The sequence below is a fragment of the Coccinella septempunctata genome, chromosome 8 (genome assembly GCF_907165205.1).
Source record: "Coccinella septempunctata chromosome 8, icCocSept1.1, whole genome shotgun sequence".
Lineage (NCBI taxonomy): Eukaryota > Metazoa > Arthropoda > Insecta > Coleoptera > Coccinellidae > Coccinella > Coccinella septempunctata.
This window is the reverse complement of record NC_058196.1, coordinates 13835950-13905326: the sequence shown is the minus strand read 5'-3', so window position 1 is coordinate 13905326 and position 69377 is coordinate 13835950. Positions and strand designations below refer to the sequence as shown.

General features: G+C 35.7%; 6 protein-coding genes and 1 long non-coding RNA gene across 10 annotated transcripts; 3 read left to right on the top strand and 4 right to left on the bottom strand.

The window, feature by feature from the left end:
- Positions 1-3494: 3494 nt before the first annotated feature.
- LOC123319442 lies at positions 3495-4591 on the bottom strand. The gene is made up of 2 exons (XM_044906426.1): positions 3798-4591; positions 3495-3567 (listed from the first exon to the last, which is right to left on the bottom strand). Exons 1-2 carry the CDS (start codon positions 4452-4454, stop codon positions 3523-3525), a joined length of 702 nt encoding a protein of 233 aa, XP_044762361.1. The 5' UTR covers positions 4455-4591; the 3' UTR covers positions 3495-3522.
- A 961-nt stretch (positions 4592-5552) lies between these two features.
- LOC123319444 lies at positions 5553-6999 on the bottom strand. The gene is made up of 2 exons (XR_006538484.1): positions 6373-6999; positions 5553-6209 (listed from the first exon to the last, which is right to left on the bottom strand). It is a non-coding gene; the product is annotated as an uncharacterized LOC123319444 (long non-coding RNA).
- A 4039-nt stretch (positions 7000-11038) lies between these two features.
- Positions 11039-13139, bottom strand: LOC123319111 (telomerase reverse transcriptase-like). Its single transcript, XM_044905962.1, has one exon. The coding sequence runs from the start codon at positions 13003-13005 to the stop codon at positions 11182-11184; it is 1824 nt and encodes a 607-aa protein (XP_044761897.1). The 5' UTR covers positions 13006-13139; the 3' UTR covers positions 11039-11181.
- Positions 13140-40551: 27412 nt separating this feature from the next.
- Positions 40552-41088, top strand: LOC123318459. The gene is made up of 2 exons (XM_044905081.1): positions 40552-40775; positions 40836-41088. The coding sequence occupies exons 1-2, from the start codon at positions 40649-40651 to the stop codon at positions 40961-40963; spliced, it is 255 nt and encodes an 84-aa protein (XP_044761016.1). The 5' UTR covers positions 40552-40648; the 3' UTR covers positions 40964-41088.
- A 136-nt stretch (positions 41089-41224) lies between these two features.
- LOC123318458 (tubulin-specific chaperone C) lies at positions 41225-42407 on the top strand. Its single transcript, XM_044905079.1, has one exon. It carries the CDS (start codon positions 41374-41376, stop codon positions 42355-42357), a length of 984 nt encoding a protein of 327 aa, XP_044761014.1. The 5' UTR covers positions 41225-41373; the 3' UTR covers positions 42358-42407.
- Positions 42408-45037: 2630 nt separating this feature from the next.
- Positions 45038-66348, bottom strand: LOC123318456 (UPF0565 protein C2orf69 homolog). 4 transcript variants are annotated; one of them, XM_044905076.1, is made up of 6 exons: positions 66316-66348; positions 65874-66195; positions 55223-55350; positions 51862-52060; positions 46295-46565; positions 45038-45366 (listed from the first exon to the last, which is right to left on the bottom strand). In XM_044905076.1, exons 2-6 carry the CDS (start codon positions 66081-66083, stop codon positions 45164-45166), a joined length of 1011 nt encoding a protein of 336 aa, XP_044761011.1. In that variant the 5' UTR covers positions 66084-66195; positions 66316-66348; the 3' UTR covers positions 45038-45163. The 4 variants fall into 4 exon arrangements, with proteins under 4 accessions (XP_044761011.1, XP_044761010.1, XP_044761013.1 ...); XM_044905075.1 differs by lacking the exon at positions 66316-66348 and having other exon boundaries at positions 65874-66055; positions 66108-66305; XM_044905078.1 differs by lacking the exon at positions 66316-66348 and adding an exon at positions 66222-66304 and having other exon boundaries at positions 65874-66173.
- LOC123318455 (neprilysin-2-like) lies at positions 61889-65103 on the top strand. Its single transcript, XM_044905074.1, has one exon. It carries the CDS (start codon positions 62130-62132, stop codon positions 65025-65027), a length of 2898 nt encoding a protein of 965 aa, XP_044761009.1. The 5' UTR covers positions 61889-62129; the 3' UTR covers positions 65028-65103.
- Positions 66349-69377: the final 3029 nt, after the last annotated feature.

The window sequence follows — 69377 nt, the reverse complement described above, 5'->3', positions numbered from 1 at the left end:
CAAACTGATTGAAGGCATACCAAATCCAGATATTTGCATGGAAAATACAAGAGATCAGTATAATATCATAATATGCATTAGCTTGAGGAGAGTTAATGTTCGTTATCTTCTTTGGCTAAAGTTTGAATACGTTACATCAGTTGTAGATTTCAAAAATATTAACCCGAAGATGAAATGCATATGATGCAGTGGTTGGTAATGGGTATCTCCTGAAGGAATTAACAGATAATTACAAGAATGTTAAATTCTTCAACAAAAATCATCTTGCATCAATATAAGTGAAAGAAATTGAAGGAAGTTTCAAGTCAAGATGATGATTTCACATGAATAAACAATTAACAGGACAACTGGCGCGTATTTGTGGCTGTTCATCTTAATACATCGATATAATAATTATAATTAGGTATTTATTGGTACTATGTTTCAGAAATTTAACATTATTCAACGGTTTTGTAAATATATCTGCAAGATTATTCTCTGTACATAAATACTGAACATTAATTAAACCTTCTCTTACTTTCTCATGAATAAAATGAAATCTCACATCAATGTGTTTTGATCTCCTATTAAACTGAGCATTTCTAATAAAATGGTTGCACTCTGGTTATCAATATTTAAAGTAACAACAATATTTCGTAAAGTTAAACATTCTAGCAAAACTTTCAAATATAGTACCTCTTTAACACTTTCCGCCGCTGCTATAAATTCTGCTTCAGTGCTACTCAAGGCCACCACTGGTGGCTTTCTCGAACACCATGATATCGGTCCATTGCAGTAAAACACAGCATAACCTGTCGTACTTTTTCTGGTTCTTGTGTCCCCTGCAAAGTCACTGTCACAATATGACTTCAACATTGCCTCTTCTTGATCCTTCTTGTAGGAAATTCCATCGCTTTTTGTATATGATAGATATCTCATTATACGCTTTACATTGAGTCATTCATTCATTCATTCATTGCTGTATCCCGTTACCGGGATACAGTTTCTGCTACAATAGCCAACTGCGTAAGCTATGTCTGGTCTGGTTCTATTGGATAAATATAACAAGCTTCCCACAGCTTCTCTATAAGGAAACTTTGGTGATTGTCGCTCTTTCTGGCAGTTTTCATTGCAGTCCACCATTGGTGTTGTCGCTAATTTAGCATTTTCCATACCAAATCGTTGCAAAATACTCTCTGAAAACAATTCTTGATCCAATTTCAGCCAGTCTTCTCCTCTCGTCATTCTGATACCTAAAAACATATTAACATCATTAGATATCTTGATTTCAAAATTTTCTTCTAATTTTTTTAGTAAATTGTCTATATCTTCAATTTTTTCTCCCACTATTAAACCATCGTCAACATAAATTGCCAAAAATAAATTTCTAGTTTTGTTCGTAAATATACACTGATCAACACTTAAATATTCCATGCCGTTTTCTCTCAAACACTTTGTAAAACAGTTGTTCCACTTCATTGGAGCCTGTTTTAACCCATATAGAGATTTTTGAAGTCTGCACACTTTTCCTTCTTGTTCTTCAAATCCCTCTGGTATATGCATGTAAATGTTCTCCTCTATTGTTCCATAGAGAAAAGCAGTTTTTATATCAAATTTCTTAACTTTGTAATCTTTTTGCACTGATATGGCTAATATCATTCGTAACGAACTGATATTTACTACTGGACTAAATACTTCCTCAAAATCAATGCCTTTTTGTTGTTGACAACCTCTGACCACAAGCCTTGCCTTATAGGTCCCATCATCTTTTATTTTAAATACCCATTTGTTTGTCAGAATTTTCTTGCCTTCTGCTTTATTTTGATTTATGTAAACCCATATTTGATTTTTGTTCAATGAATTCTTTTCATCTTCTATTGCTTTCTTCCACTTGTCTCTATCTTCACCATTTATTGCCTTATTGTAGGTCAACAACACAAAATCATCATAATATTTCGATTTATTAATTTTTCTTCCTGATCTGGTATTAATGTTTTGCCTTGAAGTAAATCTTCCTTGTTCCAAGTTTGAATATCCTTCATTATCTCTATCAGAATCATCTTCAAAAATATATTCTATTTCGTTCTCCTTAATGGGTGCATCACCTTGTTCACTTTCATTGTTTTCTTCCAAGATTTCAATATTTTCTAGTTGATTAACATTTTCATTGTTATTCACTTGCGTCTCTTCATCTTCCAGATTTTCACTGTTGTTTCTAATTTTTGGTAAAGAGACTGTTGATTTTTGAACTTCTGCCTTAACATTTCTCTCTGTAGAGTTTTCGGCTTCACCCTTTGGTCTTTTGAATACCACATCTCTTCTTATGATTATCTTCTGTTTCTTTTCATCCCATAGACGGTATCCTGTTGGCGCATAACCCAATAGTAGATATTTTTCACTTCTGCTGTCTAATTTTCTCAGATAACCTAAATTTTTTGCATATACTTCTGCTCCAAAAATCGCTAATTTATTCAGATCTGGTTTTTTTCCTGTCCACATTTCTGATGGTGTTAAGTCTTGAGATAAAGATTCTGTTGGACTTCTATTTTGTATGTAAGCTGCAACCCTGGCTGCTTCACCCCAAAACTTCTTGTCTACATTCATATCGAACAATAATGTCCTTACTTTTTCTATTAGAGTTCTATTTAGACGTTCGGCTTTCCCATTGAGTTGTGGCGAGTATGGTATGATTGCATCCATTATTATTCCTTTCTGCCTACAGTAGTTTTCCATTTCGGTATTCACATATTCTCCACCATTGTCACTCCTTATCATTTTTACTCTCAAGTTTTTATATCTTTCCATTTCTTCGATGTATGTTTTTATGTAATCGATTGTCTCACTCTTGTTTTCTAAAAGGTACACAACTACATGATGCGTATAATCATCCATTAAAGTCAATATATATCTTTTATTGTCCCATGTCGGAGGGTCTATTGGTCCACACAAATCTGAATGAACTATTTCCAATGGATTTTCTGCTCTTGCTCTCTCAGTATTGAACGGAAGCCTTGTCTGCTTTCCTTTCATACAAATCTCACACGGAACGTCAAGCAAATCACAGTCTTTTATATTTATATCCATTCCTATTACCATGTTTTTAGAGATTAGCTTCTTCATATTATTGATATTAATGTGGCCTAACTTTCTATGCCAGTTTTTAACATTTTCTTCTTTTGTTGCGGTAAGATAACTTTCTTCTGAAAACTGTGTACATTTTGTGAGTTTAACTGTATAAAGTCCATTTTCATCCTTTGTTCCTTCAAACACCTGTTCATTCTCCATTAAGACATTTACTTTTTCACCTTCAAATATTACTTTACCATTATTTTCTGTGATAGCATGTACTGATAGTACCTAGATTCTTTCTCAAATCTGGAACATACAAAACATTTTTTAATATGCATTCTTTCATCGTAACTTGTCCAATTCCCTCTGCCTTAATTTGAGTTCCCTTTTTTGCCACACATATTTCACTATGATTTTTGGTTAAGTTGTAAAAAAGGTCCTGATCATTTACCATATGAGCAGTACTTCCCGAGTCTATGACGAACATATTTCTGCTTGTCTCACCATGGTTACCACTTTCTGCCAAAAAAGAAACTTTATTGGGTACATTTTGTTCATTTTTAGCACCATTTTTCATTTGTTTATCTCTAAAGAAGCAATTCTTTTCTAGATGATTGTTTTTCTTACATATTGCATCTACTTACATTTTGTGTGACTTCGGATCTGCTATTTCCAGCTTTATTGTCTTCATTCGAATTTCTTTCATATGTTTTATTTTTATTTCTACAGTAACGAGCAATATGTCCTACCTTTTTGCATATAAAACAAGTCTTCTTAGTGTTTGCACATTGAAAAGCTACAGGTGACAGTTCTTTTTCTGTATTATTTGCGTTTTCTTCTGACAAAAGTCTTAAAACCAGATTCGTAAGAGTTTTCTCTGCATTTGACGTAGATTCCCAAGCAGTCTTGAAGAATCTGTATTTTTCTGGAAGAGTACTCAGAATTTTTGATATTAACATCTCATCACTCACCTCTTGCTTCAAGGATTTCAGTCTGAATGCTAAATTCTGTAATTTACTCACATGTGTTGCCATGTCATTACCTTTATCATACTGAAAACTAAAAAAATCTTGTAATAATCTACATTTTTGATCTTCATTTTCCCTCTTGTAGGTTCCTTTCAACTGGTTGTACATTTCGGCTGATGTATTGCAGTTCATTATGTGTACAAGTGCTTTCTTATCAACTGTGGAGATGATTATTTTTTGAGCCCTTGCATCTTGCTGTATCCAGGTCTTTTTATCTTTTTCACTAGTTTGTGTTTCATATTTTTCGGTATCGGTTACTATGTCATAAAGTCCGCTTGCTTTGAAAAACACCGCTATTTGAAAATTCCACATTTCATATGATTCCGAATCCATCAGTTTTTCTATTGACGATATCTCGCTTATTTCAAACTCGCCCATGATTTCGATGTAGCAGGAATTTTTCTGTATTTTTATGTCAGCTGAATTTTATAATGGATTTCCTGGCAATCCTCGCCCACGTGTTCTAGGTTCTTTCTGGTTTTATCTTTCCAATCTTGATTATATCCTTACACTTTAGGGCTGATACTCTGGGCTCATAACCTGATGAGCAGTGGATTTTTATATTATTTTATATTATGGAGAATAACAACTCTTTCTATAACTTAACAATTTATTCTGCTATTTCTACATATATTCACCACGACATTCATTTTTGCCTTACTTCTTCTTACATACATACTGCGCACGCCTCAACATAATATCAATTTCCTCTTCTTAGTCACAGAAATAATATTCTTTTTGATCATTATATTCTAACAGTCTCATCCAATTTTCCAGCAAAAATGAAAAAAATTTATTTCTATGAATATTTGTAATATTCCAAACAAATTATAATACGTACATTTGAAATCAATGGATGTATATATAATTCACTAAACTTCACATAAAAAATGATAGAGTATGAGAAGAGAAACGATATCCCACACAATCCGCTAGCCAGCAATGAATAAAGTAGATTGTCTTCTTAAATGTTCAACCTTTTTTGAATGCCCTAGTAGGAACAAACCCAGAGATTTATATCCAAAATATTCCAAATTATGGGATAAATTTGATGAGCTTATTTAACTAGGACTCGAATAATCTTAAATCCTTGTTGTCAGAGATCTGTCGCATTAATTTCCGCAAAATATACAGAAATAATTCTCTCGAAATGACGGCACATACCAGAATTTTTGCAGCGAAACATGGACGTAAACGTCAGATAGCTCACAAACTAGTACTTTATCATTTACCTCTATCTCTTGTACTTTCCCCAGTATCTGCATGTGATGTCGGTTGACCTAATGATGGAATGAATACATTTTTGACAATGGTATTGATGGAGATAGCTGTTTAGCCAAAACGTTTTACAGAACGATACTAATGAATGTTTTTCTTATATTAAGAAGCACTCAAGTACACAGCCAAAGTATCGATAAATTTTACAATAGATTATTGTTGGTGGTTATCCTGGAAAGTTAGATATTTGCCATCGCAGACTTTTTCAAAGAAATTTTATTGAATTTCAAATTTTATTTAATTTCAACTTTTATTTAATTTCAAATTATATTTTTTCATATATGAATATCTCCATATAAGAATGAATGTAACACTGAAACCTAATCTGATAAATTCTCTACACTATAGTGAAATTCCCATCAAAATCCGATATCGCCCTGGGCGTTATGGAAAGAGAAATATACAAACAAACTATCAAACACGCGCAGTTTCATATTTATCATATGAATGAGGATAGAACAATAATTTTATACAACCTACTCGAGGTCGTTCATGATTTTTTTTCTGGAGCATCGAATGAACTAAGCACTGAAATTCGGATAATTCCATGTGCAGTATTTTCTTTCCGCGGACAGTAATTTCCAATATTCTCTTAATATATAACGCCTTAGTCAATTTGAAATCAAGAATTTCTGATGTTCTTCTCAGATTCGCTGAATGACTGCCTGTATAGAACCTCAGATCTTTTAAACGATCCAGCACACTCTGATTATTTCGAATTAAATCGTGAATGATCACCATCTTACGTAGGTAACTCTATTTTCTCAATTTGTTTAATTTTTCTTGACTCAAGAAGGCAATCCTTGTCGGCAGTATGAACTCCTCCCAAGAACTTTGTATTGGTATTTGAGCAGACTGAAAAAAAAACGAAAACATAATATAATATTACATCAATTTTAATCTAGTTATTATAAATTATTACAGGAACTCGAAATACTTTTCAATCTCAATAACATTTTGAGAAATACAAAAAAATTTAGAATTCTTGAAATGAAAAATATATATAAAATCAACTCACCATTTTGATTTTTGTATAACGCCAATTTTCAACTTTAAAAGTATAACTAACAATTTGAGAATTAGGAACTTCACTCTTCGAAATTCAGGGGTTGACTGAAAAATGTAGGTACTAACCGATTCGTTCTGCTACCTGACTTTGGTAATTTTCAATAAATATCCCCCCTTGTTGAGAGCTGAGGGCTGAAATTTTTGATCTTCACTTATAAACAAACTTAGGGGTTTTGGATCCTTATTATAGATACAATGTTTCATTCCACGGGTGATGTGTATGCTAGTCCAGGGTTTGTTTGGTTTCGATTATTTTAGTTTTGGCTCTCCTTGTTCATATGTCGTTCCTTTTCGTAACGCACAATATTTTCGTTCTTTTTCTGTACTTTGCAAGTTTATAGGCTATACGCCTCCTTTCCTATTCGAATAAATGATTATTATCTGATTAATTAATAAGCAATTACAGTGTTCCCTTTTATAGTTCATTTTCATACATGAAAGTTTTTCTTCGATGCATCGCTTTTTTCAAATGCATGATTGTTTTGCCATTTCAATGTGCGATCAGCCAAAAACTTCGCTCAGAGATTCATCATCATCAGGGCACAATCAGCTGCTACAGATTGGAAGGCGTGGAAGTGTATGTTCGAGGACTATCTGGTGAGCGTTTCGAAGGAAGAATCCACTGACAAGGTTGAACTCTCCTTACTCAGAAACATGATGGGCCCGGAATCAACGAAAGTAATCCAATCTTTCAAATTATCCCAAAAAGATAGTGAAAGCTATACGAAAGTAATGGAAGAAATCGAGAAATATGTGAATCCCACATGCAACGAAGTTTTTGAAAGATATAAATTTAACGAAAGAAAACAAGAGGAAGGAGAAACTTTTGAAAATTTCTATACAAGCTTGAGCTAATTGAATTTTGCAATTTCAACAAAACGAATGTTCCACTAGAAGATCAACTCCTGAGGGATAGAATAGTCCATGGAATAAGGGACAAGAATCTCCAAGAAAATTTGTTGAGAATCGACGACCTAACATTAGAAAAGGCTGCAAATATGTGCAGCTCTGCTGAGGTGAGTCGATCGCAGGTGAAAGAGATGAACCCAACTCTAGAAGTAGACGCTGCAAAGAAGAAATATGTTAATGTAAAGCAGAATCGACCGAAATTTGATAATAAGAAATTTGAATGCAGGAGATGCCAGAAGGTGCACGGAGTTCGACAATGTCAGGCTTTTGGTAAGAGGTGCTCTAAATGTGGAATTTTGAACCATTTTGCAGTGAGCTGTAAAGTAAAGAAGGTGGAAGAGGTCAAAGAAGACAGTTCCAGTGATATATTCTGCGGAGAAGCGAAAGCTACTGATATTGACAGAACAGAATGGACAGAAGTGATCAAGATAGAAGATAAGGACTATGGAGAGTTGAGAGAAGGAGAACGATCGACGTACTAAAAATGTGTCCCCCGAAAACAGGAAACGTAGGATAGGTGTCGCTGCGATTACAGCGGGTATCGATAAGGGGTGGGGAATCAAGCGTCAATTTGAAATGAACAGACTTCATTTTATTTTAGGTTATGTGTCATCGTGGTTTTTCTGATGATTTTTCAAATACCTTTCTTCAAATCTATATTTAATATGAGTTCTCTGAATTATATGCAATAAAATGCAAGTCGAAATCAATGAAATTCAAAAGAAATCATTGATCAAAAAAATTGTACCTACTTTTGTTTATCATTGTTTATTGAAAGCAGCTATGTTAGTTGGTTTACCGTAATCTTCAAAATTATATAAATCATCACATCACATCACATCAAGACAACAAAAGGTAGCAGTCTCAGATTTATCACTTAGGTATTGGAGTAGATTCTGTTGCCAATACTCAGCTGAGAACCTATATAAACCATATATTATGTTATGCCAACAAAATTCTTCAAGAATATTCTCTTCTGAACCATGTAGTTTTATTGGTTAGATATTCTTATTCAGAAGAGTCAACTTCCCACGAGGGATGACAATTTCGATTTCGTTTATAATGAATTCATCATCTTTTTGATATCTTCATCGCCAAAGGGCTCTTGACACACAAATTCATTCGGAGTCGATTCTTGAGATAAGGTTTTTTCAATTTTCTCTCAAAAATGCTCTCGGAAATTTTATCTCTTCTCCTTTTCTTTCCGATGCCAAAACACTCTTATACTAGCGCACGCTTCAACATTTCACCATGGTCATATGTTGTTCTCTTATCAAAAATCGAAAATAATAATATTCCTATCATCTGTCACCAGGGAAACAGTTCACTCAGCCAACTAGCCAACTACAATTTGATTTGTGTAAATCAAAATTTCGCACTCTCGTGATGGCCAGCGCGCCTGTTGGCAAAAGCATGAACTACCATATTGGTACATATTTTAGGGGACAAAAAATCTGTGGTCTCAAAGCAGCGATCGTTCTCCTTCTCTCTACTCATATATCTATTATATTATAATATATATAATATATATATTATCTCTACTCATATATCTATTATATTATAATATATATAATATATAATAGATATATAATAGATATAGATATATAATAGATATATGTCTCTACTCTCCATAATAAGGACATAAAATGTAAACTAGACACAGGAGCTGATGTTAGTATAATGCCTAGAAAATTTTTTGAAAATGTAAGTAGAAATTCAAATGTTAGCATGTTTGACACAAGTTTTAAAGTTCAGTCATTTGGTGGAGAAATGGTCAAGCCTTTAGGAATTGTAAATTTAAAATGTCAATATAAGGAAGAAGTTTTTTATGAAAATTTTGTGGTCACAGATACAAATACCATGCTCTAAAGCTGCGTTTACATTAGCGAAATTTCCTCGCGAAAATCACTCGGGCATCAATTACTCTCATCGAGTGAAATTTCGCAGTTCCCAAAACAAAGCGCAATTAAGAAATTAAGAGCGAAATCTTTCGCGAGTGGAGCGAGCCGCCTTCAGTTTTTGTTTCGCAGTCAGTACGGAGATTGTGTATCACGTTTACACTATGCGAAATTCGATGAGCGAAACCCTTTGATGCGCGGACAAAAACCGACAGACCCGTGGCTCGCTGCGAGGGGGCGAGGGCCCTCGCCCCGCAATTCCTCGCGGTGAGGGAGGCGTCTACACTAGGCGAAATTTCCTCGCGCAATTATTTCGCGAGGGAAATTTCGCTAATGTAAACGCAGCTTTAGGGTTACCTGGATGTGTTTCATTGAACTTAGTAAAACGGGTACATTTGGTTAATTATGGAGAAGAAGAATTTATAATGAAAAATAGTCAAGTTTTTGAGGGAATAGGTAGGCTGCCTGGAAAAGTAAATATACCTACAAGAAACTTTGAGGATCAAATTTGTCACGCTTCTCCTAGGCTGCCATCCTGTTTACTCGAACCATTAAAAACAGAGTTAAATAGATTGGAAGATCGGAAATGTATAGTTAAAGTTGATAATATTGATGAGAATGCTTGTGTTAATAGAATAGTAATTGTTGAAAAACCAAATGGAAACATTAGGCTATGTCTTGATCCTTCAGATCTCAACAAGATAATTGTGAAGAAACCCAAGGTTTAACCGACACTTGATGATTTAAGTTTCAAACTGAAGGGCAAAAGGTTTTTCTCGGTATTGGATTTAACTGAAGGTTTTCATCATTTAATTTTAACAGATGAATCATCGTGGAAATGTTGTTTTGCAACTCCCTTTGGAGTATATAGATATTTAGTTTTGCCATAGGCTGTGACTAGAGTCCCGACTCGGGATCCGTGTCCAGTCCCGACGGACGAAATCAAATAACTCGAATACCAAACAGGTCGCTTGTCCTTACTCGGGACCCTTGTCTAGTCCCGACATTGTAAAAGGGTTTTGAGGTTATGTTCGCGAATCTTATAATATTATTTATGAATAGTTGCGACAAAATTCAAGGAGTGATACCTTATCAAAAAATAGTGTGGGCTTTTTCTAAATCAAGATTGAAAAGGCAGGAGAAAATACTATCATTTAATTTGAGAATGGAAGGAGCAACTAAGAAATACTAAATAGTGAGAAAGTTGGGGATTGGTTAGTGTAAATTGATCCAAAGGAATTGGCAGACGTAATTCTTGATTCAGAGATGAACCTCTTCCTTACGGCCATTCTTGACTAAAAAAATGTGATAGAGAAAGGAAGCTGACAAATATATTTGTGAAATGTATAATATTTTATACGAAATAACGACACTATGCTGCGGCATCTCAATAAAATGTATTTTTATTTGAAGTGTATGAAAATTCAGCGAAAAAGGTAAAGGTAGTAGTTTTGTTTAAAATGAGCATCTTAGATGTTTCATTTCAAGATTGCTGTTTTTTATCTTCATAAATGTGATGATTTGAAAATAAAATATACTAACAGCATATATATTCATCTTTATAGCAACTCATATCTACATGCCCGATTGAAATATGAATCATTGTTTCTATTTGACTGGGTATAGGCTTATGATTTGTCCGAAATTTAATGACGTCACTCGGGACTGGACACGAGTCCCGAGTCGGGACTCTAGTCACTACCCATTAGGCATGATCTGTTCGTAGCTGATGGTGATGCTAACGGTAATGTCTTACCTTCCGGATTGGATTATGTAGATTGTAGACGATGTCTTGAGAGTACTTATAGATTAAGAAACAAAAAACTGTTTATTAAAATTTCAAAAATACAATAAGATAAAGAATTTAAAAAAATAATAAAATTAAGAACACAAAAATATCTAGGGGGTTATAAAATCTAACCCTATTAAAATTTGCAGTCATCTTAGACGACTCAATTCTCTGTCTTTACCATGTTTGGAGGTATCCTTTTGAATAAGGAAATGTCTAAACTGCCAAAAAGAGCTATTTTCATAAGAACTTGCTTCTTCAAAGTTGCGATTATCTCCTTATAAACACAGGAATACTTCTGAAATACCAATATAAAGGCACGGACACCTATTGTTGTTAACATTTGATGGTTTATATCGCCATGAAACAAATTTCCTTTAAATTTTTCAATAATTCTTATGGTTTTTCGGGAATACTGCCTGATAATTTCCAAAATCTTTTTTCTTACAACATAGGCATTCTTGCAATATTCCTGGTTGGATTGCCTCAACTCTCTGAATGCACAATGGAATTTCATTCCAAGATAAATCATACTATAAAAATAAATTTTGATAATAGTTTCTTCATTGTTGTAGTGAGTATTAAAAATCACTTTACTGAAATAAAAATTGGCAGAGCTGAATTTCATTATGCTTGTCAAATATTTATCTGGAGAACTGAAAAGATAGTCATTCCATAACTTGCATTTATTCCTTAGGTCAACCCTCCGCATGTTGAATTCTATAGTCACTTCCTTGGTATACAAATTGAAAATATAGCCACAGTATGGCAATTCAACAAGATTGTTGTCAAGTATATTTGAAAATATTTTATCTTGATTCAAAACATTCCCAAGCTTCAAGTTACAAATGAAGGTCTCCACATTTTCTCTGCTTGTGGAGCAGAATATATAGTCATCTACAGTTCTATGGAAGAAATAATGTCCTACCAAACAGTTTTTTAGTTGCTTCATATCAATGAGCTCTAAATAGTAAAGATCGCATAATACTGATGATAGTCTATCACCTTGTAACAAACCATGACACCATCGCATTACGATTCTATTTTTGGCATTGTTGAAAGAGATATGCTGTTTTTTTATTCTTTTCACAAGAAAGTCTTTATCAACATCGGATAAGATTCTTTTTGGCAGTTCTAGAAGGACCAATGACAGTTTATTCAAATTTATGCTTCCAAAGGAATCTTTCAGATCAGCTTTAACTCCATAAATCACTTCAAAGCTAGAACTTTCCACAAATTTTTTCCAAGCTTCATGAATATTCAAATGCAATTTTTTTTCTTGAATGTAAGACTTGATCTTCTTCCTAATTCTGCATAAATATTTAAAATTTTCTTCAGTTTCACTCTTGGTGTAGTAGCAAATGACAGGACGATAATTCAAACTATGACAGTTTTCTTTAGGTAATATTCTAAGAGCCCCTCTTGGTACATACTCATTGTATTTATCTTTTATTTTCACATGTCCTTTGGATACCATTTCCTGAAATATCTTATCTCTAAAGGACTGCCATTCACTTTTACGAATTAGATCAATTTGATATGATTTTCCTTGTAACACTGGAAAGAAGTGCTTTCTGATGAACGGTTTAATACATTTTTCCAATAAATATAAGTTAACATTTCTCAAAATCTCGTCAAAGTCATCCGTATTATCAATACATTTGTACCACTCAAAAGTTCTTTCAAAATCCTTATAAAGCAAAGAGATGTGTACATACTCTCCCTTCCTATGATTCAATATTCTTTTCACTATATTGGTAAATAGCTTTTTGTTCTCTCTGCAGCCAAAAAATTCTTCTGGGATAGTTTTGTGAACTAAAGATTCTACGTCCTTTTTGCATTGAATAACTGAAGAACTTCTTCTAAAATCATTCCTAATGGAAATGAGAGATTTCTTCAGATGTTTGTTGTTCAATTTCTTCAATTCGGAAAAATCGTTTTTCCTGCAATTCAGATGTAAATTGTATCTGTCTCTACTGCCATTCATTTTTCAGTTGAAAAATAATAAATTTCGTTTTGCATTCCTCATTTACTGCAAGGATCCTATTTGTTTACTGCTTTCTCTTTCATTTTCTTTTCATTTGAGCTCATTCATTCTCTTTTCCTTTGAGCTTATCTGTGCATAGACCAGACCAGAGAGTAGAGAGAACGAGAAACAAAGTTACTCTATTGGCGAATCCAAAAATCTAAACGCCGCCTAGCGGCCAAATCACTAACCTAGAAAGTGAGTAATAACCAGAGATATATATCTCTGGTAATAACTTGAGTTTAACTTCTTTGGGTTAGATATTTTCATTACATATTCGGTTACCAGTGAACTATATTCACAAAATTTTTTGGATGTCTGACTAGAAAAATAGGTATTAAAAAAATTTAGTGAGTATTTATTTCAGTGTCATTCAGTTGCGAAACTATTTACCAATTTTCGCTATAATTTTAGGTTAGTAGATATCTTTGTTCTAGATGAATTTTCTAGTGTTGGACGATTAAAAAAGGCAATTCGAATTTTCATTTCCATGATTTTGATAGTGCCGAGAAACCTGAGCAGAAGAAAGTAGATGAGATTAAATTTCTGACATAACTGAAGTTGTACATGCATTACTTGCAATCTTCAAGAGATGACATGTTGGGAACATTTCAAATGAAAAGTGGTGATTTGAATTTTGCAAGCAGTTGAATGTGATCAATAATTAAACCGTTCGACAAGAATTTCAAATTTCGTTAATGAAATTACAACTGTAAAATTAATTTTCAGGCGGTCTTGTTGAGTTGGTTGTAAATGCTGGAAAATAATTTCTGTGTTGGCATTTTGAACTGCATAATATGTTTTCATCCAAATAAATTATCTCAAATATTTACATTAATTTATTTCCACAAATTACATAATTCATTTGAGTGTGATGATAGAATGAAATTTTCTGGATATAAGTTCTTGTAAAATCTTCATCAAACGACACCAACATGTTCAGGAAAGTTTTGGAGGAACCCGAGCACAATCAATAATCCCATAATTATTCACTTCCTTCACAAATATCTCTATAATCGAATAAAATCTACGATAACATTGCTTTCACAATAAAGTTTTCACGATGATTACTCATTTTCCGCCATGTTTGTTGACAAGTCGCAGCGCCCTCATCGGTAGTTGGATTCGCCAATTGAAGGAGAACGATCGCAGTACTAAAAATGTTTCTCCAAAAACGGGGAACGTAGGATAGGAGCAGAGCAGAGATATAGAATATCTATATCTGTTGAAGTAAGAACTGCTGGCCAAAGTTGATTTGGGACCAGTCCACTTCTATAAAGCAACCTGCTGACAACTAATATTATGTTCGGCCTAATGCGCATGCGCAACTAAGTTAGGTACACGTGCTCAAAGATTATAGAGTTAGGAAGATAGGAAACCAAGCGTATACACTTGCGGTAGCGCCACCTTGTGGTTCAATTGTTGTACTAAGATGCCAAGAATGGTTAAAATATTTATTCGACGGCCATTTGGAGAAACATAATTTGACTTTTGTAAGATTTGAACAAAGAGGAACCTCTTTGATTTGAAGAAACATGGCCGTTTTGTTTTGATTCTCTTTCCGCTCGTCGTTTATTTAGTTCATTTTAGTCGTTTATTATTAGAGTTTTTTGTGTATTTCCTTGGTGAAAACTTCAAAATCAAAGAAAAATATCTTTGCTCAAAATGTCTTATGGAAACTATTGTATGATGAGGAACTGTGGAAACTGTAGTACAAAAGATTCTCCGAATATAAATTTTTTGAATTTACCATAAATATCTGAACGTAAGTATTGAAACTCGTACAATGTGACTCTGATATTGATTGATTTTTATTTTCAGTACTCTGAAGTGAATAGGATTTTCAATATGTCCAGACATTGACTTGGTGAACTGCAGTAAAAAAGTTTCTCCTGGAATACGTAGAGTCATTATAGATTCTTTGAGGTTGCATCTCCCAAATACTGAGCAGAAAAAAGAAATTTGTTCTCTGATGTACGATGAAATTAGTCTATGTGAAGAGTTGCACTTTGGCGATCACCACGTTGTCTATGAGTAAGTGGTGGGACAAGCTGAGGATGGTATAAAAGAGTAAGTCCAAAACTTCAAGTGAAAAAGACAGAGCAATACAAAGTACTAGAGAAACCAACAGGTCGAATTTGGGAATAATTTTTAACTTTAAATCTGATTTTCTCAAAACCAAATAAAATGCACTTGTACTCCTAGGCTCTTACATTACAATTTTATACATTAGAATAGATACACGTACCTATTTCAATTTATCACTGAATTTTATCATTTATAGCTGGATATATGTATTATTATGTTGATATGCAATTCATGTTATTAGTGAAGTTATTTGCATTTTGGAGTTGACTTGTTATTCTTTACCGACATACAGGTTACACCTATGTAAATTTGTTTTTAATTGTGGTTCTGAAAATTCTGTAACTAATATGTAAAAGAATTCTTGAGATATGTTGTATCGAATATCATATTAATTTCTGATAAAAATTTTACAAATTCGACTGATTCTATTAATTCGAAAAAAATGTATTGTGTAGAAATTACACCTTTGATATATAACATTTCACCATGTTCTGTTGTGTCCTATATTCAGAGCTCAATTATTTGTGTACAAAGGTGAATTATTTTCACCAATTGTATCTTCCGTTAAAAAAAAGCCTGACCTTTGAATACACCATGTACAATCTTCAATTTTGTCGAAATTTTCTATATATTTCAAATAAAAAGTATAGCAAATCTAACACAGTATTTCATTAATATTAATTGATTCACAACAATGTTTAGATGAAAAAAACATCTTGATCACAAAACAAAGGCCTATTTTTGTTTTGTCGCTCAGGATGTTTTTTCTGGTTTTGACCAAGTCTACTCAAATTCAATAAAAGGAATAGAATTCGAATTTCGCGCCCTTTTATTGAGGAACAGAATTCGAATTTCGCGCCCTTCAATTATGAAATAGAAAACTGTTATTCAACAGTTTGAGAGCACGATTTCAGCGCCACCTGATTGTCAATTGTGTGCAACACAGGCCAAAACGTATACGCTTCTTAGTACTAGCGATATGAGGCGGTTTCCTATCTTCCTAACTCTATAATCTTTGCACGTGCTATTAATGGTGCAGAAGCCAGTTCTGTCGGGAATGCGAATAGATAAAGGCTACTCTCACTATTAATAGTTTCAAGCGACCATCGGCCATTTTGTATGATTCACCAGTGTGTTAAATAGATCTTTAAATAAACTTTGTTAAAAACCGTCTCATCAGTTTTAAGAGTATCCACCCTCACATGGTAGCAGCGCTTGTGTGTATGTGCGTGCGTATTAATTAACAAACAGAAGACCACGTGTTAAACAGAAGACTAGACGACCACGTGTTAAACAACAAGCATGTTCAATCAAGAAGAGATGATCGAGATGGACCAATCCGATGCAAGCGAAAGGTCAACGATGGGAGTACCAGAAAATATTTTTGCAATGCTCACGAACACCAATTTCGTGAAGATGTTGGCAGAGCAAATAAACAACTTGAATCCTCCGGCAACGTCAACAGGAAGCACAGTATCAGAACAATCTGTGGAGAAGGTCAATATACCCACCTTCATAATACCTCAATTTGAAAACAGCGACAAGCTGAGGGGTCATTCCAATTTCCGCTCATGGAAACAAAGAGTCGAGCGTGACATTAGGGCCCTAGGAAGATCGCAATTTCTACTGCACAACATGGGTGGACCAGAGTGTAACATGAGCTTAGAAGAGAAAAACATGTACAACGCTCAAGTGCTACAATACTTGGAAGCATCGTTGCAGCACGCTCCCAGAGCTGTAATAGAAAATGAAGAATCGGCAGCTGAAGCCTTCAAAAAACTTATCCAAATGTTCGGCAAAAATGATGTTCAAAAAATGGTGGAAGTATTGGACAATTTTGGAAAAATTACATTTTACCCGAAGATGAACCCGGTGAACTTCGTATCACAATTCGAAAAAGGAGTTCAAGAATTCAAGGAACTGGGCTTTCCGTTGGACCCGAAGATCATAGTGGGATATTTTCTACATAAAATCAAGGATGCTAATGGTTTCTTGGCGTTTTTCACCACAATGGCTACACTACCAGAGGAAACGAGGACGTACGAGTTCGTAAAGAATGCCTTTCTGGAGGTGGCGAATAGCCAATATTTTAAGGAAGCAGAAAACAGTATGTATAAGAATGAATCAAATGATAGTTTGGATATTTGTTCCGAGTGTTTTGGTATTACGGGTGAGAATCTCAATACTGAGATCAATGAAGTGTATACTGTATGCTCTTTTTGTATTGACGATCCCATTGGAGAATGTACTTTTGATAATCCTAATTCAGTTTCAGTGCTCTGCATCAAATGTGGTAAGAGAGATGATAATAATTGTTGTGATTTTTGTTTAGAGAATAGGTCTGATCGAACAAACAGGGATGGTTCAAAGAAAGAGAAATATCAAGCTAAGAGGTCTCCTTATTTTAAAGAGAAAAGGGCAGAAAAGAGTCCTTACACACTGGATCAGTTGGAGAAAATAAAGAAAATGACACCAGCTGAAAAGCGTGACGCAAGTTGCAGAAAATGTGGTTTGATGTTCCACAAGTCAAACACATGTGTGAACACAGAGAGATTCTGCTTTTTCTGCCATAAGAAGGGACACGAAAAGAAGGACTGTAGGAAACTGAAAGATCAAAAATCTAGTAAGTCATTGTTCGATTTGAATAAGTTCAGTATGTTTGCAACATTTCTAGTTGATTCTGGTGCATCTCACCATGTAGTGAATGTACAGAATATTTTGTTGAACTATCAGGCTTATAAAGAGCCGATATCTGTTGTTTTGGCATCGGAAACTGAAAGCACTATGTCAATGGGTCAGGGAACTCTTCCATTATTAGTACAGTTTGGAAAAAGTTCGCACATTGTACATCTAGCTAATGTTCAGTATGTCCCCGAAGTAAGGGATAATATTCTCAGTGTCCGTGCATTTAATATTCAGTTTGGGACAAGTCTTGTGCTAAATGCTAATAATGGATTTATTTTATCTAGAAAATTAAGAAGAAAGATCTCCCTGCTCTTTGTATCGGATGGCGTTTATCGAATTTCAGCAAGAGTCAATCCTGGTGATACAAGTAGTATCAACAAAATTAATGAAAATAAAGTAGAAAGTATAAATAAACAGTTAAGTTCGAAAGATAATTCTAGTTTTAAAATGAAACTCTCAGTTATCAAATCCAATAAGAAAGTCAATAATAGTAGAAGAGAAACACGAAAATTACGTAAAAGATTTACTCGTAATCAGTTAAAAATGTTGGCTCAGGAAGGTAGTATGTGGCATCGTAGAATGGGTCATATATCATCTTCTTACTTAGGAAAATTACCTAATGTTGTTCAAGGAGTTAAAGAACTCACGTATAATCTCAGTACTGGTAATTGTACGATTTGTTCTAAAGCAAAAATGACCAGAAAAACATGTGCAAAAGAAAGAGATCGAGCCACTAGAGCTTGTGAAATTCTTCATTCAGATCTATTAACTGTCAATCCGCCAACACATTACACTAAGAAAAAGTATATTTTAATTGTTCTAGATGATTATTCAAGATATGCACAAATTTTCCTGATGAAACAAAAGTCTGAAACTTTCAAGTTTTTGAAGTCTGCTTTGAACTATCTTCAGTCATTATTTCCTAGTCCTGGTCAATTCAGAAAATTACGTTGTGATAATGGAACAGAGTTCATCAGCGAATCTTGTCAACAAGTTCTCGATCAGTTTGGTATTCAAATTCAGTTAGCAGAACCTTATCAACATGAGCATAATGGAACTGCTGAAAGGTTCAATAGAACACTCCAAGAAAGGGCTAGAGCCTTGTTATTTGAATCAGGCTTTCCAAATACTTTCTGGGGTTTTGCATTTTCGACTGCTTGCTATCTATACAATCGTACGCCTCATTCATCATTAGACTTTTTGACTCCATATGAAAAACTCTATGGAAAACAAGCCGATCTGCAAAATATAAGAATTTTCGGTTCACAGGCAGAAGTTAGAAATGAAAATGTTCCAAAAGGTAGAAAGTTGAATGCAAGATCTAGCACAATGTATTTAATAGGATATACCGATACTGGCTATTTGTTGTATGATCCCAAAACATGTAAGACTATTACATCTTGTAATGTTCTAATAAATGAAGAGTTGACATACAAGTCATATGAATCAAAGTTATCAGTCCCAAGTGATGAATTAACAGTTTCGTCTGAATCTGTTGAGTCCAGTGAGAACGTTTCTGTTACGCCCTCTGTAGGCAATTCTGTTGCGTCCATTACGGACATATCTGTTGTGCCACCTACTGGCAATTCTGTTGTATCAGTTGCAAACAATCCTGTTGAAATGAAATCAGTTGAACAAAACTCTGATTCTGTAAGAACTACAAGTCCAGTACAGAGTAGCTCCAACAATTCTGTTGATAAAACAAGTGCTACAAATATGTTAGAAAATGTTTCAGTTAGCTCTCAGATAAATAATGAGATAGAATATGAAGAAATATCGCAGCTAGACGATTTTGATGGAAATGAAACCAGTGGACTTGATATGCCGCAAATTTCAGTTAATGCCACAATTTTGAATCCATTTGGTTTTGTATATGATACAAAAATCTATCAGACAAGTAAAACACCTCAAACATATCTGGAAGCAATGACATGTTCAGAAAGTAGTAAATGGATTACTGCCATTCAGTCCGAACTTGAAGCTATAAACCAACATGAAGTTTGGGAAATTGTGGAAAGAAAACAAGGTATGAAAAGTATTCCGTTGAAATGGGTATTTACAGTTAAGGACAATGGTGTGTGTAAGGCTCGTTTGGTTGTTGTAGGATGCAAAGATACTGAAAAGTATACTCCTGAGGAAACTGCATCTCCTACACCAGCTCTATCAGTTGTTAAATTATTATTTGCATTATCAGTTTCTAGGAATTGGCATGTTGAACAGTTGGATGTCAAAACAGCATTTCTTCATGGTGAAATTGATCGACCAAAATATGTAAGTGTTCCTGAAGGAATCAATCTTGATAAATCAAAGGTAATATTGAAGTTACGAAAAGCTCTTTATGGATTATCTATAGCACCGAAATGTTGGTTTATGACACTTGATAATTTTCTGAAGGATTCTGGTTTTGAATCAAATTTACGAGAACCATGTTTATATAAGAAAAAGGAAGATAGTAATATCGTTTTGATTTTAGTATATGTTGATGATCTATTAATTACAGGTAGTTGTAGAAACCTTATTCAGGAAAATGTGAATATGTTGAAGTCACGTTTTAAGGTAAAACAATTTGGCTTTCCTACAAAATTTCTTGGTTTAGAAATCACTAGATCAGAAAATCAGTTGTTTCTTCATCAAACACAGTTTGTAAATGAAATGTTGAAAGAATTTCGAATGGAAAACTCAAATTCAGTTGACACTCCTTTAGTTCCTCAAGGAAATCATAAAGTTCCGGAAGTAACGAATGAAGCAGATTTTCCGTATAAGAAAGCTATAGGTTCCCTACTGTATTTAAGTATGTTCACAAGACCTGATATATCCTTTGCCGTAGGTTATTTGGCTAGATTCCAAGCTAATCCACAGCAGTATCATTGGACATTAGTTAAAAGAGTTTTCAGGTATTTGAAAGGTACAAGTCAGTTAGGTCTAAAATTCACAGTAGGATCTCCAATTTTGTCATGTTATTGTGATGCAGATTTTTCAGGTGATAAGTGTGGTCAAAAGTCGACCACAGGCTTTGTGATTTTTGCATTTGGTAATCCTGTTGTATGGTGCTCAAAACTTCAATCAACAATAGCACAAAGTTCAGCAGAAGCGGAATTTATTGCACTTACTCATGCTACTAATGAAATTCTGTTTTTAGCACAATTATTAGAAGAGACTGTGGGTCTCAGAGCATTTCCAGTTAATATATATGAAGACAATGAAGCAGCAAGACGTAACTGTCTGGCTAGCACAAGTAAAAGCCGCTTGAAGTATGTGGAACGTAAATATTTATTGATTCGTCAACACGTAAGAGATAAGAAAATTAATATTGTGAAGATCAATACCAATGATCAGATTGCTGACATTCTAACAAAACCATTGAATGCAGCAAAGCTCACTAAGTTTCGTGATCACCTTGTATTCTATGAGGTTTGATTTGCATGAAAATATCCAATCCAAGCATAAGATGATAACCAAGTAATAAGTCATAATGATTCAATATTATAGGAAGAAAATGAGAAAAGTCAACGACAAACTCAACACATGCTCTGTTTGATCAAACATTTCATAAGTAATATTAATTTTTTTTTTCTTTTCAGTCATTATGTATACCTCATCTGAGTAGTGTTATAAATGATCTTCGATCTCAAACATACTCTGATAATGAATTCTGTTGTTTATCTTAGTATCTTGAAGGATCTTCGATCCCTTAGGTACTTTGGTAATATGTCTGTTGAGTGTTTTATCTGTATATTGTGGAAAGGTTCTTCGTTCCTGGAAACATAATCTGATAATACTCAAAATTTGTTGTATATTTGTTCGAGTTATATTGGAAGGGTCTTTGGTCCCTGGAGATATACTTTGATGAATATACATGTTGAAGTGTTCATTTGAGTCATGTAAGAAGGGTCTCCGGTCCCTGGATACATACTCTTACGAATACTAGTGTCTTGATTTGGAAGGGTCTCCGGTCCCTGGAAATGATAGATGCGAAATCCAAAATTCTGACCACATGTGTGTAATGAATTAATCATGTTAGTCTGATATGATGGAACATACTATGTATGTGATCAGTCATGTCATTTATATGTTGATCTACTATGTGATATGCATGCATTATGGCATATGTATCTGTTGATCAGTTTCAGTTGATATGATGGTATAATATCACTTGTGGGAAGGGTCTCCGGTCCCTGGACACAATGTATTGATACCATACCAAATATTAAGGACAGTTGGTTCGCTATAAGGAACCCTATTCCATTGCCTCACAGCAACAGCTCTGTATGGTTCCACTGACAATCCTGTTGTAGGTTTAAGGCTTGATTTATATAAATTCTAATAAAAATACTATCTATTGTACACTTTATATATATTCTATATTTCTTAGTTTATCGAAGTCAGTTAAATGGAACTTTCAGTTTTCTGTTGAGTAGTTGCAAAGAGTAACCAACAAGAGGTTTCACTCTGTCAATTTACAAGGCGAAATCTGACTCATGGAATTTTAACCTTGGAGTGGGGACACGATACGCGCCAGAATACTGCGAACAGAATCATCCGCAGTCAAATCAGAATCTGGGCGTCCAATCAAATTGCGAGTTGCGAACCGAACGAATATCGGCAGATATCGGCTTTCGTTTTCGTATCCTGTCGGAAACGAATCAATTTCCGTTTATGAAAATAATGCGACTTCTTTCAAAATAGTTCGAATATCGAATTATGAGTATTCCCTCAAGGTCATTGAAACCCAACCGGCCAAAATGACAGAGTGCATCCTCTTGTTGGTTACTCTTTGGTAGTTGTCAGGTCCTCAGTTTGGGAGGGGGTGTTGAAGTAAGAACTGCTGGCCAAAGTTGATTTGGGACCAGTCCACTTCTATAAAGCAACCTGCTGACAACTAATATTATGTTCGGCCTAATGCGCATGCGCAACTAAGTTAGGTACACGTGCTATTAATGGTGCAGAAGCCAGTTCTGTCGGGAATGCGAATAGATAAAGGCTACTCTCACTATTAATAGTTTCAAGCGACCATCGGCCATTTTGTATTATTCACCAGTGTGTTAAATAGATCTTTAAATAAACTTTGTTAAAAACCGTCTCATCAGTTTTAAGAGTATCCACCCTCACAATATCTATATCTCTGGAGCAGAGATATAGAGATATATCTCTGGGTAGGAGTCGCTGCGATCGCTACGTTTATCGATAAGGGGTGGGGAATGTGGGGATTTAAGCGTCAATTTGAAATGAACAACCCGAGGAAATATAGGCAAATGGATATAGGCAAAGATATTACTTGTGTGATATCTTTGGATATAGGAGATATGGTGATCATGACTTTTCGTCATGTGGATGTGAGCGGATCTTCGATATCCCAATTGCGCACGCGCGAACAGTATCATCGGGCAGCATTGAACCAAAGAGGAAGAGGAGTTAATCTTTGATTGAACTCTATGAGAATATGAGATAGAGTTCAATGTCGGGCAGAGATATAAGAGAGATATGGAAGAAGCGTATAAAGCTGCATTCACATTCAAATCACTGCTGATTTCCTATAATTTTCGTTCATTATGAGAAAATACACAGGAAATGTAAACAATGACAGTTTGAGGTTATCGAGAATTGCATTTAACAATCAAAATTCGGCCATTCGCAAGTCATCGGTGCTACTCGTTTAACGTTCGGTTAACGTACGTCGATGTTTAAGGTATACGTGGGTGACCGCTAGTTTACGTAGGCCGTAAAGCTGACGCTAACGTTAACGTTAAAAACGGACGAATGAGCATGCGTAGATGTCAATTATAACGTTAACGTTTACGTTCATGGCTGCACTTCAACTCTCTCATATCTCTCTATAGATAACGTAAACGTTAACGTTATAATTGACATCTACGCATGCTCATTCGTCCGTTTTTAACGTTAACGTTAGCGTCAGCTTTACGGCCTACGTAAACTAGCGGTCTCCCACGTATACCTTAAACATCGACGTACGTTAACCGAACGTTAAACGAGTAGCACCGATGACTTGCGAACATTGAACTCTATGGTTCCCATAGAGTTCAATGCTTGCGAATGGCCGAATTTTGATTGTTGAATGCAATTCTCGATAACCTCAAACTGTCATTGTTTACATTTCCTGTGTTTTTTCTCATAATGAACGAAAATTATAGGAAATCAGCAGTGATTTGAAAGTTATCAAAAGGATTAAGTTAAATTACTGTGTTATCAGATTACATTCAGTACATAAGGAAATGGCTGAAACTACACTGCAATTCTCATGTCTCTTAACACATGAATATTTCATTGATACTTTCAAGTTGAAAATTCTCTTTATTATGCATATAATCATTAGAACATCAATATTTCAAATATTATTCCAGCTGTCGAGGCTCAATATTATAGATATTAGATAAAAGAGAGTTCCAGCAAAATAAAATCAAAATCCAAATTGATAGGTTATGGGCCTGTTCCGATATTGCTGGTTTTACTGGCCCGCAATCGAATAACAATAGAACTCGAACGACTGGGCCAATAGGCATCGTTTCTGAAATACTGACAGTACTGTTCAGGAATATCGGAACAGACGGGATGTTTAACGTCTGACGTTTCATGATGGCAGCACTTCAACTCAAATTTCATTACAATACAACACGTAAACGTTATATTTGACGTTATTTGTCACGTTAACGTTTACGTTCAGGCTAACGTTCTGTGCGCACTTCAACTCTCTTATAGTTATATATATCTCTGAAGCATCCTTAACGTCATGCGGTAATAACGTCAAGCGCTAATAACGTTACGACGCATGCGTATTTCCATTTTCAGAATAACGGGCGGTATTAACGTTACCGCATACCGTAATAGAGTTGCATTGAACTCTATGGGAACATAGAGTTCCCATAGAGTTCAATGTAGAGTTGAAGTGCAGCCATGAACGTAAACGTTAACGTTATAATTGACATCTACGCATGCTCATTCTTTCGTTTTTAACGTTAACGTTAGCGTCAGCTTTACGGCCTACGTAAACTAGCGGTCTCCCACGTATACCTTAAACAGCGACGTACGTAACCGAACGTTAAACGAGTAGCACCGATGACTTGCGAATGGCCGAATTTTGATTGTTAAATGCAATTCTCGATAACCTCAAACTGTCATTGTTTACATTTCCTGTGTATTTTCTCATAATGAACGAAAATCAGCAGTGATTTGAAAGTTATCAAAAGGATTAAGTTAAATTACTGTGTTATCAGATTACATTCAGTACATAAGGAAATGGCTGAAACTACACTGCAATTCTGATGTCTCTAACACTTGAATATTTCATTGATAATAAAATACTTTCAAGTTGAAAATTCTCTTTATTATGCATATAATCATTAGAACATCAATATTTCAAATATTATTCCAGCTGTCGAGGCTCAATATTATAGATATTAGATAAAAGAGAGTTTCAGCAAAATAAAATCAAAATCCAAATTGATAGGTTATGTTTAACGTCTGACGTTTTATGATGGCAGCACTTCAACTCAAATTTCATTACTAATGTAGAGTTCCAGAATTACATCTCGGAGGAAAGAGAGCGAGTAGACTTTGCTCTGATTCGTAGATAGACGTAGATCTACGCTCTGATTGGACGGTATTGACGTAACAGATGGAAAAGATTCTGGAACGCGGCAAATACAACACGTAAACGTTATATTTGACGTTATTTGTCACGTTAACGTTTACGTTCAGGCTAACGTTCTGTGCGCACTTCAACTCTCTGAAGCATCCTTAACGTCATGCGGTAATAACGTCAAGCGCTAATAACGTTACGACGCATATTTCCATTTTCAGAATAACGGGCGGTATTTGAGAGTTGAAGTGTGCACAAGTTACGGCATGCGGTAACGTTAATACCGCCCGCTATTCTGAAAATGGAAATACGCATGCGTCGTAACGTTATTAGAGAGTTGAAGTGCGCACAGAACGTTAGCCTGAACGTAAACGTTAACGTGAGAAATAACGTCAGATATAACGTTTACGTGTTGTGATGAAATTTGAGTTGAAGTGCTGCCATCATGAAACGTCAGACGTTAAACATAACCTATCAATTTGATTTTGCTTTCGTTTCGCGTGAACTCTCTTTTATATAATATTGAGCTTCGACAGCTGGAATAACATTTGGAATATTGATGTTCTAATGATTTATATGCCTAATAAAGAGAATTTTCAGCTTGGAAGTATTTTATTATCAATGAAATGTTCAAGTGTTAGAGACATGAGAATTGCAGTGTAGATTCAGCCATTTTCTTATGTACTGAATATAATCTGATAACAAAGTAATTTAACTTAATCCTTTTGAAAACTTTCAAATCACTGCTGATTTCCTATAATTTTCGTTCATTATGAGAAAATACACAGGAAATGTAAACAATGACAGTTTGACGTTATCGAGAATTGCATTTAACAATCAAAATTCGGCCATTCGCAAGTCATCGGTGCTACTCGTTTAACGTTCGGTTAACGTACGTCGATGTTTAAGGTATACGTGGGAGACCGCTAGTTTACGAAGGCCGTAAAGCTGACGCTAACGTTAACGTTAAAAACTGACGAATGAGCATGCGTAGATGTCAATCATAACGTTAACGTTCACGTTCATGGCTGCACTTCAACCATTGAACTCTATGGGTTCCCATAGAGTTCAATGACTTCAACTCTCTATTAGCGCTTGACGTTATTACCGCATGACGTTAAGGATGCTTCAGAGAGTTGAAGTGCGCACAGAACGTTAGCCTGAACGTAAACGTTAACGTGACAAATAACGTCAAATATAACGTTTACGTGTTGTAATGAAATTTGAGTTGAAGTGCTGCCATCATGAAACGTCAGACGTTAAACATAACCTATCAATTTGATTTTGCTTTCGTTTCGCGTGAACTCTCTTTTATCTAATATTGAGCTTCGACAGCTGGAATAACATTTGGAATATTGATGTTCTAATGATTTATATGCCTAATAAAGAGAATTTTCAGCTTGGAAGTATTTTATTATCAATGAAATGTTCAAGTGTTAGAGACATGAGAATTGCAGTGTAGATTCAGCCATTTCCTTATGTACTGAATATAATCTGATAACAACGTAATTTAACTTAATCCTTTTGATAACATTCAAATCACTGCTGATTTCCTATAATTTTCGTTCATTATGAGAAAATACACAGGAAATGTAAACAATGACAGTTTGAGGTTATCGAGAATTGCATTTAACAATCAAAATTCGGCCATTCGCAAGTCATCGGTGCTACTCGTTTAACGTTCGGTTAACGTACGTCGATGTTTAAGGTATACGTGGGTGACCGCTAGTTTACGTAGGCCGTAAAGCTGACGCTAACGTTAACGTTAAAAACGGACGAATGAGCATGCGTAGATGTCAATTATAACGTTAACGTTTACGTTCATGGCTGCACTTCAACTCTCTCATATCTCTCTATAGATAACGTAAACGTTAACGTTATAATTGACATCTACGCATGCTCATTCGTCCGTTTTTAACGTTAACGTTAGCGTCAGCTTTACGGCCTACGTAAACTAGCGGTCTCCCACGTATACCTTAAACATCGACGTACGTTAACCGAACGTTAAACGAGTAGCACCGATGACTTGCGAACATTGAACTCTATGGTTCCCATAGAGTTCAATGCTTGCGAATGGCCGAATTTTGATTGTTGAATGCAATTCTCGATAACCTCAAACTGTCATTGTTTACATTTCCTGTGTTTTTTCTCATAATGAACGAAAATTATAGGAAATCAGCAGTGATTTGAAAGTTATCAAAAGGATTAAGTTAAATTACTGTGTTATCAGATTACATTCAGTACATAAGGAAATGGCTGAAACTACACTACAATAAACTTTGTTAAAAACCGTCTCATCAGTTTTAAGAGTATCCACCCTCACAATATCTATATCTCTGGAGCAGAGATATAGAGATATATCTCTGGGTAGGAGTCGCTGCGATCGCTACGTTTATCGATAAGGGGTGGGGAATGTGGGGATTTAAGCGTCAATTTGAAATGAACAACCCGAGGAAATATAGGCAAATGGATATAGGCAAAGATATTACTTGTGTGATATCTTTGGATATAGGAGATATGGTGATCATGACTTTTCGTCATGTGGATGTGAGCGGATCTTCGATATCCCAATTGCGCACGCGCGAACAGTATCATCGGGCAGCATTGAACCAAAGAGGAAGAGGAGTTAATCTTTGATTGAACTCTATGAGAATATGAGATAGAGTTCAATGTCGGGCAGAGATATAAGAGAGATATGGAAGAAGCGTATAAAGCTGCATTCACATTCAAATCACTGCTGATTTCCTATAATTTTCGTTCATTATGAGAAAATACACAGGAAATGTAAACAATGACAGTTTGAGGTTATCGAGAATTGCATTTAACAATCAAAATTCGGCCATTCGCAAGTCATCGGTGCTACTCGTTTAACGTTCGGTTAACGTACGTCGATGTTTAAGGTATACGTGGGTGACCGCTAGTTTACGTAGGCCGTAAAGCTGACGCTAACGTTAACGTTAAAAACGGACGAATGAGCATGCGTAGATGTCAATTATAACGTTAACGTTTACGTTCATGGCTGCACTTCAACTCTCTCATATCTCTCTATAGATAACGTAAACGTTAACGTTATAATTGACATCTACGCATGCTCATTCGTCCGTTTTTAACGTTAACGTTAGCGTCAGCTTTACGGCCTACGTAAACTAGCGGTCTCCCACGTATACCTTAAACATCGACGTACGTTAACCGAACGTTAAACGAGTAGCACCGATGACTTGCGAACATTGAACTCTATGGTTCCCATAGAGTTCAATGCTTGCGAATGGCCGAATTTTGATTGTTGAATGCAATTCTCGATAACCTCAAACTGTCATTGTTTACATTTCCTGTGTTTTTTCTCATAATGAACGAAAATTATAGGAAATCAGCAGTGATTTGAAAGTTATCAAAAGGATTAAGTTAAATTACTGTGTTATCAGATTACATTCAGTACATAAGGAAATGGCTGAAACTACACTGCAATTCTCATGTCTCTTAACACATGAATATTTCATTGATACTTTCAAGTTGAAAATTCTCTTTATTATGCATATAATCATTAGAACATCAATATTTCAAATATTATTCCAGCTGTCGAGGCTCAATATTATAGATATTAGATAAAAGAGAGTTCCAGCAAAATAAAATCAAAATCCAAATTGATAGGTTATGGGCCTGTTCCGATATTGCTGGTTTTACTGGCCCGCAATCGAATAACAATAGAACTCGAACGACTGGGCCAATAGGCATCGTTTCTGAAATACTGACAGTACTGTTCAGGAATATCGGAACAGACGGGATGTTTAACGTCTGACGTTTCATGATGGCAGCACTTCAACTCAAATTTCATTACAATACAACACGTAAACGTTATATTTGACGTTATTTGTCACGTTAACGTTTACGTTCAGGCTAACGTTCTGTGCGCACTTCAACTCTCTTATAGTTATATATATCTCTGAAGCATCCTTAACGTCATGCGGTAATAACGTCAAGCGCTAATAACGTTACGACGCATGCGTATTTCCATTTTCAGAATAACGGGCGGTATTAACGTTACCGCATACCGTAATAGAGTTGCATTGAACTCTATGGGAACATAGAGTTCCCATAGAGTTCAATGTAGAGTTGAAGTGCAGCCATGAACGTAAACGTTAACGTTATAATTGACATCTACGCATGCTCATTCTTTCGTTTTTAACGTTAACGTTAGCGTCAGCTTTACGGCCTACGTAAACTAGCGGTCTCCCACGTATACCTTAAACAGCGACGTACGTAACCGAACGTTAAACGAGTAGCACCGATGACTTGCGAATGGCCGAATTTTGATTGTTAAATGCAATTCTCGATAACCTCAAACTGTCATTGTTTACATTTCCTGTGTATTTTCTCATAATGAACGAAAATCAGCAGTGATTTGAAAGTTATCAAAAGGATTAAGTTAAATTACTGTGTTATCAGATTACATTCAGTACATAAGGAAATGGCTGAAACTACACTGCAATTCTGATGTCTCTAACACTTGAATATTTCATTGATAATAAAATACTTTCAAGTTGAAAATTCTCTTTATTATGCATATAATCATTAGAACATCAATATTTCAAATATTATTCCAGCTGTCGAGGCTCAATATTATAGATATTAGATAAAAGAGAGTTTCAGCAAAATAAAATCAAAATCCAAATTGATAGGTTATGTTTAACGTCTGACGTTTTATGATGGCAGCACTTCAACTCAAATTTCATTACTAATGTAGAGTTCCAGAATTACATCTCGGAGGAAAGAGAGCGAGTAGACTTTGCTCTGATTCGTAGATAGACGTAGATCTACGCTCTGATTGGACGGTATTGACGTAACAGATGGAAAAGATTCTGGAACGCGGCAAATACAACACGTAAACGTTATATTTGACGTTATTTGTCACGTTAACGTTTACGTTCAGGCTAACGTTCTGTGCGCACTTCAACTCTCTGAAGCATCCTTAACGTCATGCGGTAATAACGTCAAGCGCTAATAACGTTACGACGCATATTTCCATTTTCAGAATAACGGGCGGTATTTGAGAGTTGAAGTGTGCACAAGTTACGGCATGCGGTAACGTTAATACCGCCCGCTATTCTGAAAATGGAAATACGCATGCGTCGTAACGTTATTAGAGAGTTGAAGTGCGCACAGAACGTTAGCCTGAACGTAAACGTTAACGTGAGAAATAACGTCAGATATAACGTTTACGTGTTGTGATGAAATTTGAGTTGAAGTGCTGCCATCATGAAACGTCAGACGTTAAACATAACCTATCAATTTGATTTTGCTTTCGTTTCGCGTGAACTCTCTTTTATATAATATTGAGCTTCGACAGCTGGAATAACATTTGGAATATTGATGTTCTAATGATTTATATGCCTAATAAAGAGAATTTTCAGCTTGGAAGTATTTTATTATCAATGAAATGTTCAAGTGTTAGAGACATGAGAATTGCAGTGTAGATTCAGCCATTTTCTTATGTACTGAATATAATCTGATAACAAAGTAATTTAACTTAATCCTTTTGAAAACTTTCAAATCACTGCTGATTTCCTATAATTTTCGTTCATTATGAGAAAATACACAGGAAATGTAAACAATGACAGTTTGACGTTATCGAGAATTGCATTTAACAATCAAAATTCGGCCATTCGCAAGTCATCGGTGCTACTCGTTTAACGTTCGGTTAACGTACGTCGATGTTTAAGGTATACGTGGGAGACCGCTAGTTTACGAAGGCCGTAAAGCTGACGCTAACGTTAACGTTAAAAACTGACGAATGAGCATGCGTAGATGTCAATCATAACGTTAACGTTCACGTTCATGGCTGCACTTCAACCATTGAACTCTATGGGTTCCCATAGAGTTCAATGACTTCAACTCTCTATTAGCGCTTGACGTTATTACCGCATGACGTTAAGGATGCTTCAGAGAGTTGAAGTGCGCACAGAACGTTAGCCTGAACGTAAACGTTAACGTGACAAATAACGTCAAATATAACGTTTACGTGTTGTAATGAAATTTGAGTTGAAGTGCTGCCATCATGAAACGTCAGACGTTAAACATAACCTATCAATTTGATTTTGCTTTCGTTTCGCGTGAACTCTCTTTTATCTAATATTGAGCTTCGACAGCTGGAATAACATTTGGAATATTGATGTTCTAATGATTTATATGCCTAATAAAGAGAATTTTCAGCTTGGAAGTATTTTATTATCAATGAAATGTTCAAGTGTTAGAGACATGAGAATTGCAGTGTAGATTCAGCCATTTCCTTATGTACTGAATATAATCTGATAACAACGTAATTTAACTTAATCCTTTTGATAACATTCAAATCACTGCTGATTTCCTATAATTTTCGTTCATTATGAGAAAATACACAGGAAATGTAAACAATGACAGTTTGAGGTTATCGAGAATTGCATTTAACAATCAAAATTCGGCCATTCGCAAGTCATCGGTGCTACTCGTTTAACGTTCGGTTAACGTACGTCGATGTTTAAGGTATACGTGGGTGACCGCTAGTTTACGTAGGCCGTAAAGCTGACGCTAACGTTAACGTTAAAAACGGACGAATGAGCATGCGTAGATGTCAATTATAACGTTAACGTTTACGTTCATGGCTGCACTTCAACTCTCTCATATCTCTCTATAGATAACGTAAACGTTAACGTTATAATTGACATCTACGCATGCTCATTCGTCCGTTTTTAACGTTAACGTTAGCGTCAGCTTTACGGCCTACGTAAACTAGCGGTCTCCCACGTATACCTTAAACATCGACGTACGTTAACCGAACGTTAAACGAGTAGCACCGATGACTTGCGAACATTGAACTCTATGGGAACCATAGAGTTCAATGCTTGCGAATGGCCGAATTTTGATTGTTGAATGCAATTCTCGATAACCTCAAACTGTCATTGTTTACATTTCCTGTGTTTTTTCTCATAATGAACGAAAATTATAGGAAATCAGCAGTGATTTGAAAGTTATCAAAAGGATTAAGTTAAATTACTGTGTTATCAGATTACATTCAGTACATAAGGAAATGGCTGAAACTACACTACAATAAACTTTGTTAAAAACCGTCTCATCAGTTTTAAGAGTATCCACCCTCACAATATCTATATCTCTGGAGCAGAGATATAGAGATATATCTCTGGGTAGGAGTCGCTGCGATCGCTACGTTTATCGATAAGGGGTGGGGAATGTGGGGATTTAAGCGTCAATTTGAAATGAACAACCCGAGGAAATATAGGCAAATGGATATAGGCAAAGATATTACTTGTGTGATATCTTTGGATATAGGAGATATGGTGATCATGACTTTTCGTCATGTGGATGTGAGCGGATCTTCGATATCCCAATTGCGCACGCGCGAACAGTATCATCGGGCAGCATTGAACCAAAGAGGAAGAGGAGTTAATCTTTGATTGAACTCTATGAGAATATGAGATAGAGTTCAATGTCGGGCAGAGATATAAGAGAGATATGGAAGAAGCGTATAAAGCTGCATTCACATTCAAATCACTGCTGATTTCCTATAATTTTCGTTCATTATGAGAAAATACACAGGAAATGTAAACAATGACAGTTTGAGGTTATCGAGAATTGCATTTAACAATCAAAATTCGGCCATTCGCAAGTCATCGGTGCTACTCGTTTAACGTTCGGTTAACGTACGTCGATGTTTAAGGTATACGTGGGTGACCGCTAGTTTACGTAGGCCGTAAAGCTGACGCTAACGTTAACGTTAAAAACGGACGAATGAGCATGCGTAGATGTCAATTATAACGTTAACGTTTACGTTCATGGCTGCACTTCAACTCTCTCATATCTCTCTATAGATAACGTAAACGTTAACGTTATAATTGACATCTACGCATGCTCATTCGTCCGTTTTTAACGTTAACGTTAGCGTCAGCTTTACGGCCTACGTAAACTAGCGGTCTCCCACGTATACCTTAAACATCGACGTACGTTAACCGAACGTTAAACGAGTAGCACCGATGACTTGCGAACATTGAACTCTATGGTTCCCATAGAGTTCAATGCTTGCGAATGGCCGAATTTTGATTGTTGAATGCAATTCTCGATAACCTCAAACTGTCATTGTTTACATTTCCTGTGTTTTTTCTCATAATGAACGAAAATTATAGGAAATCAGCAGTGATTTGAAAGTTATCAAAAGGATTAAGTTAAATTACTGTGTTATCAGATTACATTCAGTACATAAGGAAATGGCTGAAACTACACTGCAATTCTCATGTCTCTTAACACATGAATATTTCATTGATACTTTCAAGTTGAAAATTCTCTTTATTATGCATATAATCATTAGAACATCAATATTTCAAATATTATTCCAGCTGTCGAGGCTCAATATTATAGATATTAGATAAAAGAGAGTTCCAGCAAAATAAAATCAAAATCCAAATTGATAGGTTATGGGCCTGTTCCGATATTGCTGGTTTTACTGGCCCGCAATCGAATAACAATAGAACTCGAACGACTGGGCCAATAGGCATCGTTTCTGAAATACTGACAGTACTGTTCAGGAATATCGGAACAGACGGGATGTTTAACGTCTGACGTTTCATGATGGCAGCACTTCAACTCAAATTTCATTACAATACAACACGTAAACGTTATATTTGACGTTATTTGTCACGTTAACGTTTACGTTCAGGCTAACGTTCTGTGCGCACTTCAACTCTCTTATAGTTATATATATCTCTGAAGCATCCTTAACGTCATGCGGTAATAACGTCAAGCGCTAATAACGTTACGACGCATGCGTATTTCCATTTTCAGAATAACGGGCGGTATTAACGTTACCGCATACCGTAATAGAGTTGCATTGAACTCTATGGGAACATAGAGTTCCCATAGAGTTCAATGTAGAGTTGAAGTGCAGCCATGAACGTAAACGTTAACGTTATAATTGACATCTACGCATGCTCATTCTTTCGTTTTTAACGTTAACGTTAGCGTCAGCTTTACGGCCTACGTAAACTAGCGGTCTCCCACGTATACCTTAAACAGCGACGTACGTAACCGAACGTTAAACGAGTAGCACCGATGACTTGCGAATGGCCGAATTTTGATTGTTAAATGCAATTCTCGATAACCTCAAACTGTCATTGTTTACATTTCCTGTGTATTTTCTCATAATGAACGAAAATCAGCAGTGATTTGAAAGTTATCAAAAGGATTAAGTTAAATTACTGTGTTATCAGATTACATTCAGTACATAAGGAAATGGCTGAAACTACACTGCAATTCTGATGTCTCTAACACTTGAATATTTCATTGATAATAAAATACTTTCAAGTTGAAAATTCTCTTTATTATGCATATAATCATTAGAACATCAATATTTCAAATATTATTCCAGCTGTCGAGGCTCAATATTATAGATATTAGATAAAAGAGAGTTTCAGCAAAATAAAATCAAAATCCAAATTGATAGGTTATGTTTAACGTCTGACGTTTTATGATGGCAGCACTTCAACTCAAATTTCATTACTAATGTAGAGTTCCAGAATTACATCTCGGAGGAAAGAGAGCGAGTAGACTTTGCTCTGATTCGTAGATAGACGTAGATCTACGCTCTGATTGGACGGTATTGACGTAACAGATGGAAAAGATTCTGGAACGCGGCAAATACAACACGTAAACGTTATATTTGACGTTATTTGTCACGTTAACGTTTACGTTCAGGCTAACGTTCTGTGCGCACTTCAACTCTCTGAAGCATCCTTAACGTCATGCGGTAATAACGTCAAGCGCTAATAACGTTACGACGCATATTTCCATTTTCAGAATAACGGGCGGTATTTGAGAGTTGAAGTGTGCACAAGTTACGGCATGCGGTAACGTTAATACCGCCCGCTATTCTGAAAATGGAAATACGCATGCGTCGTAACGTTATTAGAGAGTTGAAGTGCGCACAGAACGTTAGCCTGAACGTAAACGTTAACGTGAGAAATAACGTCAGATATAACGTTTACGTGTTGTGATGAAATTTGAGTTGAAGTGCTGCCATCATGAAACGTCAGACGTTAAACATAACCTATCAATTTGATTTTGCTTTCGTTTCGCGTGAACTCTCTTTTATATAATATTGAGCTTCGACAGCTGGAATAACATTTGGAATATTGATGTTCTAATGATTTATATGCCTAATAAAGAGAATTTTCAGCTTGGAAGTATTTTATTATCAATGAAATGTTCAAGTGTTAGAGACATGAGAATTGCAGTGTAGATTCAGCCATTTTCTTATGTACTGAATATAATCTGATAACAAAGTAATTTAACTTAATCCTTTTGAAAACTTTCAAATCACTGCTGATTTCCTATAATTTTCGTTCATTATGAGAAAATACACAGGAAATGTAAACAATGACAGTTTGACGTTATCGAGAATTGCATTTAACAATCAAAATTCGGCCATTCGCAAGTCATCGGTGCTACTCGTTTAACGTTCGGTTAACGTACGTCGATGTTTAAGGTATACGTGGGAGACCGCTAGTTTACGAAGGCCGTAAAGCTGACGCTAACGTTAACGTTAAAAACTGACGAATGAGCATGCGTAGATGTCAATCATAACGTTAACGTTCACGTTCATGGCTGCACTTCAACCATTGAACTCTATGGGTTCCCATAGAGTTCAATGACTTCAACTCTCTATTAGCGCTTGACGTTATTACCGCATGACGTTAAGGATGCTTCAGAGAGTTGAAGTGCGCACAGAACGTTAGCCTGAACGTAAACGTTAACGTGACAAATAACGTCAAATATAACGTTTACGTGTTGTAATGAAATTTGAGTTGAAGTGCTGCCATCATGAAACGTCAGACGTTAAACATAACCTATCAATTTGATTTTGCTTTCGTTTCGCGTGAACTCTCTTTTATCTAATATTGAGCTTCGACAGCTGGAATAACATTTGGAATATTGATGTTCTAATGATTTATATGCCTAATAAAGAGAATTTTCAGCTTGGAAGTATTTTATTATCAATGAAATGTTCAAGTGTTAGAGACATGAGAATTGCAGTGTAGATTCAGCCATTTCCTTATGTACTGAATATAATCTGATAACAACGTAATTTAACTTAATCCTTTTGATAACATTCAAATCACTGCTGATTTCCTATAATTTTCGTTCATTATGAGAAAATACACAGGAAATGTAAACAATGACAGTTTGAGGTTATCGAGAATTGCATTTAACAATCAAAATTCGGCCATTCGCAAGTCATCGGTGCTACTCGTTTAACGTTCGGTTAACGTACGTCGATGTTTAAGGTATACGTGGGTGACCGCTAGTTTACGTAGGCCGTAAAGCTGACGCTAACGTTAACGTTAAAAACGGACGAATGAGCATGCGTAGATGTCAATTATAACGTTAACGTTTACGTTCATGGCTGCACTTCAACTCTCTCATATCTCTCTATAGATAACGTAAACGTTAACGTTATAATTGACATCTACGCATGCTCATTCGTCCGTTTTTAACGTTAACGTTAGCGTCAGCTTTACGGCCTACGTAAACTAGCGGTCTCCCACGTATACCTTAAACATCGACGTACGTTAACCGAACGTTAAACGAGTAGCACCGATGACTTGCGAACATTGAACTCTATGGTTCCCATAGAGTTCAATGCTTGCGAATGGCCGAATTTTGATTGTTGAATGCAATTCTCGATAACCTCAAACTGTCATTGTTTACATTTCCTGTGTTTTTTCTCATAATGAACGAAAATTATAGGAAATCAGCAGTGATTTGAAAGTTATCAAAAGGATTAAGTTAAATTACTGTGTTATCAGATTACATTCAGTACATAAGGAAATGGCTGAAACTACACTACAATAAACTTTGTTAAAAACCGTCTCATCAGTTTTAAGAGTATCCACCCTCACAATATCTATATCTCTGGAGCAGAGATATAGAGATATATCTCTGGGTAGGAGTCGCTGCGATCGCTACGTTTATCGATAAGGGGTGGGGAATGTGGGGATTTAAGCGTCAATTTGAAATGAACAACCCGAGGAAATATAGGCAAATGGATATAGGCAAAGATATTACTTGTGTGATATCTTTGGATATAGGAGATATGGTGATCATGACTTTTCGTCATGTGGATGTGAGCGGATCTTCGATATCCCAATTGCGCACGCGCGAACAGTATCATCGGGCAGCATTGAACCAAAGAGGAAGAGGAGTTAATCTTTGATTGAACTCTATGAGAATATGAGATAGAGTTCAATGTCGGGCAGAGATATAAGAGAGATATGGAAGAAGCGTATAAAGCTGCATTCACATTCAAATCACTGCTGATTTCCTATAATTTTCGTTCATTATGAGAAAATACACAGGAAATGTAAACAATGACAGTTTGAGGTTATCGAGAATTGCATTTAACAATCAAAATTCGGCCATTCGCAAGTCATCGGTGCTACTCGTTTAACGTTCGGTTAACGTACGTTGATGTTTAAGGTATACGTGGGTGACCGCTAGTTTACGTAGGCCGTAAAGCTGACGCTAACGTTAACGTTAAAAACGGACGAATGAGCATGCGTAGATGTCAATTATAACGTTAACGTTTACGTTCATGGCTGCACTTCAACTCTCTCATATCTCTCTATAGATAACGTAAACGTTAACGTTATAATTGACATCTACGCATGCTCATTCGTCCGTTTTTAACGTTAACGTTAGCGTCAGCTTTACGGCCTACGTAAACTAGCGGTCTCCCACGTATACCTTAAACATCGACGTACGTTAACCGAACGTTAAACGAGTAGCACCGATGACTTGCGAACATTGAACTCTATGGTTCCCATAGAGTTCAATGCTTGCGAATGGCCGAATTTTGATTGTTGAATGCAATTCTCGATAACCTCAAACTGTCATTGTTTACATTTCCTGTGTTTTTTCTCATAATGAACGAAAATTATAGGAAATCAGCAGTGATTTGAAAGTTATCAAAAGGATTAAGTTAAATTACTGTGTTATCAGATTACATTCAGTACATAAGGAAATGGCTGAAACTACACTGCAATTCTCATGTCTCTTAACACATGAATATTTCATTGATACTTTCAAGTTGAAAATTCTCTTTATTATGCATATAATCATTAGAACATCAATATTTCAAATATTATTCCAGCTGTCGAGGCTCAATATTATAGATATTAGATAAAAGAGAGTTCCAGCAAAATAAAATCAAAATCCAAATTGATAGGTTATGGGCCTGTTCCGATATTGCTGGTTTTACTGGCCCGCAATCGAATAACAATAGAACTCGAACGACTGGGCCAATAGGCATCGTTTCTGAAATACTGACAGTACTGTTCAGGAATATCGGAACAGACGGGATGTTTAACGTCTGACGTTTCATGATGGCAGCACTTCAACTCAAATTTCATTACAATACAACACGTAAACGTTATATTTGACGTTATTTGTCACGTTAACGTTTACGTTCAGGCTAACGTTCTGTGCGCACTTCAACTCTCTTATAGTTATATATATCTCTGAAGCATCCTTAACGTCATGCGGTAATAACGTCAAGCGCTAATAACGTTACGACGCATGCGTATTTCCATTTTCAGAATAACGGGCGGTATTAACGTTACCGCATACCGTAATAGAGTTGCATTGAACTCTATGGGAACATAGAGTTCCCATAGAGTTCAATGTAGAGTTGAAGTGCAGCCATGAACGTAAACGTTAACGTTATAATTGACATCTACGCATGCTCATTCTTTCGTTTTTAACGTTAACGTTAGCGTCAGCTTTACGGCCTACGTAAACTAGCGGTCTCCCACGTATACCTTAAACAGCGACGTACGTAACCGAACGTTAAACGAGTAGCACCGATGACTTGCGAATGGCCGAATTTTGATTGTTAAATGCAATTCTCGATAACCTCAAACTGTCATTGTTTACATTTCCTGTGTATTTTCTCATAATGAACGAAAATCAGCAGTGATTTGAAAGTTATCAAAAGGATTAAGTTAAATTACTGTGTTATCAGATTACATTCAGTACATAAGGAAATGGCTGAAACTACACTGCAATTCTGATGTCTCTAACACTTGAATATTTCATTGATAATAAAATACTTTCAAGTTGAAAATTCTCTTTATTATGCATATAATCATTAGAACATCAATATTTCAAATATTATTCCAGCTGTCGAGGCTCAATATTATAGATATTAGATAAAAGAGAGTTTCAGCAAAATAAAATCAAAATCCAAATTGATAGGTTATGTTTAACGTCTGACGTTTTATGATGGCAGCACTTCAACTCAAATTTCATTACTAATGTAGAGTTCCAGAATTACATCTCGGAGGAAAGAGAGCGAGTAGACTTTGCTCTGATTCGTAGATAGACGTAGATCTACGCTCTGATTGGACGGTATTGACGTAACAGATGGAAAAGATTCTGGAACGCGGCAAATACAACACGTAAACGTTATATTTGACGTTATTTGTCACGTTAACGTTTACGTTCAGGCTAACGTTCTGTGCGCACTTCAACTCTCTGAAGCATCCTTAACGTCATGCGGTAATAACGTCAAGCGCTAATAACGTTACGACGCATATTTCCATTTTCAGAATAACGGGCGGTATTTGAGAGTTGAAGTGTGCACAAGTTACGGCATGCGGTAACGTTAATACCGCCCGCTATTCTGAAAATGGAAATACGCATGCGTCGTAACGTTATTAGCGCTTGACGTTATTACCGCATGACGTTAAGGATGCTTCCATCCATTGAACTCTATGGGAGTTCCCATAGAGTTCAATGCTTCCATCATTGAACTCTATGGGAACCATAGAGTTCAATGGCTTCCATATCTCTCTATTAGGTTATTAGTGTTCTGTGCTTATATCTCTCCATTGAACTCTATGTTCCCATAGAGTTCAATGTATCTCTCTGTGTTCTGTGCTTGTATTCGGGTTCGGCTTTCGGATAGTCCGAGAATGCGCAGTTTTAGAACAATTCTCGGACCGTCCAAAAGTCGAACCCGAATACAGCCAGTGATCTGTGCTTGACACATTGAGCAGACCATAGACAAACTTGAGCAGAGACAACTGTGCATTGAGGTAATTTTTTCGGAGAACTGCTTGCCTAGATTGAGATAATAGAGTTTAATATTTGCTTTAAATTTCATGAATATTATGTAATTATATTCGCAGATAAATTATTATGCTTACAAAAGACCCAAAGAAAGTACCAACGTGGTTTAAGCGAGGAGCTATAACATTATTCGTTGCCGAAACCTTTGGATTCCTTTTTTGTTACACTTTGTGGAACAAAGTGAACACTGACAGAGGTATTTGTGTGGTAATCATCGCAACATCTGTTACTAATAATTCCTTTTTTGCTTTCCTAGATTCCAGAAAATACTTGAGAGATAATTACCCATCATTATTGGATTCATATTACAAAGTGGGTGAATATTTCGATTCGAAAAACAACATTCGGCAAATCGACTCCGCCTACTGGAATGCTGAGAAATAGTAATAAACTTGTTAATGGATCGTCTTATTAAATCGATTTTTTGGCTTATAATTGGAACTGGTACAGGCTATGGATTGTATGCAACACTCACACCCTCTGAAGAAAGAATTGCTAAATTAAGAAAGGTAAACTACAAGTTGTAAAATCACCAGGAGCATATGTTTAGAATAAAGATTTTATATTCAATGAAACAGATGTATCGAGTATTTTTTTAACGCCCATGCGTTTTTTTAATTTGTATTCATAAGGTCCATTTTTTAGGAAATATCTGGTTCTGACAATCGAACTGCTGATGACAGATCTAAAAATCAAAAGTTCCTCGATATATTACAAGCTTCAGCTAAATCCAATAAACCTATTTATCTTATGTCGAAAGAAGAATTAGCTCAACTACATAAGAAAGCAGAATAATGGCTACAAGAGAACAGGATAAAATTAGTCTGATTTTCAAACGAGACAGTGAGAGAAAAGAAAATATCAAGAAACAAAAGGACTTGAAGGAATTAAATAGTGCACATAATGAAAAAATAGATTATTTCATAGAAGAGTTTTCAACTAAATGCTCAGAAATTGAAAATCTTCAGAAAATTTGTTCCAATGTATCGGCTTGTGAATTAGCTGAACATTTCAATGTTATATTCAAAAAGATATCAATATTGCAGAAATATGTGGCCGATTCTAACTTATTTTTAAGGACATATGATATTAAAAAATGTAATGATATTCTTCACCATTTAACTGAGAAAACTAAAGAACTTGAGGATAATCTTCTTCCAAAAAAAAGGTTTGGATTTAAGAATAAAGCAAGATTAACAAGTAAAGCTGAAAAAGAAACTATTACAAGCAAAGATGTTACTGATTTTGCTGGTAAATCTTATAAACTACAATTGAGTGATGTCAACTCTGTAGGATTTTCAAATAAATCAAATGAAATTTTAGATCTGGAGAATGAAGAAATTTTCAAGAAAAACATTGATGTGTTTGATTCTTCAGATTGTACTTTCAAAATTCTAGGTTCACCTTCTACTTTACATTTGCACGCCTTGAAGAATTGTGTAGTTATATCCGGTCCAGTATCTACTTCTATATTTGCTTCAAACTGTGAAAATTGTACTTTAGTAATAGCTTGTCAGCAACTCCGTTTGCATAGTTCTAAACAACTAAAAATTTATCTACATGTCACAAGCCGTGCTATAATTGAAGATTGTTCTGAGATTTTAGTTGCACCCTACAAACTGAAATATAAAAATATTGGGGAGCATTTTGAAAAATCTGGTCTGGGCACTTCGAACAACTGGCAGAGTATTGATGATTTCAACTGGTTGAAGGCCAACGAGCAGTCCCCAAATTGGGCTTTTATGGAGGAAAAGGATAGAATTGAGTGGACAGTTTGAAGTGTATTTGTTACATACAATATTCTGAATAAATTTTTTGCATCATTAAACCATTGAGAAATAATTGTACACTCACCGGCAAAATAATTGATCCCCACAAAAAAATCAATGAAGTTTCTTCATTTATAAATGTGATATTTTGAGTCTGATTTGATTAAATTTCTTTTATTTTAATTCAGTTGGTATTGTGGATATAATCAGTGATCTATAGAATTATTTAGCAGATAACGAAAAATTAACGCCGATAATAGGGAATAACATGAGAAAGAAGAGGACTGTAAATGCAATCGCACAAAGCGAGAATAAATTTATTTATGGGTGATGAATTATTCAATATTGAACTGGACGACTCCATCAAGTCAAGAGTTGATACTTTTTGGTTCTATATTCGATTTGCCTCACCTATTTTCAAGTGATCTGCGCCTACCGTCCTCAAATTCGCAGTCCCCAATCTGATGACTAACTACAAAGTGTAGTAACTGATTCAGGGAGCGATCCATAACAATATTCGATAATTTATCAATTATTCTCACGCACTGAGCAATTGCATTTCTACAGTCCTCTTCAGTCTCGTGGCATTCCCTATGTTCGGACAAAGACGAACAAGTGAATCAAGTGATTTCACTCCATTTAGTTCCTGGAGTCTGTGTTAATAGTGGGGAAACCTTCAAATTATTCTTCAATCCAAAGTAACACTCATTGGTGCGGTCAATTGTATTTTGTTCACATCAAGGAGATATACCTCATACCTCCTTGGTTCACAGCACGGGCGTAGCCAGGGGTGGGGTTTTGGGGGTTCAAACCCCCCCCGAAATAATAAAGTTACATAATATTAGTTTCAAAAAGTCTCAATTTATATGTCAAAATCAGAAAAATTTCATTTCAAAACCCCCCCCGAAACTCAACCCTGGCTACGCCTATGGTTCACAGATAACAGGCAGGGCCGTATCTAGGGCGTGACAAAGATGGCAAGGTCCGCAGGGGCGCAAATGAAGAGATCACAACTCGGTTTTCATGTATACGCCTCGTAACGAGCCGGTGCTTAAAACATAAATATTCCTGGCCTCCCCTAGAATTGGACCTAAAATAATCACAAGATCAGCAAATCTTTAATTTCTTTTGAGAAATAATATAAATATAGGAATTATGTTCAAACGCGCCGCAATCAAGTCATAAATATTTCTGTCGGGCGTCGACATGTTCGAATGAGGTCTCGATTATAACTGTCGAGCGTCGGAATGTATGCTTATCCCTATTTCCACGAGTTTTTTGCGCTTCATCAAGTTTGTCGGTATCTACGACAAACGGTATACCATCCATCTTTGTGTGAAGTGCGGCTTCTTTGATGCAATTTAATAAAAATCGGTTTTTTTAGATTCCATCGAAAGAAGTATTTCAGGTAAGTAAAACAAAATTTGAATGAAAATTTTTTTATTTTTGAATAAAAATCGAATATGTATATCTTGGGCTTGCCAATTGGCAAATTTATAATTATTATTGAAAGTAATCATGATGATATATCATATAGCATGATGACATCAAGAATAATACTTGAAAATGTGTTTTCGTTACAAGGGAAAATGGTTGGACACTATCAAAATAAACAACTTATATTGGTTATATTTTTATTCTGATTATATTTATATTGTTCATTTTTTTTTTGGTAGTTACATTTTGATACTGTTAACATATTTGTACCGGTTATATTTTTATACCGTTTGCTTTTTGTATAGCAAATACGCCGTTTCAATAAAGCATTGCATATTTTCAAGAAAATTTAATACACATCATATTCTGTATTTAAATTATTCAAAAACTCATTCCATCCCTAAATTACTTTCACAAACGCTGTACAGGTCAGGAACACTTAGTCAGCCCAACACTTTCGATCGATTGGGCTGACTTAAGGTTCCTACCCACTAAGGCGATAAAACGGGAGCGGAAAAAAAATCGATTGATATTGGTTCCTCATCCGATGAAGACGATCCCGCGTCGTTCGCATTCCCGCAGTACCATAAAGTAAGTCAAGTGTGTTCTGTGCGCAGTAACGCGTTGGTGTGCGACACTCACACGACATTGACACGGTCTCTCACTCGAGGTAACCAACCTCATGATATGCATCTACGAGCAATCGATGTACCTCAGCTCAATTTATTTTTTAAATTAAAGATTTATATTGAAAGTTCACGCAAATGACGGTTATAAGACTTAAATTTAGACATTTTTGGATGATGCTATGTAATACGAAGTTAATAATATGATGGGGTTATGTTGTTCTTGAACGAATTCTAACATGCCATTTCTCTCAAAACGGTGGAAACTTATTTGTAGGTACTCCTAATATTTCAATCGCAAGAAGAGAAAAAATGTAGTTGAAACTCAACTAAACTTTCCCATTTCTGAAATGAAAGGAAAGATGATATCGCCTTACTGGCATCATACCGAGTGCAGCGATTTTTCTTCTTCTCTTTCTTGCTACAAAATGAGATTGATATGACGGGAAACGCGGTTGGAGAAATTTGCTAGCCCACTGAAAGTGATCCCAATAATTGTGCTAGTTGTCGCTCTGAATTGCACTCTGTTTTAGGTAGTGCGGAATTTTCCTTTGAAACGAGTGACTTTTACGAGGTAGTTTCGTTAATGTAAACGCCGCTTTAGACAAGGAAGCAAGAGGCTCAAATACAAACAATAAATATATTCAATGAAACGAACTATTAAAATGCCACAACTAAAACAATTCATATTTTTTCAATGAAACTAAAAAGTAAGTAAATCTAACAACAACAAAGAATTGTATGTATTTAACTTATGTGATCTCTTTGAACACATCGAGCAGCAATTTGAAATGATCGTCCAAATTCCCAACAGAATGTTCAAAATGCAGTTTTCTTTTTATGTCGACTTTTTTCTTGATAAGTGAACTGGTAAATATCGCCTCTTCTTTTCCTATCCAAGGTCTTTTTTTGCAGCAGACTTGATAGGGTGTTACATGAACATATGTTTGTTTGCCTGAAAGAGAAGGATCATATAGGTACTTAAGTCTAGTTTGCTTCATTCATATTTTCAAAATGAGGGAACTCATAATTTGTTTTGAAGAACTAAGCTTTCCCTGAAATTCGTATTCCATACGGATTTCCCTTAATGCTGGAACGAACACCCCTCTGTTGCATTCTATGAGAACATACATATAAAATATAATGCTTGAGATAAATTGTAGGTGCGAAACACTTGGATATTGACATTGAAAATTAATGAGTGATACCTATAAATAGAACTCTACAAGAACTTTTAGAGATGCTAATCCAACAGTAAGAAATGCGGCACAATATTGACAGTTGTCGATAATGCCTATACGCATCGTCAGTTCATTCCATAGAGAAAGGGGTTCATTCAGAACGCGTTTTCTTTTCGATTTTTCAAATGAATAGGATGCAGTGTTATCCGAGAAGAACTGGAAGTGCAGGATATTGTTCGGTTTGTGCGGTCAAGACGCAGGAAATGGAGAACTCGAAACGCTGCATAGGACCCAAAAATGGACGAAAAATTTTTTGACCAAAACCATTTTTGTTATTGCAGATTCGGATTGAGCGGGAAATTTTACATCCGAATTGGTTGAAATTAAAAATGGACGAAAAAATTTTGGTTTCAATCAATTCGGATGTGAAATTTCCCGCTGAATCCGAATCTGCAATAACAAAAATGGTTTTGCCAAAAAATTTTTCGTCCACTTTTGGGTCCTATGCAGCGTTTCGAGTTTTCACCCATCTTCATCGATATGAGCGAGATCCGAAACATCGTACAAAATGCCTAATGGCCCAAGGAACATAATTATTCATTTCAAATTAAGGAGAAGAATTCAAGTTCATTTTACACTTTAAAGGACTTTCCATTTATGTCAAAAATTGGGATATTATGATATTAACTTTAAAAATCTCACCTAATTCTGCGTAACTACTAAGGATCTCTCCAGAGGTGATCCATGTTCCTTCTCTTCCATTATGACCACCATCCATCCAACGCATAGTCCTAATTTTTCGAGTCAACTCGTTACTTTCTTCGGCTCCTTCTACCTGTGAATTCTTCTTGAAATAATGAAACTCGTGAAGAAATTGATTGAGAACAACGCAACCCTTACTGAAGCCTACCAGTTCCAGGTAACATTCACTAAATTTTTTTCTGTATTCAGATTCTGGAGGAAGACAGCAATGCTGAAAAAAGGTATTATTATTATTAGGCAATATCACCCATTCCTACTTGTAAATCTTAATAATATACAGAGTATTTCACCGGAGGTGAGAGTAGGAAAAAGTTACTCATAAAATGCATATCTTCGGTATTTTGTATAGAAAAATTTTCGAGCAGGTCAATTTTCATTTTAAAACACACATCTTTGCATGTACAATTGAAGAGTGATGCCCCCTTACGAGAAGTGGATAAGTTGTGTTTTTATAAATGACTACCCTAACTTCTTATCTTAAGGCCGTTTGCAATAGTCAAAAATTCTCTGGAGAATTCTAAACAGAATTTTGGCAAGAGAACGGCAGGAATTATGTTGTATGCAACTGAACAGTTAATACTATCGAAAGTGCGTATGTAACTGCAGATAATAATTCACGGTGCATGAATTCACGAGTAAATTCTCTAGAGAATTTTCGGCTGTTGCAAACGGGCTTTAGAAATGAAGAAATGGACTCCTGTTGTTGTGGATGATGGTGATCGATGCTTTTATCAAATATCTTTTTTAATTAGAATTTACTTTTTCATGTATTTTTTGGTCACTGACAATGCTGATGTAAATGATGTTTTTGAAATGTTATCGGAGGAAATACCTCGAGTGCTTATATAAAATACTGTAATTCTGTCATATATCAATCGAGATGCTTGTTACCTTACAGAAATTTGATCGAGTTCAAGATTGCTGACAGTATTTTTGAGAGTTTTGTGAGCACGAGTAGTATTTATTGATACACTTTCACTGAAAGTGTTTTATAGGTACCTATATATACAATGTATTCATCAAAACAACTGAAAAATTATTATAAGGTTGTAGGTTGTATTTTTGACACAATGTTCTATTATTTTGATTCGTGGTCTTACCGGCTTGAAAGTTGAAAGGAAGGAGCAGCGACACGTACCATTGGGCAAATCAACCTATTTAGTCGGATATAACGGAAATGGATGAATTCGCTTATTTTACGTTCATTTTAGGTGGCATCCCGTAAGCTTTCTAGACTAGTGTTAGATTAAGAGTTTTTCTGAAATAAATGATAGACGAAGGCTTGAGAGAAACTATTCAATTCTCAGGAACACCATGAACAATCTCAGAATTTTTTCAAAACATTGGTTCAGCGAAAAGTTATTTTGTAGGTATAACATTAGCTTCTAATGTGCGGAGTAGCCCGAATTGCTTGATTTTGGCTGTTTCTGGTACTTCTAGACTAGGTTGGGAATCCTGGGCTCGATTTTCGTCCATTAGTGGAAACTTCTTCATTTGTCTCGAATATATAACCAAATTTTGTTATTTTGTCGAATCCAAAAATGCGCATGACTTCTTTATATTCAAAAATGTCTAAAAACGATCAGCATAAAGGTTTCTACACACCAACGCGGTACTGCAGGAACTGGAGCGGGAACGACGCGGGATCTTCTTCATCAGATAAGCAATCCATTTGAATATCAACCGATTTTTTTTCGCCAAAACACACAATAGGATCGTCACGTTACTGTGTACTTCACCGCTTTGGTGTGAAAAAATACTTCCCGCTTCCTGCAACAAACTGAGTCGTTTCCGCTCCCGTTCCCGAAGTACCGCGTAGGTGTGGAGGAACCTTAACACGTTGAGCGCCATCCAAATATCGATATATTTTCTTGTGGGGCCAAATTTTTTGTGTCGATATTTTGTTTTGCTCTTATATCATATAGATAATCCCTTTGGTCAGATTTTTCCTAAAAGTGCAATACCGCCTGATATCAAGAATATTGATGAGCGGGCCAACGGGACCGCTCTGGTCCCCAGAAAAATAGAAACGCACAGCAAATGCGATACAGGTAAAATTTGTCGAGTCCAATCTCCTTATTATACCCATAACAACACCTTCTCAATTTTTTTCGAATAAAACTTCGAAAAAAAATACTACTAAAAAGTAGACGTTAATTCCAAAACAGCGGTCCCTACGGACCCCCGTGGTCCTACAAGTAAGACTATCAGCGGTCCCTACGGACCGCTGTGGCGCTCAACGTGTTAAAAGTGAAATACTCACTAACCAGACTCTCATACATTATTCTACGAATGAAGTGGACATAGAATACTTCAATACATTATAATGGTAAAAGTGAATGAGATTAATTTTTTACTCTAGACTCTAGATCTCTTCTTCTTCTTCCACGCAATTTAGGCCTTAGGCCTGTAAGTCCCATTTCAGCTCTCCTGTGAGATCAACGTCCAAGAATCTTTCCACCATTTTGGGGGCTTGCCTGGAGGAAGTCGTGACTGTGTCAGCCATCCCTTGCAATCCTCGCTATTCTATTCACATCCATTCGGCTCACATGCTCATTCCATTCTCGTCGTCGTTTGCGACCCCATCTGACCACGTCTTCGATTTCGCATTCCTTCCGTATGTCGCTGCTTCTTTTCATGTCTCTCAGAGAGTAGCCTGCAATACTGAGAGTTTTCATTTCATTTGTTCTCAAGGTGTTCTTGGTTTTTTGGTTTTCTGCCCGGGTTTCTATAGCATATGTGAGGTGTCTTTTGCAATTCTTATAAATCTTGGTTTTAGCACGGATGTTCATGTATTTGTTATTCCATATTATCTCCATCAGGGCTCCAGCTATTCGGTTGGCTTTGTGTGCTTGATCTCTTACTTCGTTGGTCCTATTTTGACTGTAGGTAAGTTGTACTCCAAGGTATTGGAACTCCATAATTTGCTCTACAGGCTTGTCATCAACCACAAGATTGCATCTTATGGGTTCCTTAGCGACGACGAGTGTTGTTTTGGGGAGACATATCTGCATGTTGTACTCTGCAGCCTTTTGGTAGAAAGCGTGCAGAAGCCTTTGCAGGTCGTCCTCGTTTTCAGCTTTGATTACTGCGTCATCTGCATAGCATATGATCTTTATTTCCCCAGTGGTGAGCATGTAGCCTCTGCCCGCTTGCTTGACGTGGGTAATAATGTCGATCATGAGGATTTTAAATAATTGAGAGCTTAGAGAGTCTCCTTGTCTTATTCCCGATGATGTTGGAATTTCTTTTGTCAGCTTCTGGTTCAACAGTAGACGAGTGCTTGTATTGAGATTGAGCTGTTTTATGATGTCCACAATAGTTCCAGGTACCCGCTTCTTCCTCAGAACATCAATTACATCCTTCAGTTTTACCCTGTCGAACGCTTTGGTAAGATCGACGAAACACATGAATGCTGGCCTGTCATACTCTACAGCTTTTACAACGATCTGCATGACCGTGAAGATGGCGTCGATGGTCGATCTGTTTTTTCTGAATCTCTGTTGTTTTTCCGACATGGTTAAATGTTCAATTAGTATTGTTTCCAGGATGTTCGTAAACAATTTCATAGTTGAATTCAACAGTGTTATGCCTCGGTAATTTTCGGAGGATTTCTTGTCGCCCCTCTTGAACACAGGAATGGCGATACTTTTTTTCCATTCCTGGGGTACCTTTTGGGTCTTCAATATTTTATTGTATAGGGCAGTTAGTTCTACCATAAGTTCATGTCCTCCATTCTTCAAGAGCTCATTAGGTATTTCATCTAGGCCTGGCTTACTCCGATGGATAAATTATTATCCGGTGAATGATTCTGTTGGTAAAGACCTTCAGTTCATTCTCAGTATCAATTATAAGACGCACTTAACCCGCGCATGTTTAGGACGTAGACTGACGGTCTTTCCACCGTTGAAGATGCAGCTGAGTAATAAAAATTATTTCGAAAAAAATTGTTTTGATTCACATTTACTGAGGTTTTCGATTAATTAATTAGAATAATTTTAATAAGGGGTGATAATAAAATAATCTAAGATTAATATGGGCGAAAAACGATATCTTTAATCAAAAATTGGCACTGTGGGTGAAAAAAAATTCGAAATTCGGAAATTTTAGTTATTTTCATAAAATTTTAATTATTTTGGAAACAGTACATTTTTGCTGAACTAATGTTGGCGTCATTCTAGTTTTGGGACTCTATCTAAAAAAAAAAACGATCTGAATCGAACTAAAATTCCCCATCACTCAAAGTACATATTAACAGAAAACAGAAATACCATTTCGTCGAGAAAGAAAAGATGCTGACCATGCTTTCGTTCTCATTCGATCCTTTCAGAGCAGAACAACTCCCAACACAACAAGGATAGGCCCCTTAATTCGATGTCAGCAACCGGTTTGGTGTAGGAAGCGACATCGATCAGCAAACGAGGAACAGCTCAATTCACTGTCCTTACTTTCAGAGCGAAGATGGCAGCATATATCTATTTACTCCAACACCCAGATTTCAGGTAACGTATATTTCACGATAATCAGGCAAGGAGAGAGGGCGTTGGAAACGTTCGGATTCGTGGTAGTAACCGCTTATTGCCAAGGAAATCGAAATAATGAGTAGGTTTATTCCTTTACTATACCGGCTACTGATCGAATGAGGGGGCCATTTCCGTCGGGGTTTGAATTGTGCTGTCCTGTAAAGATCAAATAAGACCGCAACCATGGTCAGCATGTACTTTCTTTCGAAGAAATTTTATTTTTGTTGATACTTTGAGTGGTGGTGGTATGCTAGTTCGATTTAGATCGTAACATTTGTTGATTTTATGTCAGCGGGTGTTATGCATCTGAATTAATTTCGTTTATAGAAAATAGACATACTATTAAAATGAAATAAATGTGATTTCTATGAGGCATACAAGCATCGATCCTTTTGTTTCAAAATTCGACGCAATGACACATTGAACACAAAATGAAAAACGAGAGGCAACTCAAAGATCAGTGGAAAAAGCTGGATATTCCAGCTGTTTGTGTGTTGTCCTTCATCAAGATCCATCCAGAAGATATAAGATACTAGGCTGAAGTATATGATCCGGCATCATCAAGTCACGAATTGGCATTTTTGAGAAAACGTTGTCGTTTGGGTCTTAGACGCATTGAATTGCATCAGATTCCGTTGATCTTCTTCAGATTTTCGTTCAAGGAATCGATATGACAGTGTCACTGGTGAATGTCATCCCCGAAGCTGACGATGTGATTCTAGAAAGATCATTCATATGGATCACAACAGAAGGAGAGTGGGTCACAATACTGAGCCTTAGGGCATTCCAGCATACACATGGAATCCAATGGAACCGACACCGTCCATTTTTCTCAGAAAAACTATAAGACGACGGACAGATTTATTCGTTTTTTTTTCAATTAACATATCTCAAAGGTGTGTTACGGGTAACATAATGATGTTTCCTCGGCAACTTTCCCAAAAGTAGAAATGTGGAAGGAGCTTGGTATTGGATAAAACATACCCCAAGATTCAATAGCTTGCAAGTATGTTCAATGCGTGTCCTGATATCCAAAGAATTCATATTTTCCATTATGTTTTGAGTGTTTTTTATGAGCTTGTTCAGATGAAGAATAGAGTCATGGTTCGGGGTAAATTTAGGCACTCCATACTCCAAGGAAGGAACAAAATTGGAGTAACTGCTGAATATTCCATCTTCTATGCTGAAAAGTGAAAAACTCTAATATAACCGAATGAACGAATAATTGCAAAAAGATTCAATGAAGAAGAGGAATATATTTTTTAAATTATTTCCAAAATTCATTCAACTGGAATTGACTTCAGGAACAATCACATAAGGGGGATGACCTATTGGACGTGTCGTACTCAATGTACGATTGTTCTGAAAATTTAGTTACTTGAACCATAGACATACATGGATTAGTTTATTTATGACTTGAATAGTTAGACCTCTTCTATTTTTCAGCTTTAGAACGTTGCCGAAATTGACATCATCTTTGGTTTTTCTAATGGAACCCTCTGTTTAGTTCAACATTTACTAAGGTATATTCAAATTCTAAGTAGATTTTATTTTGTAATTGCTATAATACTTATGTCAGGTACTGATACAGAATTAGAGAAAACTCTCTGTTTCTCAAGAATTATATTCACAACTTCAGATTAGTTGATCACAGAAAAGATACTCAATGTTGTTTTATATAGGTATGTAAAATTGGATCAGACATATATAGGGTGAGTCTTCGACTCGCTTAACAGTAGATTATTGAGGTCAAAAGAAACACTTTTCACCTTCTCCACTGTTTCCGAATCAGCTCGGTTCTCGGTTCAAAAGATAGAGGCTGTTGAAAAACCATAAAAAAATGTTATTTTCAGTTCTATCTCACAAACGGTTTTATCGAATGAAATGAATTTTGTTTTTGATTTATTTGATTAATCTTTTTCGAACACAAGATATCATCCACGTCCTCCAGTTTCCTCAGTATGACCATAACGTATCACAAAAATACCAAAAATTCAAAGAAACCAACTCTTGAAACTAAGTTGAACGCTATCTAATGAATATTTGAACGTTTTGTAGAATAAAAGTATTCTGCATATTATCTCGTGTAATGCGCCGTTTTCGAGTAATTTGATGTTAAAAAATTAAAAAGTATCTGTGAAATCCGAAAAATTGGGTACTTTGGCTGAATACAACTCTGTTTAAGAGATCCATAGATGTGTAGTGTCACAGACATATCTAGTTATTCTAAAAGTAATTCCCTTTTTCCAGGGGTGGCACCGCTCCTTATGAAAACTTAAAATGGCTATATCTTTTTGTCAGGGCCGAATCGGAAAAAATGGTATGTATAGGAAAAAAGGATCTACTGTTAAAAGATTTGTACGAGTCAAAATCAAATACACACCCTGTATAAGGTTCAATTTTGACTGTCAAAGTTCTGGTTTCTGGAAAAGGTAATAATAATAATAATTTTTCAAATTTAAACGATTCATATTCATATTTCGATGCGGAACAAAAATTGTTGCCTCTTCCTAAAATGTACCATTTTGTGAGATATTTCGAAATAAGTGTTTAGTGAGAAAAACTCTCAATTTTTATCCATATTCCATATTTCTCTTAAATAAAACTTTATATGATCACGATTGAAAATATTTTGTATCTGTTCCATCCTAAAATCAAAATCTGTGAATTTTCGAAAGATACCCAAAAATAAAGACAAAAATACGAACTCAAACGAAATTTGAAATAAGGAAGGCTATGGAATTTTGATCATTGGCTTTATGTGCTCAATCTTAGCGCTTGGCTTAGGAATTTGCTCCTTGCATTCTCCACTGGCCAGGGTCATGAGACAAGCTAATAAGTACTCTGATGTTTTCACGATGAGTCCACTGATAACGCTATCAAGAAGTACTCTTCTACGCAGAAGAGTAAACTTCTTGGGAATCTTGTTCGTTTTCTTGATTAATGATAGTAGATTCTTGTATATTTTTCTTCTTTCTGGGTTTGTTTTGAGGGCCACAATGACTTTGAGTTGAAGAATAAATTTGTTTAAGTTGTGTGCATCTATTGAAAGCATTTATGGGGCTTATTCCGTTGTATTCCCATTGTTCTTTCATAAATAAATAAATAATCCTTCGAGATTCCATAGCCTACTTGACGAAGTTTTTTTTGGAACGCACGTTATTTCATGGAATAATCGAAAGAATACAATAGACATAATTAGCATTTTCATGTTTGTTAGTATCCGCATGTCATTAATGAAAGAGGAATCCAGAAAAACTTAATTTCAACGTTTTTTGCCTTTTGAAAAACAATCAAATAAGTTATTTATGACAAGCCACTCAATTCTGAAAAATAATGAGAAATTTTGAGAACATTAGTGTATGATTATGTGGATGATCTACCACTGCAGGAGTTTGTCATGAAGTATAAATTTGTAATTTCACTTCGTTTTAGTTAGTACTTTTTGTCTTATTTTGAGGTAGGTATTTTTGTTTAATTAAAAGGATTTAATTTCAAATTTTCCTAATTCAATGAATATTTTCAACTATGGTCATAGAGTTTTATATGTTCGAGAAAATGAAGAGAAATAAGGGACGAACACACATAGATACAAATGGATAATTTGTTTTCAAGAACCCCCTATTTATTATTCATATAATGTATAACAGATCTCAATGGTTCCTATAAAATAACATATGCTGAGAATTTGAAAATGTTGAAATATACAAGGTTCCAATTTGAAAAACGTATGTTGATGTCAGGTTTTAGTAGAAGCGGCAACGTTACAAAGCTGAAAATATTTCAGATCGATAAAACTACCCATAGAACTGAATTTTCACAAGAATCTAATCTATCTAATAGGTAATAGGCTAGCCACCGTCGGACACCCTGTATGAGCATTTATTTTCGAAATAAAACTGAAAAGGCCAGGTATCGTTTTTTGTGATAATAGGGTTAATCGGAGAAGCATTGCAAAATGGCAGTAGTCCGATAACCATAGACAGTATACTAAAGTTTGTTAGCTTCAGATTCATTCTGAAATACGTTTTAAAAATATGACTAGTTACTGAAGTGATATGCGTATTAGCATTGAGCTTAATAATAATGGTATTAGAGAAAACGAAGGCGGCATAATGATAAGTAAAATATGTCTCGGTTATATTAGTTGTTGAGAGTTCAACATGAGTCAATAAAAATAAATGCTGATCGAAATAAAAGGAAAAATGATTAAAATAGATACAACAAACGGATTACGGAAATAATTTTCAGAACAAAGGAAATGCCATGAGAAAGAAGAGTGCAGTAGATATGCAATGGCCTAGTGCGGGAACAATTTTATTACAGATATTTTCCCACTACTTACCTTATCGGTCTGACTATGAGTATGTGGCAATTTTTATAGTGCATACTGAGAATTTTTGACATATTCTCTAAGCTCCAATTCACGAATCCTTTCGTTTTTTCTTTAGCATTCATATTTTCTTGAAAATCCTGAAAAATATATCGTCGAACATTAGAATGAATACTGACTCCGATTTTAACGAATGAGAATGAGAAACAATATATAGGGATTCTCTCAAAGATCTTCCGATAAATATCGTATTAAAAAAACATTTTCAAAATTAAAACGATGCCGATTTCAATACCAAAAAGTCAACTTTCACAGGGACGGCTCTAGGTTTTTCGACAATTGGATACGAAAAATATGGGGAAAAGATCTTGTGCGCAGCACGCAGTCCCCATCCAGGGAATCAGGGAGAAATGGATAGCACATTTTGGATCTCTACACTCAAAGGATGAGTAAAGGACAAAGCAGCATCCCCCTATCTTTTGTTCTCAAGTTATGAGTGAAAACTCATTTTTTCGCCTCTTCAAATTGTTGACTATGTCTCGTTAAGTCTTAGCAATATCGAAAAACGAATGTAACATTTTGCTTACTCTTTTAAGTATAATTCAGTGGCGTAGGTGAAGATTCTTTTGGTTCACCACTTCACTGGTAATATTTATTTGTTAAAATGGTGCTAGACTGAAAAACATCTTCGACTATGCCACTGAATTCTGCATATAGTGACTGTAAAAGTGATGTTTGTTTTTCTAATAACTAAGACTTTATACGATAGAAACACCAATTTAAAGAGCCGACAGATGAATTACACTTATAACTTGAAAACAAAAGAAGATACAGGTACGCGGTTTTGGCTATTATCCTCTTACAGTTACAGAGCCGCCATTCAGTCCCATCGAATTTTGCCCCACCTATTTATAGATATGCATTTTCTTTCTTTCTCATGAAAGACTTCTCGTTAGTCGACGAAATGATGAAAATCTGAATCCTACAGATCGGTTGCCACTGTTGGGTAGACGGCCGTCAAATCGTGCAAGTATGATCGGGTATATGGAAATTGAAAAACAGTTACCCAGATTTTCGTGCGTAACGTCGGTCTGCCTAAACGAGAGGGGAAATTCTGAGCGCAGTTACATACATTTGAGAATCCTGATTTTAAATAGTTCAATATTTCGAATGTTGTAGTCAGTTATCAATGAACATTGGTTAAATTTCAATTTCACTGAGAAAATTTTCTATACATCTTTGTCAAAATTTGCTAAACCGTACAATTTCTTTTGCAAATTGTGCAAATCCTCATGGATTTACTTACATAAAACTTGAACTGTGATCCTTACTTCTTGGAAATAAATTTTTTTCTCAGAAACCAGAAAACTGTCAACTAAACGAGAAGACAATCGAAAAAAATTTTCTACCACATCAAATTATAGGGGAACATCACCAATTTTTTTTTTATTGCCTTTTTGCTTCCATACAATGTTTGCTCATTTTCATTTCTGTTAGTTTTGTAATTTTTGAGAAAAAAATTAAAAATCGATTGTCAGCGATATGGATGGGTTGCCGAAAAAAATTATATATGAAAGACCCATACTATTTTTTGACATAGAATCACCGCCTAAAATTTTTCTCAAACGAACATTTACACCCTGTATATTATGATTTCTGAGGGTGCACCGCACCTGCACTCTAGCTAGAGCCGCCTTTGACAATTCAATTCATTTAAACCCGGTTTCATGAAGATTGATAGTGAAACCAAGCATTTTACTAACAGTAAACACTAACAGTTATGTATCGAATATTCATTTTCGAATATCTAGATTTTTTCAGTATCTAGGCATTGAATTATGATACATTGATATTTAAGAATGGATTTTCAGGTCCCCATTTCGTCGAATTTCATACGAACTTTGATTTTGTGTGCTTGTTCCTAGGGACGAGAGCGTTATCATTTTCCCCAAATGTCTGTAATGTTCGAATTTTGGGTCAAAAATGATATGAGTTGGACCCACTCGAGGGGGTAACCACTTCCGAAAACGATGTACTTTTTAAGACCGAAATCAACATCCGAAATCCCGAAATCATCATCCGAAGTGCCGAAATCATCGTCGAAATATAATAATAATAATAAATCGACTTTATTTTCACCTGGAAAGTGTACACAGACACATGAACATATGAGATGTTATAAAAACCAATAGTCCAAGAGGTAGGTAGAGCCAAAGAAAGTCTCTGAATTTATTAAGCCTGGTTTTTTCTCAGGTGATTACAATCATAATATACAATAAAATGCTGCGGTCAGTCAAGTGGATGTTACAACATGTGCCTCAGGTGCGCGGTCGAACATGTCGTGATCACCGACATAATAAAATCAATTTCTTAAGACTGAAACTTTATAAACTTTTGTTTTTTAGTATGTAAATCAAAATTATGATAGTCAGTCAACGTCCAATCGGGACACAGCTGGTCAGCTTGAATGTGCGTAGCGTCGTTATAAGGGTACAATTCGTTTATTTAGCGTGAATTTTTTTTTGTTTCTACTACTGACTATATTATTAATAAATAAAATGGTCAGTCAGCCATTCTGTAGAACAACGCCCGTCAGTCAGTGGATAAGTAATTAATTTTTTTTCGCTAGATATTACATCATAATTATCAAAGTAACACATTTATTCTAATAAGGCATCTCTGTGTCGCAATTGTGCCTTAAAATCTCAGAAATAAAATTCGTTCGAAATCGATAGTGCACTCAACGAACGCAGGTATACGCACAGGTAAGAACTCGTTGATTTTCAAACATTTTTAACTAATTTTTATTTAATTCATTAAGGATAACAAACTATAAATAATCATCACATAATTCATTATCTGAATCTTCCATATCATTATTCTCACTAACGTCCAGTTTCATAATCAAATTTAAAGTAACTTTAAGCTTCCTTTAATGTCATTTTTAGTAGGGTTAAAGGAAGCTTCAAAATTAATGCGACTTTAGGTTTGATTATGAAACCGGCCGTTACTGTCATCTTTAGTAGGGTTAAAGGAAGCTTTAGAATTAAAGGGACTTTAGGTTTGATTATGAAACCGGCCGTAACGTGATCCGACACGTCAAGCTCAGATGTTGCAGAATCTGAAAATTAAATGAATTTGTGATTGTTTAATTCAGATAAACATATTTCTATACCTGTGTTTTCTTGTAAAGGTTGAATAATAACATCCTGTACAAGTTCTGGTAATTATGATCGCCTTTGACCCAATCAAACTCATATTTCTCATCCACCAATTGCCAGCTCGCTGTTAAGAACTGCTGCACCAATTTTGATTGGCATGGTGACATACTCGACCTATCTGCACTCCTTATTTTGATTTTAAAAGGGTTATTTGTGGTGCTAAGACATTTATACTTATGTCTTTGAAAATAAAACGAATCTTGCCACGTCAATTAATTTTATTTTTTTCAACCCGAAGGAATTGTCGTTCCAATAATGTGAGTTAGTCATGAACTATCATAGGAGGTCCCAGAGAAGTCGAAATATTCAAGTGCAACTGTAGACCGGTTTCGGGATCATTTTCCCTCGTCAGTACAGTATAGCACTTTTTGTATTATACATATATTACGTCCAGTTTCATAATCAAATTTAAAGTCACTTTAAGCTTACAGCTTCCTTTAATGTCATTTTAAGCAGGGTTAAAGGAAGCTTTAAAGTTAAAGCGGCTTTAGGTTTGATTATGAAACCGGCCGTTATTCTGATTCCTTTAATCTGCAAGTCCAATGTCAGCGAATGTTTTTTGAAAATCTTCGCTTTGCTTCATTATCTGCAGTGGTTTTTTAATCTTTCTTGTAAAAATCTGGGTTGAAATCTCATTTAGTCAAAGTATGCAGTCCAGGAAGAGCATTGCAAACAGAATTTCCTAATTTTTGATGCATTCGACTGACATTAACCTTTAACTATGGACGTGCGGTCCCATAGGTCGCTTGTAGTTTGTGATTCTCGTGCTACCCTCTACCCGCGTGCTCCACGCGTATGTCGGTTTCAGTAGCTTCGGTTTTAGCAAAGAGTAACCAAAGAGTAAGTTGGTTACTCTTTGGTTTTAGTGGCGAAACGAACGCTGAGAGTGAAGGTTACTTCGCCAGCTGAATGTTGCGTGAGTAATCCCACATTATATTTTGAGTGCGGTCTGTGAGTCCGCGCGTCCACGTTTGTGTTATAAATTGACGCTGAGGGTGATTTTGATCCTTTTAGATTTTGTGAACTAAAATATCGAAAAACGATCAACCAACGACTGCAGGCAAACGAACATCGAGTTCGTCGACTCAGAGAGCCAGTAAAAACCAAAGACGGGTTATTAACCTTCATTTGCCAAATGAATTAGTTATGACGCTGAAACGAGTTTTGGGCCTATATGCCATTCCAAGAATGAAGAAAATGTAGTTCCTTAACGTAAGACGTGTAAACTATGCCCGCCAAAAGACAACTCACCAATGTATCCAATATGCCTTCAATACTCTAAGCCGCTATGCAAAGTCTGCCAATAAATACCAAGTTGGATCCTTGTCGAAATTTTTATGTTTTGTTTTGGGAAGATTATGTTAAGTTTATTATATTCTCTGTTCCTTATATTTTATTGTAAAAGAAGTTAGACTAACTAAAAAAGTCATTTTCCTGTGGCAATATACCTTTAAAGTGATCTCAAGCCAGGCCCGCCGTAAGCGGGTGTGCAAGGCGTGCCCGGCACAAGGGCGGCGGCAAATCCAGTCAAATTGAAATTTTTTTTGGAGGGGACAAACAAAGTGGTGAGCGGGGGGAAGGAGAAAAAAAAAGGGGGGGCGGTTGTCCAACTGCTTTAAAATTTTGCCAACTGTCATAGAAACATAGAAATTTTGCCATATGCGATCGAAACTTTGCCAACTGCTTTGAAATTTCTCCAACTCCGTTCAACATTAGGGGCGGCAAGTCTCCCCATCCCCCTTAGAGAGACTTTTTCTCTGAAGGATCGGGAGGACTGGCGGCCAACATTGATAATTTCCGTATATCCACGGAATTCAGTGAATTCTCTGCAGTGTTTCGAAAGAAACACTGGGATTACTGGAGGTAATAAACCCCCCCCCCAGTAAAGAGTTTTTCACACTAAATCTTCGATTGGAAACGATCTAACCCCCCCCCCCTTTTCACTCACGATCAGAGCTGGTCCCTCGCTAAAACTTGCTACTACCCCCCCCCCCCCCCCCGAATCGCTCTCTGGATATCCCCCTGATGTAGTGCCCTATCGGGGGCGGCATAACAGTATTTGCACGCTCAGACAGCGGCGGGCCTGTCTCAAGCTAAAAAGTCTGAAAAATGCCTTTGATTGTTGAATTGTTAGATTTAGTTTGAAATAAACATATTTTTCATTAAAACTATATCTTTTATTCACATTCAGTTCCTAATTCTTGTAAGGGATAAAAAATAATAATACAATATTTCCTCATTAAGATAGAAACCAGCCCTTAATGATAGCGGTCTATGAGGCCGCACGTCCATAGTAGTGTAACAAAAATGGAACGTCCATAGTTAAACGTTAATCATCCTTTGATGATTTACAGTCCCAACTTCTATCTACGCGCACTAAAGCTGACTGACCAGCTGTGTCCCGATTGGACGTTGACTGACTATCATAATTTTGATTTACATACCAAAAAACAAAAGTTTATGAAGTTTCAGCCTTAAGAAATTGATTTTATTATGTCGGTGATCACGACATGTTTGACCGTGCACCAGAGGCACATGTTCTAACATCCACTTGACTGACCGCAGCATTTTATTATATATTATGATTGTAATCACCTGAGAAAAAACCAGGCCTAATAAATTCAGAGACTTTTTTTGGCTCTTCGTCTCCGTCTACAAGCCGAGGCGGAGTTTAGTCGTTAGACTACTTTTACACTCAACCCCGTTTGGTTGTTATTTCAAGAGATTACACACTCAAAAAAAATTAATCAATAATACATCACAAAATTTCCTCGGAAGGAGTGACAGCTAAATAAACAATCAAAATTGCAACCACAAAAATGATTCATGAATACATGACTACGAAAACAGAAGAGAAAAAAAAACGGTATAAACGAATTGAACACTTGAGAGAGAATCCCTCATTCGACGCTTGAACTGTGCATAGGTCAGATTGAAAGCATCCCTGTCCACACTGTTGAGCAATTTTACCGCATTATAGGTAAAACACTTTTGAAATCATCTTGATTTCCGAAATCAATGTACATTTTTCACAGAATGGTTACCCCCTCGGACCCACTGGTGAAGAATTCGTCATCGAAAACCGAGTCGAAAACAATCAATTCTAACTTCCGTAGGAAAAGGGATCCAGATGGGTGACATCCGCTAGATGGTTTTGGAGTTAAATTGGAATTCAGTTGTAACACACTGATACGAAACATTGTGCAAAAGTTCGTGGGGACCACTAGAAAATAAAAGTATGCTGCATCTCAGAAACTATTCGCCATCAGATGTCGCTAAAATTACATAAGAACTTTATCAAAAAATTATTTTCAAATTGATCGGATCTGTATTTTTGGAAATATCAAGAAAATATTTTTTCTGCAAACCAAATCTTGCAAAGTGAGATCAGTACTTGGATAAGTGACTGCCCTGGTAAGTACCTCATTATATTCATTTATTGCACACGGCTGCATAAACTAAACATACTTATACGATGCAGAATGTCGTGTGAATCAACTACAAACAAACGTTATCAATGAAACAAAGAATTATTATCAAAATAAAAAATTATCGAATTACTTTCGATAATTAACTCCGGTCTTCCGTGCAAACCGCAAGATACAGATAAAGGGACCGATCGACGGTGGAAAATATTCACTACCCACTTCATAATTCTATCAGTTTGAGTCGACCGACTGAACGGCAAAATAGAAAAAATGACGAAAACTTATAATCTCGTAACGCTTTATTATAAAGGACATTCACCGCTGAAAAAAAAGGACAATTCTTATCTCATGTGCCTTTATACCATGCTCTTCGTTCTGTTCGCTATGGTGATAATTTTGTTGTTATGCACTGTCTACAACTTCGACCCGACAGAAAATGAAGATATACGCATATACAATACACCGCAACCTTTGAAAAAAATAGTTGCTTCCACTACAACTACAAGTACACCAACAACCGTACAGAATCAACTGAACTACTACTTCGAAGAAACACCAGAACCAATTGTCAACTGGGATAAGGTGGTGGATTTTTTTATTGGAACAGAGGAAACAAACGAAGAAAATGGGAATGCACCGATTGAAAAACATACAGAAACGGACGGTGGAGTGCCTTCGAATACCGCAGCAGCTCAATTAGCTTCGAATTCTTCCTCCGAAGAAGTATCTCAAATCAATAAGAAGGACTTCAATGAATCTATCAACGTCTCAAAAGTGCCTCGAGAACACTACAACGAAGGTCATAAATTTGAAGCCGAAAACTCCTTCAGTGTCACACCAACAACAAAAATAAAGGATACTGGCAACAAGTCAACAAAAAACTATGAATCACCATTATATAACAACTTAATCCAAACAGAATCTACAAAAAAGTCTCAGCTAATACTAATGGATGCTACAACTCCTACAGTTAAAGAGAATTTTTTTGAATGGCCTGAAGCAATAGAGGAAGTAGAGACACCTCCACCTTCTTCACCGCAAAACGAAGAAGTGGAATGGGTACCAAAATTTCAAAATTTAAGGATAGGGAACAAAACAGCTCGCTTTGAGGTTCAAAAGGATTGTGAATCTGCCAGGTGTAAAATGGCAGCCTCGAGCATGCTGAGTTCTATCAACCTGTCTATAGAACCTTGCCATGATTTTTACAGTTTTGCTTGTGGTGGTGCATCAAGGGGCAAAAGGTACGAACCAGATCTCTTCTCTGGGAAATCTACACCAAAATTTGATTTTGTTAAAAAATTTAACTGCTTCTACAAATCTTGCCTGTACCATGAAATACATTTTAATTATCGTGATAGAATCAGAAGCACCAAACAAATGTTGGGTAATATTGGAATGTTCTCTTTCTATCAGAGAAAGAATAACATTGACTTAACTGATGTTTTTGCGAGTTTAGTTTTTTTAGAAGCGATGCCCTTATTCAACATTGATATTGATGTAATGAATTCAACATTTATAATAAAGATTCTTCCTCCTGATAAATCATTAACAAGTAAATATTGGTCCCCGCTAAAAGAAATACGGAGAAACTGCTTGAGAATCACACAGCCTGAGAATTACCAGTCTCCTATAGACATCACATTCTTATATTATGATTATGAAGAATGCCAAAGAAATAATGATTATTTAAAATCTCTTGAAACTGCAATGGAAGAATTAGGAAACTTCGGAAATATGAGCAATATACAAAGAGAGATGTATATTGAAGACACTCTTGAGATTGTCCAAAAAGACCTACTTTCAATACTGGATGAAATACTTCCAGTACCTGACATACAAGAATCAGTTGTTAATTTAGATTACACTCTTATGAATGTTAGAGAATTGGAAAATCAATTCCCCCTGATTCATTGGCAAGAATTCTTCAAACAAGTCAATTCTGGTGAAATAGAAACCGCATCATCAGTGCAAATGTATCACAAAGAATATTTTCTAATGTTATTTGAAAGACTTTCTTCTCTAGAAACCGATAGACTGATACGCGGTTTTACTGCTGTCTTATTTGAGAAATATTACCAGGAAGTAGTTCTTCCCACACCTAGAGAATCCAGATCTAAGTTCTGCAGGGTAATGAGTAGAAAGTTCTTTCCTGATATTTCAAACTATCTATACCGAAGAACTTCAATCAATGAAGAATTTAATGAGCGTAAAACCTACTTAGTTGATGTATTCAAAAGTATGCAGAGAAATTACAAAGACTTGTTAAGTAGTCTGGACTGGTTGGACGACGCATCTAGGAATTCAATGATGAACAAGGTGAAAAATTTAAAAATAGACACTGCGTCAAACGATTTGACCAGGGAAACAATTTATTTGAGTGAACTTTATAATGAATTGTATTTGAAACGAGAAGATTTCAGTTTTAATTATCATGCAGCAGTGTATTACAGAAGGAAAAGGTTTTTTTCCCTCCATGGAAAGCCTGTGGAGAATGAAAATATTTTCAGGAATTTTGTAGATCATTTTAAAGAAGAACCAGTGTTTTTTTATGGCCATAATGTTGTGTGTTTACCTGACAGTTTAGTGAGTAAGACTTACCTGGACTTGCCGAGGTATCTAACAATAGCAAAAATTGGTTTTCCACTAGCCAAAGTGATTGGTCATACTTTGGATCCAATCGGTATAAAATTCGGTATCCAATTGAGTAGGAATGTCAGTTCACTATATAAGAAATTCGTTAGAGAATCAAAAAAAACTCTACCTCATCACTCGAATTTCAATAACTTAGATGTGGTGTTTAATTTGAATAGCCGATTATCAGAAGCCCAAAGAATTGCAGAAAACTGTGGTATGGTTTTATTGACAAACTCAATGGAAGAAATACAGCACCAGGCTTTACTACCATTGGCATCATTCACTTTTTCAAGGGAAAAGATATTTTTTATGGCAATGGTACAGGAGTTTTGCAAAGATATGTCTTTGATGGAATTTGTCATTCAAGCACATGAAAGTTCTGTTCTGCCGCCACAGTTTCAGGTTCTTAACATTCTGCAGAATTCTGATGTATTTAATGGACAATTCAGTTGTCGTCCTGTCACAAAAATACCTCATTTGCAGTTTCCTCATTTATCTGTTCTTCTACAAAGAAACAGTGATAAAATAACTTAATAATAAGTGTCACTGTGTGTTTGTGTGTGTATTTACAATAAATATGTTTGTTTTATCAATAAATTTTTACATTTAATATACATGCATTCCTTTATTTTTTTCAAGTTCTTGAATCTCAAATTGTTCTCTTCTTTTATTTTCGATGGATAAAACCAGAGTAGTAAAACGGAGTAAAGATTTGCTTGATAAGAATAAATAAATAGTTGATCTAGAAACTTCGTGAGAATACACATCTAGCTCAGTGGATATGTATCTAGGTCAGAGAATATGCATCTAGATCAGAGAATAAACAGCTGACTAGCTTATTAACTGGTTTCAAAAATCTTGATTGGGGAATAAGCTCTTTACTGACAGATCCATATAGTTTTCCTTTCATTTGATATTCTATAAGGCTCATATTCAAGTTCAACATAGAATATAGTTCAGCCTATCAAAATTGTAAAGACTTTTGAGCTGGGTTCAAACTTAAACTTAATTCGAACTTGAACTCGACAGCTTCTTTTCAATATATTCAGGAATGAAAAAGTTTCAGTGATTTCCCTCCCTTAGAGAAATAAATACAGGGAAAAAAAGTTAACGGTGGTAAATGAAAACTACTCAATTTCAGCGATTGAAATTGTTAATTGAGAAAAAGAAATTGCACACAAGAGTGGAATATGGGCAGGTGTAGTGAATGTTTTAATGTATTAATCTTTATCAATAGGCAGAATGAAAATTGATATTCGTTTTCGATATATTAATTCTTATCTTACGAGTTTATTGACTTATTTCCCAGTATGTTAGAGAAAATTCATTGAAACAGCTGATAATTTCTTCTGAATTAACATACAAAATGTAAGATTATACCTGCATATCTCCACCGAAAAATACGACAATTCCATTATCAACAAGGTGATTTCCACTGTTAAATGGAGGACAATACAATACATCATTGGCCCTTTCGTTCACTCCAACCACATTTTGCACTTTAACAGCTGGTTTGATCTTTTCTGAATCAACATGGACACAAAGTTCACCTGAGTTGTGTTCTGGAACAGCCATTATTTTCCAAAACATTTATTTAATGAACAACAGCTCAACCTTTCTTTTGTAATCCTCTGAAAATCGATTGAGGACTCCGAAGATTGTATTTTATGGAGCTACAAGCTATGACTTCGTTTTTAACTCCCTTAAAAAGAAGACACATTTTCATACCAGTAAACGCTATGGAAAACAGAGAAAGAGGTTGCCTCTGATTCTGATTGATTCCTTCATTTATAAATGTAAATAATAATAATATAATTTTAACCTTGAAATATTGAGGTTAGGTCCAGATTACAGAAGTGCTAACCACAGAACACGAATAGATCATTAGTCTATGTTCAGAAGATATTCTATATCTCTGTTCACAGCCCTCCTAAACAGTTAGGAGGACATTACACATGTAATGTGTGTAATATCTTTGACTGGGGCTGTGATTCCCTCCAGTTATGGAGGGTATATACCATCCATCTCGATACTTCCAGTTCAGACAACCCAGATGTAGACAACCACAGATGATTGGGGGGGGCAGTGTCTGAAGAGATGATGGGATAATTGGGATATGAGATGAAAACATCCCAAATCACAGGAGGACCAGGGGGTTTCGAAAATCAACTAGTAGAAACTTAGAAAAGATATGTCCACAGTCCACACAGAATGCTGCTGCGTTTTTGTCTGCGAAATTATACCGAAGTCTTGAGAGTCTCTCAAGACTTGATTGTTATTCTTAGACCTTGCGAAGGCCTTCGTCAGATATGTCTAGCTATGTCTAGTTATTTGAGGGGAAGAGAACAATATGTGCAAATAAGTTTTACTTGCAACAACAGGAAGAAAATTGTCAAGTATGGTGTCCCGCATTCCTGTTTTGTTTATTATATATGTATGTTACGGCTAAAGATAGGTATGAGCATAAACTTAAGATTAGCCGGCTAAACTTAGGTTTATATTCGAGGACCGGCTAAAGTTCGATAAACTTTTGTGTCACGGAATTTCATCTTTAGCTGGCTAATGTGCACATTACCCAAAATGAAAAGGCTGAAAACGTATTCTGATTCTGATCGCCTTATTTTTTTTCAGCACAACACCTTCAATATTATCCTTTGTTCTGTGAAACTCATTTGTCAGCTAGATATAAATCTTTGCGAGTTTTCGCTGAAAACTATATTCAAAAAGAAATTTCAATAAAATGGAATTGCGCTTGCTCTGTACAGTTCACAACCTTTGTGAACCACTCTACGAACAAACCTTATATCTAATTATGAAGCATCTTCAGCTGAAGATTACTTCAAATAATCTATATTCATCCAATATTTAGATCATCTGATTTCAGCCCTTGAAACGAGATTCTCAAAAGAACATGAAATGCTTTTTTCTTTGTTCAATATTTTGCCCAAGAATTCGAAATTCTTGGAGCAATTTTATGGAGCTTAATGCAGCCGTTCGGTCTTGACGATCATTCAATCGATTCCATCTTTTTGGAAATTTTTCGATAGTCACCGTTAAAGTAATTTTTCTCTCAATAAATCTAACCGTAGATGGAAATGTGATACATATTCTGAAAGAGCATCTCCTCTAGTTGAAAATCTGAAGATTTTCCATAAGCTCGATGTAGCCGTTCGGTCTTGACGATCATTTAATTGATTCTATCTTTTTGGAAATTTTTCGATAGTCACCGTTAGAGTAATTTTTCTCTCAATAAATCTAACCGTAGATGGAAATGTGATACATATTCTGGAAGAGCAACTTCTCTAGTTGAAAATCTGAAGATTTTATGGAGCTCGTTGCAGCCGTTCGGTCTTGACAATCATTTAATTGATTCTATCTTATTGGAAATTTTTCGATAGTCACCGTTAGAGTAATTTTTCTCTCAATAAATCTAACCATAGATGGAAATGTGATACATATTCTGGAAGAGCAACTTCTCTAGTTGAAAATCTGAAGATTTTATGGAGCTCGTTGCAGCCGTTCGGTCTTGACGATCATTTAATTGATTCTATCTTTTTGGAAATTTTTCGATAGTCACCGTTAGAGTAATTTTTCTTTCAATAAAACTAACCGTAGATAGAAATGTGATACATATTCTGAAAGAGCAACTCCTCTAGTTAAAGATCTGAAGATTGTATGTAGCTAGATGCAGCCGTTCGGTCTTGACGATCATTCAATCGATTCCATCTTTTTGGAAATTTTTCGAAAGTCACCGTTAGAGAAATTTTTCTTTCAGTAAAACTATTCGTAGATGATATTTTGCCCCCCCCTGAGAAAAATTTCTGCGGGCGCCCATGGAGGAGATTGTCTTTTGAATGGTCGGATGGGAGAAGACGAACGCATATGCGGCAATAAATGCCATTTTACATAATTAGATGAGATTTGGTTTTCCCATTGATTTTCAATTTAACATTTAATGCGTTTTATCTTCATTATTTAGAAAATAGTGAGTTCAATGCTCTTCAAATTGAGTCCAAGTTTTTTAAGAACATTTAAAATATGCAAAAGTGAAATAAACAGTTTTTCACAGTACAATAGGAACGTGGATAGTCAATTAGCCTGTGAAAAACCAGAATATGAAGTCACAAGGAAATGGAATATTAGACATTAGATAAAGAGTATTTTTTCTGTTGACAAATGTATATCTTCGCCCAACATCCCAACCATTCAATAATTGGCTTAATGGAAAAAAATTCTACGAATTAGAACGAATTGTTATTATATAGCAATCTCTTTTCAACCTTAATACCTTTGGAAAAAAAAAACAATCGTATTCCGTAAAAGTTATATATTGCGTCATCAGAAAAAAAACTATGAGCATGAAAATAGTTAGACTTTGAAGAATTTCTTTCAAAGTCATTCGACTTAGGGTTCCGAAACACGCTTGTCGCCACCCTTGATGAATCATCGTGTATACGGAGAATTCAAATGCAGCTTATCAGCCAAATACTCCGGTAAGCTCTACAAACAGATTGGTCACTGCTACTTAGGTATATTTCTTCCGAATTTGGCTCTTGGTATTTTGTTGAAGAAGTTCGTGGCATCATTCTGATCTCTCTGCTTTTACTCATTCAGTTCCCTTGTCGAATTATTAATAATAACAAGATAAAAGATTAACCAACTCTACACTTTTCTCTTACACTCAAAAAAGCATGTTCCGTCTCGAGTTTTGTCATCAAAATGCTGCAAAATGTTATTTATTTATTCATATGAAGGGATTACATACAGATCTAATGATCCAAAATAGAACCCTGTATTTAATATTTAGTGGGTTGTGAATGAAATACAATAAAATTAAATCATCAATTAATGAGTAATAAAATGCCAAAGAAGTAAAAACACATT

Bases quoted from the DNA above. Each gene is read 5' to 3' on its own strand.
- LOC123319442 (XM_044906426.1), bottom strand. From the start codon at position 4,454: ATGGGCGAGTTTGAAATAAGCGAGATATCGTCAATAGAAAAACTGATG. The intron at 3,568-3,797 runs GTAGGACATATT...CTTTTTTGGCAG, and splicing joins CTTGTTTTATATGCAAAAAG to AAAGTGGTAACCATGGTGAG.
- LOC123319111 (XM_044905962.1), bottom strand. From the start codon at position 13,005: ATGAATGGCAGTAGAGACAGATACAATTTACATCTGAATTGCAGGAAA.
- LOC123318459 (XM_044905081.1), top strand. From the start codon at position 40,649: ATGCTTACAAAAGACCCAAAGAAAGTACCAACGTGGTTTAAGCGAGGA. The intron at 40,776-40,835 runs GTATTTGTGTGG...TTGCTTTCCTAG, and splicing joins CAAAGTGAACACTGACAGAG to ATTCCAGAAAATACTTGAGA.
- LOC123318458 (XM_044905079.1), top strand. From the start codon at position 41,374: ATGGCTACAAGAGAACAGGATAAAATTAGTCTGATTTTCAAACGAGAC.
- LOC123318455 (XM_044905074.1), top strand. From the start codon at position 62,130: ATGACGAAAACTTATAATCTCGTAACGCTTTATTATAAAGGACATTCA.
- LOC123318456 (XM_044905075.1), bottom strand. From the start codon at position 66,219: ATGAAAATGTGTCTTCTTTTTAAGGGAGTTAAAAACGAAGTCATAGCT. The intron at 66,056-66,107 runs GTTGAGCTGTTG...TGGCTGTTCCAG, and splicing joins CAGAGGATTACAAAAGAAAG to AACACAACTCAGGTGAACTT. The intron at 46,566-51,861 runs GTATGTTTTATC...ACCTTTTTTCAG, and splicing joins GCAAGCTATTGAATCTTGGG to CATTGCTGTCTTCCTCCAGA.